The 51224-nt window shown below is 40.1% G+C and overlaps 10 non-coding genes across 10 annotated transcripts; all 10 read left to right on the top strand.

Moving 5' to 3' along the window:
- Nucleotides 1-31696: 31696 nt before the first annotated feature.
- Nucleotides 31697-31770, top strand: trnat-agu (transfer RNA threonine (anticodon AGU)). The gene has a single exon. It is a non-coding gene; the product is annotated as a tRNA-Thr (tRNA).
- Nucleotides 31771-32784: 1014 nt separating this feature from the next.
- Nucleotides 32785-32858, top strand: trnat-agu (transfer RNA threonine (anticodon AGU)). Its single transcript has one exon. It is a non-coding gene; the product is annotated as a tRNA-Thr (tRNA).
- Nucleotides 32859-33871: 1013 nt separating this feature from the next.
- trnat-agu (transfer RNA threonine (anticodon AGU)) lies at nucleotides 33872-33945 on the top strand. Its single transcript has one exon. It is a non-coding gene; the product is annotated as a tRNA-Thr (tRNA).
- A 1013-nt stretch (nucleotides 33946-34958) lies between these two features.
- trnat-agu (transfer RNA threonine (anticodon AGU)) lies at nucleotides 34959-35032 on the top strand. Its single transcript has one exon. It is a non-coding gene; the product is annotated as a tRNA-Thr (tRNA).
- A 1009-nt stretch (nucleotides 35033-36041) lies between these two features.
- trnat-agu (transfer RNA threonine (anticodon AGU)) lies at nucleotides 36042-36115 on the top strand. Its single transcript has one exon. It is a non-coding gene; the product is annotated as a tRNA-Thr (tRNA).
- Nucleotides 36116-38214: 2099 nt separating this feature from the next.
- trnat-agu (transfer RNA threonine (anticodon AGU)) lies at nucleotides 38215-38288 on the top strand. Its single transcript has one exon. It is a non-coding gene; the product is annotated as a tRNA-Thr (tRNA).
- A 2102-nt stretch (nucleotides 38289-40390) lies between these two features.
- On the top strand, nucleotides 40391-40464 carry trnat-agu (transfer RNA threonine (anticodon AGU)). Its single transcript has one exon. It is a non-coding gene; the product is annotated as a tRNA-Thr (tRNA).
- Nucleotides 40465-41477: 1013 nt separating this feature from the next.
- trnat-agu (transfer RNA threonine (anticodon AGU)) lies at nucleotides 41478-41551 on the top strand. Its single transcript has one exon. It is a non-coding gene; the product is annotated as a tRNA-Thr (tRNA).
- Nucleotides 41552-42564: 1013 nt separating this feature from the next.
- trnat-agu (transfer RNA threonine (anticodon AGU)) lies at nucleotides 42565-42638 on the top strand. The gene has a single exon. It is a non-coding gene; the product is annotated as a tRNA-Thr (tRNA).
- Nucleotides 42639-43651: 1013 nt separating this feature from the next.
- trnat-agu (transfer RNA threonine (anticodon AGU)) lies at nucleotides 43652-43725 on the top strand. Its single transcript has one exon. It is a non-coding gene; the product is annotated as a tRNA-Thr (tRNA).
- The last annotated feature ends 7499 nt before the right edge of the window (nucleotides 43726-51224 follow it).

Below are 51224 nucleotides of genomic sequence, written 5' to 3'. Positions count from 1 at the left end.
CATAGCTTAAGAAACCCTGTTGCAAGACAATTGAAGGAGTCCATATCGATTCCAATATTAGTAAATAACATCTGTTTTGTGACGTGATTTTGCAAGACAGAGATATGGGTAAAATGAATGAGACATGTTTGATATAAATACGTGTGTCGGTGTTCTTACCTGCAACATACTAGCCATCCACAGGCGCTGTGGCTTAGTTGGTTAAAGCGCCTGTCTAGTAAACAGGAGATCCTGAGTTCGAATCTCAGCAGAGCCTTTTTAAACATGTCATTGAACACATTGGTGGAAAGTGAAGAGTTCTCTTCTATTCTCAACCAATGAGTCTTGAGAATTTGGAGTGATGACAGGAGAAAAGATGTGAGGAGGATGCAATTGAGATATTCCAATTTCACGGAAAAAGGGTACTTTTTCAAAGAATTACAACGTAACAACTGTCTCAAGTTCTGCTGGTTCTTCCGTTGATTCATTTCAAGCGCTAAATGAAGAGTTCAGCCAGCTTGTACAGGTCTCTGTCAGAGCATGAGTAGGCTTTACAAGCAATCTTTGGTAGCTCGCTGTGATCGTATAGTGTTTCGTACTCTGCGTTGTGGCTGCAGGAAACCTGGTCTGATTCTGGTTCACGGCAAAGAATTGCCATTTCAAAAGGGTTGTATTTTGAATGAGTTGAAACTTACTGTGTGAGCGAAGAAACTCAAGAACTCTTCCATTTGACAAAGTCCCCAGCTCATGGTAGGTTAATTACTTGCATTAACTGAATCATCTGATCTGCTTTTTCTTAGGTTTTTACCATTTTTAATCTCGAGATCCAACTGAGAAATGTAGTTTCCCGAAACGACCAAAATGATGAGGATATCGTGTATGATTCTGAATGTTTACTCATATCTCGCGATATTCCAACTTTGGGTCCCAAACCATAGTTTAAGAATCCATGTCAGAGTATCTTGAGTTTATTCAGTTCGAGACCCAAATGAAAAATGTACTGTCCTCGGATGTCCGAAATTAAGAAGAAATAGCTTGTGACTCAAAATGTTTACTGATATCGCGCTGCCCATCTCTCACATACTCAGGCCCACTTTGGGTCCCAAAACATAGCTTAAGAAACCCTGTTGCAAGACAATTGAAGGAGTCCATATCGATTCCAATATTAGTAAATAACATCTGTTTTGTGACGTGATTTTGCAAGACAGAGATATGGGTAAAATGAATGAGACATGTTTGATATAAATACGTGTGTCGGTGTTCTTACCTGCAACATACTAGCCATCCACAGGCGCTGTGGCTTAGTTGGTTAAAGCGCCTGTCTAGTAAACAGGAGATCCTGAGTTCGAATCTCAGCAGAGCCTTTTTAAACATGTCATTGAACACATTGGTGGAAAGTGAAGAGTTCTCTTCTATTCTCAACCAATGAGTCTTGAGAATTTGGAGTGATGACAGGAGAAAAGATGTGAGGAGGATGCAATTGAGATATTCCAATTTCACGGAAAAGGGTACTTTTTCAAAGAATTACAACGTAACAACTGTCTCAAGTTCTGCTGGTTCTTCCGTTGATTCATTTCAAGCGCTAAATGAAGAGTTCAGCCAGCTTGTACAGGTCTCTGTCAGAGCATGAGTAGGCTTTACAAGCAATCTTTGGTAGCTCGCTGTGATCGTATAGTGTTTCGTACTCTGCGTTGTGGCTGCAGGAAACCTGGTCTGATTCTGGTTCACGGCAAAGAATTGCCATTTCAAAAGGGTTGTATTTTGAATGAGTTGAAACTTACTGTGTGAGCGAAGAAACTCAAGAACTCTTCCATTTGACAAAGTCCCCAGCTCATGGTAGGTTAATTACTTGCATTAACTGAATCATCTGATCTGCTTTTTCTTAGGTTTTTACCATTTTTAATCTCGAGATCCAACTGAGAAATGTAGTTTCCCGAAACGACCAAAATGATGAGGATATCGTGTATGATTCTGAATGTTTACTCATATCTCGCGATATTCCAACTTTGGGTCCCAAACCATAGTTTAAGAATCCATGTCAGAGTATCTTGAGTTTATTCAGTTCGAGACCCAAATGAAAAATGTACTGTCCTCGGATGTCCGAAATTAAGAAGAAATAGCTTGTGACTCAAAATGTTTACTGATATCGCTGCCCATCTCTCACATACTCAGGCCCACTTTGGGTCCCAAAACATAGCTTAAGAAACCCTGTTGCAAGACAATTGAAGGAGTCCATATCGATTCCAATATTAGTAAATAACATCTGTTTTGTGACGTGATTTTGCAAGACAGAGATATGGGTAAAATGAATGAGACATGTTTGATATAAATACGTGTGTCGGTGTTCTTACCTGCAACATACTAGCCATCCACAGGCGCTGTGGCTTAGTTGGTTAAAGCGCCTGTCTAGTAAACAGGAGATCCTGAGTTCGAATCTCAGCAGAGCCTTTTTAAACATGTCATTGAACACATTGGTGGAAAGTGAAGAGTTCTCTTCTATTCTCAACCAATGAGTCTTGAGAATTTGGAGTGATGACAGGAGAAAAGATGTGAGGAGGATGCAATTGAGATATTCCAATTTCACGGAAAAAGGGTACTTTTTCAAAGAATTACAACGTAACAACTGTCTCAAGTTCTGCTGGTTCTTCCGTTGATTCATTTCAAGCGCTAAATGAAGAGTTCAGCCAGCTTGTACAGGTCTCTGTCAGAGCATGAGTAGGCTTTACAAGCAATCTTTGGTAGCTCGCTGTGATCGTATAGTGTTTCGTACTCTGCGTTGTGGCTGCAGGAAACCTGGTCTGATTCTGGTTCACGGCAAAGAATTGCCATTTCAAAAGGGTTGTATTTTGAATGAGTTGAAACTTACTGTGTGAGCGAAGAAACTCAAGAACTCTTCCATTTGACAAAGTCCCCAGCTCATGGTAGGTTAATTACTTGCATTAACTGAATCATCTGATCTGCTTTTTCTTAGGTTTTTACCATTTTTAATCTCGAGATCCAACTGAGAAATGTAGTTTCCCGAAACGACCAAAATGATGAGGATATCGTGTATGATTCTGAATGTTTACTCATATCTCGCGATATTCCAACTTTGGGTCCCAAACCATAGTTTAAGAATCCATGTCAGAGTATCTTGAGTTTATTCAGTTCGAGACCCAAATGAAAAATGTACTGTCCTCGGATGTCCGAAATTAAGAAGAAATAGCTTGTGACTCAAAATGTTTACTGATATCGCGCTGCCCATCTCTCACATACTCAGGCCCACTTTGGGTCCCAAAACATAGCTTAAGAAACCCTGTTGCAAGACAATTGAAGGAGTCCATATCGATTCCAATATTAGTAAATAACATCTGTTTTGTGACGTGATTTTGCAAGACAGAGATATGGGTAAAATGAATGAGACATGTTTGATATAAATACGTGTGTCGGTGTTCTTACCTGCAACATACTAGCCATCCACAGGCGCTGTGGCTTAGTTGGTTAAAGCGCCTGTCTAGTAAACAGGAGATCCTGAGTTCGAATCTCAGCAGAGCCTTTTTAAACATGTCATTGAACACATTGGTGGAAAGTGAAGAGTTCTCTTCTATTCTCAACCAATGAGTCTTGAGAATTTGGAGTGATGACAGGAGAAAAGATGTGAGGAGGATGCAATTGAGATATTCCAATTTCACGGAAAAAGGGTACTTTTTCAAAGAATTACAACGTAACAACTGTCTCAAGTTCTGCTGGTTCTTCCGTTGATTCATTTCAAGCGCTAAATGAAGAGTTCAGCCAGCTTGTACAGGTCTCTGTCAGAGCATGAGTAGGCTTTACAAGCAATCTTTGGTAGCTCGCTGTGATCGTATAGTGTTTCGTACTCTGCGTTGTGGCTGCAGGAAACCTGGTCTGATTCTGGTTCACGGCAAAGAATTGCCATTTCAAAAGGGTTGTATTTTGAATGAGTTGAAACTTACTGTGTGAGCGAAGAAACTCAAGAACTCTTCCATTTGACAAAGTCCCCAGCTCATGGTAGGTTAATTACTTGCATTAACTGAATCATCTGATCTGCTTTTTCTTAGGTTTTTACCATTTTTAATCTCGAGATCCAACTGAGAAATGTAGTTTCCCGAAACGACCAAAATGATGAGGATATCGTGTATGATTCTGAATGTTTACTCATATCTCGCGATATTCCAACTTTGGGTCCCAAACCATAGTTTAAGAATCCATGTCAGAGTATCTTGAGTTTATTCAGTTCGAGACCCAAATGAAAAATGTACTGTCCTCGGATGTCCGAAATTAAGAAGAAATAGCTTGTGACTCAAAATGTTTACTGATATCGCGCTGCCCATCTCTCACATACTCAGGCCCACTTTGGGTCCCAAAACATAGCTTAAGAAACCCTGTTGCAAGACAATTGAAGGAGTCCATATCGATTCCAATATTAGTAAATAACATCTGTTTTGTGACGTGATTTTGCAAGACAGAGATATGGGTAAAATGAATGAGACATGTTTGATATAAATACGTGTGTCGGTGTTCTTACCTGCAACATACTAGCCATCCACAGGCGCTGTGGCTTAGTTGGTTAAAGCGCCTGTCTAGTAAACAGGAGATCCTGAGTTCGAATCTCAGCAGAGCCTTTTAAACATGTCATTGAACACATTGGTGGAAAGTGAAGAGTTCTCTTCTATTCTCAACCAATGAGTCTTGAGAATTTGGAGTGATGACAGGAGAAAAGATGTGAGGAGGATGCAATTGAGATATTCCAATTTCACGGAAAAAGGGTACTTTTTCAAAGAATTACAACGTAACAACTGTCTCAAGTTCTGCTGGTTCTTCCGTTGATTCATTTCAAGCGCTAAATGAAGAGTTCAGCCAGCTTGTACAGGTCTCTGTCAGAGCATGAGTAGGCTTTACAAGCAATCTTTGGTAGCTCGCTGTGATCGTATAGTGTTTCGTACTCTGCGTTGTGGCTGCAGGAAACCTGGTCTGATTCTGGTTCACGGCAAAGAATTGCCATTTCAAAAGGGTTGTATTTTGAATGAGTTGAAACTTACTGTGTGAGCGAAGAAACTCAAGAACTCTTCCATTTGACAAAGTCCCCAGCTCATGGTAGGTTAATTACTTGCATTAACTGAATCATCTGATCTGCTTTTTCTTAGGTTTTTACCATTTTTAATCTCGAGATCCAACTGAGAAATGTAGTTTCCCGAAACGACCAAAATGATGAGGATATCGTGTATGATTCTGAATGTTTACTCATATCTCGCGATATTCCAACTTTGGGTCCCAAACCATAGTTTAAGAATCCATGTCAGAGTATCTTGAGTTTATTCAGTTCGAGACCCAAATGAAAAATGTACTGTCCTCGGATGTCCGAAATTAAGAAGAAATAGCTTGTGACTCAAAATGTTTACTGATATCGCGCTGCCCATCTCTCACATACTCAGGCCCACTTTGGGTCCCAAAACATAGCTTAAGAAACCCTGTTGCAAGACAATTGAAGGAGTCCATATCGATTCCAATATTAGTAAATAACATCTGTTTTGTGACGTGATTTTGCAAGACAGAGATATGGGTAAAATGAATGAGACATGTTTGATATAAATACGTGTGTCGGTGTTCTTACCTGCAACATACTAGCCATCCACAGGCGCTGTGGCTTAGTTGGTTAAAGCGCCTGTCTAGTAAACAGGAGATCCTGAGTTCGAATCTCAGCAGAGCCTTTTTAAACATGTCATTGAACACATTGGTGGAAAGTGAAGAGTTCTCTTCTATTCTCAACCAATGAGTCTTGAGAATTTGGAGTGATGACAGGAGAAAAGATGTGAGGAGGATGCAATTGAGATATTCCAATTTCACGGAAAAAGGGTACTTTTTCAAAGAATTACAACGTAACAACTGTCTCAAGTTCTGCTGGTTCTTCCGTTGATTCATTTCAAGCGCTAAATGAAGAGTTCAGCCAGCTTGTACAGGTCTCTGTCAGAGCATGAGTAGGCTTTACAAGCAATCTTTGGTAGCTCGCTGTGATCGTATAGTGTTTCGTACTCTGCGTTGTGGCTGCAGGAAACCTGGTCTGATTCTGGTTCACGGCAAAGAATTGCCATTTCAAAAGGGTTGTATTTTGAATGAGTTGAAACTTACTGTGTGAGCGAAGAAACTCAAGAACTCTTCCATTTGACAAAGTCCCCAGCTCATGGTAGGTTAATTACTTGCATTAACTGAATCATCTGATCTGCTTTTTCTTAGGTTTTTACCATTTTTAATCTCGAGATCCAACTGAGAAATGTAGTTTCCCGAAACGACCAAAATGATGAGGATATCGTGTACGATTCTGAATGTTTACTCATATCTCGCGATATTCCAACTTTGGGTCCCAAACCATAGTTTAAGAATCCATGTCAGAGTATCTTGAGTTTATTCAGTTTGAGACCCAAATGAAAAATGTACTGTCCTCGGATAACCGAAATTAAGAAGAAATAGCTTGTGACTCAAAATGTTTACTGATATCACGCTGCCCACCTCTCACATACTCAGGCCCACTTTGGGTCCCAAAACATAGCTTAAGAAACCCTGTTGCTAGACAATTGAAGGAGTCCATATCGATTCCAATATTAGTAAATAACATCTGTTTTGTGACGTGATTTTGCAAGACAGAGATATGGGTAAAATGAATGAGACATGTTTGATATAAATACGTGTGTCGGTGTTCTTACCTGCAACATACTAGCCATCCACAGGCGCTGTGGCTTAGTTGGTTAAAGCGCCTGTCTAGTAAACAGGAGATCCTGAGTTCGAATCTCAGCAGAGCCTTTTTAAACATGTCATTGAACACATTGGTGGAAAGTGAAGAGTTCTCTTCATTCTCAACCAATGAGTCTTGAGAATTTGGAGTGATGACAGGAGAAAAGATGTGAGGAGGATGCAATTGAGATATTCCAATTTCACGGAAAAAGGGTACTTTTTCAAAGAATTACAACGTAACAACTGTCTCAAGTTCTGCTGGTTCTTCCGTTGATTCATTTCAAGCGCTAAATGAAGAGTTCAGCCAGCTTGTACAGGTCTCTGTCAGAGCATGAGTAGGCTTTACAAGCAATCTTTGGTAGCTCGCTGTGATCGTATAGTGTTTCGTACTCTGCGTTGTGGCTGCAGGAAACCTGGTCTGATTCTGGTTCACGGCAAAGAATTGCCATTTCAAAAGGGTTGTATTTTGAATGAGTTGAAACTTACTGTGTGAGCGAAGAAACTCAAGAACTCTTCCATTTGACAAAGTCCCCAGCTCATGGTAGGTTAATTACTTGCATTAACTGAATCATCTGATCTGCTTTTTCTTAGGTTTTTACCATTTTTAATCTCGAGATCCAACTGAGAAATGTAGTTTCCCGAAACGACCAAAATGATGAGGATATCGTGTATGATTCTGAATGTTTACTCATATCTCGCGATATTCCAACTTTGGGTCCCAAACCATAGTTTAAGAATCCATGTCAGAGTATCTTGAGTTTATTCAGTTCGAGACCCAAATGAAAAATGTACTGTCCTCGGATGTCCGAAATTAAGAAGAAATAGCTTGTGACTCAAAATGTTTACTGATATCGCGCTGCCCATCTCTCACATACTCAGGCCCACTTTGGGTCCCAAAACATAGCTTAAGAAACCCTGTTGCTAGACAATTGAAGGAGTCCATATCGATTCCAATATTAGTAAATAACATCTGTTTTGTGACGTGATTTTGCAAGACAGAGATATGGGTAAAATGAATGAGACATGTTTGATATAAATACGTGTGTCGGTGTTCTTACCTGCAACATACTAGCCATCCACAGGCGCTGTGGCTTAGTTGGTTAAAGCGCCTGTCTAGTAAACAGGAGATCCTGAGTTCGAATCTCAGCAGAGCCTTTTTAAACATGTCATTGAACACATTGGTGGAAAGTGAAGAGTTCTCTTCTATTCTCAACCAATGAGTCTTGAGAATTTGGAGTGATGACAGGAGAAAAGATGTGAGGAGGATGCAATTGAGATATTCCAATTTCACGGAAAAGGGTACTTTTTCAAAGAATTACAACGTAACAACTGTCTCAAGTTCTGCTGGTTCTTCCGTTGATTCATTTCAAGCGCTAAATGAAGAGTTCAGCCAGCTTGTACAGGTCTCTGTCAGAGCATGAGTAGGCTTTACAAGCAATCTTTGGTAGCTCGCTGTGATCGTATAGTGTTTCGTACTCTGCGTTGTGGCTGCAGGAAACCTGGTCTGATTCTGGTTCACGGCAAAGAATTGCCATTTCAAAAGGGTTGTATTTTGAATGAGTTGAAACTTACTGTGTGAGCGAAGAAACTCAAGAACTCTTCCATTTGACAAAGTCCCCAGCTCATGGTAGGTTAATTACTTGCATTAACTGAATCATCTGATCTGCTTTTTCTTAGGTTTTTACCATTTTTAATCTCGAGATCCAACTGAGAAATGTAGTTTCCCGAAACGACCAAAATGATGAGGATATCGTGTATGATTCTGAATGTTTACTCATATCTCGCGATATTCCAACTTTGGGTCCCAAACCATAGTTTAAGAATCCATGTCAGAGTATCTTGAGTTTATTCAGTTCGAGACCCAAATGAAAAATGTACTGTCCTCGGATGTCCGAAATTAAGAAGAAATAGCTTGTGACTCAAAATGTTTACTGATATCGCGCTGCCCATCTCTCACATACTCAGGCCCACTTTGGGTCCCAAAACATAGCTTAAGAAACCCTGTTGCTAGACAATTGAAGGAGTCCATATCGATTCCAATATTAGTAAATAACATCTGTTTTGTGACGTGATTTTGCAAGACAGAGATATGGGTAAAATGAATGAGACATGTTTGATATAAATACGTGTGTCGGTGTTCTTACCTGCAACATACTAGCCATCCACAGGCGCTGTGGCTTAGTTGGTTAAAGCGCCTGTCTAGTAAACAGGAGATCCTGAGTTCGAATCTCAGCAGAGCCTTTTTAAACATGTCATTGAACACATTGGTGGAAAGTGAAGAGTTCTCTTCTATTCTCAACCAATGAGTCTTGAGAATTTGGAGTGATGACAGGAGAAAAGATGTGAGGAGGATGCAATTGAGATATTCCAATTTCACGGAAAAAGGGTACTTTTTCAAAGAATTACAACGTAACAACTGTCTCAAGTTCTGCTGGTTCTTCCGTTGATTCATTTCAAGCGCTAAATGAAGAGTTCAGCCAGCTTGTACAGGTCTCTGTCAGAGCATGAGTAGGCTTTACAAGCAATCTTTGGTAGCTCGCTGTGATCGTATAGTGTTTCGTACTCTGCGTTGTGGCTGCAGGAAACCTGGTCTGATTCTGGTTCACGGCAAAGAATTGCCATTTCAAAAGGGTTGTATTTTGAATGAGTTGAAACTTACTGTGTGAGCGAAGAAACTCAAGAACTCTTCCATTTGACAAAGTCCCCAGCTCATGGTAGGTTAATTACTTGCATTAACTGAATCATCTGATCTGCTTTTTCTTAGGTTTTTACCATTTTTAATCTCGAGATCCAACTGAGAAATGTAGTTTCCCGAAACGACCAAAATGATGAGGATATCGTGTATGATTCTGAATGTTTACTCATATCTCGCGATATTCCAACTTTGGGTCCCAAACCATAGTTTAAGAATCCATGTCAGAGTATCTTGAGTTTATTCAGTTCGAGACCCAAATGAAAAATGTACTGTCCTCGGATGTCCGAAATTAAGAAGAAATAGCTTGTGACTCAAAATGTTTACTGATATCGCGCTGCCCATCTCTCACATACTCAGGCCCACTTTGGGTCCCAAAACATAGCTTAAGAAACCCTGTTGCTAGACAATTGAAGGAGTCCATATCGATTCCAATATTAGTAAATAACATCTGTTTTGTGACGTGATTTTGCAAGACAGAGATATGGGTAAAATGAATGAGACATGTTTGATATAAATACGTGTGTCGGTGTTCTTACCTGCAACATACTAGCCATCCACAGGCGCTGTGGCTTAGTTGGTTAAAGCGCCTGTCTAGTAAACAGGAGATCCTGAGTTCGAATCTCAGCAGAGCCTTTTTAAACATGTCATTGAACACATTGGTGGAAAGTGAAGAGTTCTCTTCTATTCTCAACCAATGAGTCTTGAGAATTTGGAGTGATGACAGGAGAAAAGATGTGAGGAGGATGCAATTGAGATATTCCAATTTCACGGAAAAAGGGTACTTTTTCAAAGAATTACAACGTAACAACTGTCTCAAGTTCTGCTGGTTCTTCCGTTGATTCATTTCAAGCGCTAAATGAAGAGTTCAGCCAGCTTGTACAGGTCTCTGTCAGAGCATGAGTAGGCTTTACAAGCAATCTTTGGTAGCTCGCTGTGATCGTATAGTGTTTCGTACTCTGCGTTGTGGCTGCAGGAAACCTGGTCTGATTCTGGTTCACGGCAAAGAATTGCCATTTCAAAAGGGTTGTATTTTGAATGAGTTGAAACTTACTGTGTGAGCGAAGAAACTCAAGAACTCTTCCATTTGACAAAGTCCCCAGCTCATGGTAGGTTAATTACTTGCATTAACTGAATCATCTGATCTGCTTTTTCTTAGGTTTTTACCATTTTTAATCTCGAGATCCAACTGAGAAATGTAGTTTCCCGAAACGACCAAAATGATGAGGATATCGTGTATGATTCTGAATGTTTACTCATATCTCGCGATATTCCAACTTTGGGTCCCAAACCATAGTTTAAGAATCCATGTCAGAGTATCTTGAGTTTATTCAGTTCGAGACCCAAATGAAAAATGTACTGTCCTCGGATGTCCGAAATTAAGAAGAAATAGCTTGTGACTCAAAATGTTTACTGATATCGCGCTGCCCATCTCTCACATACTCAGGCCCACTTTGGGTCCCAAAACATAGCTTAAGAAACCCTGTTGCTAGACAATTGAAGGAGTCCATATCGATTCCAATATTAGTAAATAACATCTGTTTTGTGACGTGATTTTGCAAGACAGAGATATGGGTAAAATGAATGAGACATGTTTGATATAAATACGTGTGTCGGTGTTCTTACCTGCAACATACTAGCCATCCACAGGCGCTGTGGCTTAGTTGGTTAAAGCGCCTGTCTAGTAAACAGGAGATCCTGAGTTCGAATCTCAGCAGAGCCTTTTTAAACATGTCATTGAACACATTGGTGGAAAGTGAAGAGTTCTCTTCTATTCTCAACCAATGAGTCTTGAGAATTTGGAGTGATGACAGGAGAAAAGATGTGAGGAGGATGCAATTGAGATATTCCAATTTCACGGAAAAAGGGTACTTTTTCAAAGAATTACAACGTAACAACTGTCTCAAGTTCTGCTGGTTCTTCCGTTGATTCATTTCAAGCGCTAAATGAAGAGTTCAGCCAGCTTGTACAGGTCTCTGTCAGAGCATGAGTAGGCTTTACAAGCAATCTTTGGTAGCTCGCTGTGATCGTATAGTGTTTCGTACTCTGCGTTGTGGCTGCAGGAAACCTGGTCTGATTCTGGTTCACGGCAAAGAATTGCCATTTCAAAAGGGTTGTATTTTGAATGAGTTGAAACTTACTGTGTGAGCGAAGAAACTCAAGAACTCTTCCATTTGACAAAGTCCCCAGCTCATGGTAGGTTAATTACTTGCATTAACTGAATCATCTGATCTGCTTTTTCTTAGGTTTTTACCATTTTTAATCTCGAGATCCAACTGAGAAATGTAGTTTCCCGAAACGACCAAAATGATGAGGATATCGTGTATGATTCTGAATGTTTACTCATATCTCGCGATATTCCAACTTTGGGTCCCAAACCATAGTTTAAGAATCCATGTCAGAGTATCTTGAGTTTATTCAGTTCGAGACCCAAATGAAAAATGTACTGTCCTCGGATGTCCGAAATTAAGAAGAAATAGCTTGTGACTCAAAATGTTTACTGATATCGCGCTGCCCATCTCTCACATACTCAGGCCCACTTTGGGTCCCAAAACATAGCTTAAGAAACCCTGTTGCAAGACAATTGAAGGAGTCCATATCGATTCCAATATTAGTAAATAACATCTGTTTTGTGACGTGATTTTGCAAGACAGAGATATGGGTAAAATGAATGAGACATGTTTGATATAAATACGTGTGTCGGTGTTCTTACCTGCAACATACTAACCATCCACAGTCGCTGTGGCTTAGTTGGTTAAAGTGCCTGTCTAGTAAACAGGAGATCCTGAGTTCGAATCTCAGCAGAGCCTTTTTAAACATGTCATTGAACACATTGGTGGAAAGTGAAGAGTTCTCTTCTATTCTCAACCAATGAGTCTTGAGAATTTGGAGTGATGACAGGAGAAAAGATGTGAGGATGCAATTGAGATATTCCAATTTCACGGAAAAGGGGAACTTTTTCTAAGAATTACAACGTAACAACTGTCTCAAGTTCTGCTGGTTCTTCCGTTGATTCATTTCAAGCGCTAAATGAAGAGTTCAGCCAGCTTGTACAGGTCTCTGTCAGAGCATGAGTAGGCTTTACAAGCAATCTTTGGTAGCTCGCTGTGATCGTATAGTGTTTCGTACTCTGCGTTGTGGCTGCAGGAAACCCGGTCTGATTCTGGTTCACGGCAAAGAATTGCCATTTCAAAAGGGTTGTATTTTGAATGAGTTGAAACTTACTGTGTGAGCGAAGAAACTCAAGAACTCTTCCATTTGACAAAGTCCCCAGCTCATGGTAGGTTAATTACTTGCATTAACTGAATCATCTGATCTGCTTTTTCTTAGGTTTTTACCATTTTTAATCTCGAGATCCAACTGAGAAATGTAGTTTCCCGAAACGACCAAAATGATGAGGATATCGTGTATGATTCTGAATGTTTACTCATATCTCGCGATATTCCAACTTTGGGTCCCAAACCATAGTTTAAGAATCCATGTCAGAGTATCTTGAGTTTATTCAGTTCGAGACCCAAATGAAAAATGTACTGTCCTCGGATGTCCGAAATTAAGAAGAAATAGCTTGTGACTCAAAATGTTTACTGATATCGCGCTGCCCATCTCTCACATACTCAGGCCCACTTTGGGTCCCAAAACATAGCTTAAGAAACCCTGTTGCTAGACAATTGAAGGAGTCCATATCGATTCCAATATTAGTAAATAACATCTGTTTTGTGACGTGATTTTGCAAGACAGAGATATGGGTAAAATGAATGAGACATGTTTGATATAAATACGTGTGTCGGTGTTCTTACCTGCAACATACTAGCCATCCACAGGCGCTGTGGCTTAGTTGGTTAAAGCGCCTGTCTAGTAAACAGGAGATCCTGAGTTCGAATCTCAGCAGAGCCTTTTTAAACATGTCATTGAACACATTGGTGGAAAGTGAAGAGTTCTCTTCTATTCTCAACCAATGAGTCTTGAGAATTTGGAGTGATGACAGGAGAAAAGATGTGAGGAGGATGCAATTGAGATATTCCAATTTCACGGAAAAAGGGTACTTTTTCAAAGAATTACAACGTAACAACTGTCTCAAGTTCTGCTGGTTCTTCCGTTGATTCATTTCAAGCGCTAAATGAAGAGTTCAGCCAGCTTGTACAGGTCTCTGTCAGAGCATGAGTAGGCTTTACAAGCAATCTTTGGTAGCTCGCTGTGATCGTATAGTGTTTCGTACTCTGCGTTGTGGCTGCAGGAAACCTGGTCTGATTCTGGTTCACGGCAAAGAATTGCCATTTCAAAAGGGTTGTATTTTGAATGAGTTGAAACTTACTGTGTGAGCGAAGAAACTCAAGAACTCTTCCATTTGACAAAGTCCCCAGCTCATGGTAGGTTAATTACTTGCATTAACTGAATCATCTGATCTGCTTTTTCTTAGGTTTTTACCATTTTTAATCTCGAGATCCAACTGAGAAATGTAGTTTCCCGAAACGACCAAAATGATGAGGATATCGTGTATGATTCTGAATGTTTACTCATATCTCGCGATATTCCAACTTTGGGTCCCAAACCATAGTTTAAGAATCCATGTCAGAGTATCTTGAGTTTATTCAGTTCGAGACCCAAATGAAAAATGTACTGTCCTCGGATGTCCGAAATTAAGAAGAAATAGCTTGTGACTCAAAATGTTTACTGATATCGCGCTGCCCACCTCTCACATACTCAGGCCCACTTTGGGTCCCAAAACATAGCTTAAGAAACCCTGTTGCTAGACAATTGAAGGAGTCCATATCGATTCCAATATTAGTAAATAACATCTGTTTTGTGACGTGATTTTGCAAGACAGAGATATGGGTAAAATGAATGAGACATGTTTGATATAAATACGTGTGTCGGTGTTCTTACCTGCAACATACTAGCCATCCACAGGCGCTGTGGCTTAGTTGGTTAAAGCGCCTGTCTAGTAAACAGGAGATCCTGAGTTCGAATCTCAGCAGAGCCTTTTTAAACATGTCATTGAACACATTGGTGGAAAGTGAAGAGTTCTCTTCTATTCTCAACCAATGAGTCTTGAGAATTTGGAGTGATGACAGGAGAAAAGATGTGAGGAGGATGCAATTGAGATATTCCAATTTCACGGAAAAGGGGAACTTTTTCTAAGAATTACAACGTAACAACTGTCTCAAGTTCTGCTGGTTCTTCCGTTGATTCATTTCAAGCGCTAAATGAAGAGTTCAGCCAGCTTGTACAGGTCTCTGTCAGAGCATGAGTAGGCTTTACAAGCAATCTTTGGTAGCTCGCTGTGATCGTATAGTGTTTCGTACTCTGCGTTGTGGCTGCAGGAAACCTGGTCTGATTCTGGTTCACGGCAAAGAATTGCCATTTCAAAAGGGTTGTATTTTGAATGAGTTGAAACTTACTGTGTGAGCGAAGAAACTCAAGAACTCTTCCATTTGACAAAGTCCCCAGCTCATGGTAGGTTAATTACTTGCATTAACTGAATCATCTGATCTGCTTTTTCTTAGGTTTTTACCATTTTTAATCTCGAGATCCAACTGAGAAATGTAGTTTCCCGAAACGACCAAAATGATGAGGATATCGTGTATGATTCTGAATGTTTACTCATATCTCGCGATATTCCAACTTTGGGTCCCAAACCATAGTTTAAGAATCCATGTCAGAGTATCTTGAGTTTATTCAGTTCGAGACCCAAATGAAAAATGTACTGTCCTCGGATGTCCGAAATTAAGAAGAAATAGCTTGTGACTCAAAATGTTTACTGATATCGCGCTGCCCATCTCTCACATACTCAGGCCCACTTTGGGTCCCAAAACATAGCTTAAGAAACCCTGTTGCTAGACAATTGAAGGAGTCCATATCGATTCCAATATTAGTAAATAACATCTGTTTTGTGACGTGATTTTGCAAGACAGAGATATGGGTAAAATGAATGAGACATGTTTGATATAAATACGTGTGTCGGTGTTCTTACCTGCAACATACTAGCCATCCACAGGCGCTGTGGCTTAGTTGGTTAAAGCGCCTGTCTAGTAAACAGGAGATCCTGAGTTCGAATCTCAGCAGAGCCTTTTTAAACATGTCATTGAACACATTGGTGGAAAGTGAAGAGTTCTCTTCTATTCTCAACCAATGAGTCTTGAGAATTTGGAGTGATGACAGGAGAAAAGATGTGAGGAGGATGCAATTGAGATATTCCAATTTCACGGAAAAGGGTACTTTTTCAAAGAATTACAACGTAACAACTGTCTCAAGTTCTGCTGGTTCTTCCGTTGATTCATTTCAAGCGCTAAATGAAGAGTTCAGCCAGCTTGTACAGGTCTCTGTCAGAGCATGAGTAGGCTTTACAAGCAATCTTTGGTAGCTCGCTGTGATCGTATAGTGTTTCGTACTCTGCGTTGTGGCTGCAGGAAACCTGGTCTGATTCTGGTTCACGGCAAAGAATTGCCATTTCAAAAGGGTTGTATTTTGAATGAGTTGAAACTTACTGTGTGAGCGAAGAAACTCAAGAACTCTTCCATTTGACAAAGTCCCCAGCTCATGGTAGGTTAATTACTTGCATTAACTGAATCATCTGATCTGCTTTTTCTTAGGTTTTTACCATTTTTAATCTCGAGATCCAACTGAGAAATGTAGTTTCCCGAAACGACCAAAATGATGAGGATATCGTGTATGATTCTGAATGTTTACTCATATCTCGCGATATTCCAACTTTGGGTCCCAAACCATAGTTTAAGAATCCATGTCAGAGTATCTTGAGTTTATTCAGTTCGAGACCCAAATGAAAAATGTACTGTCCTCGGATGTCCGAAATTAAGAAGAAATAGCTTGTGACTCAAAATGTTTACCGATATCGCGCTGCCCATCTCTCACATACTCAGGCCCACTTTGGGTCCCAAAACATAGCTTAAGAAACCCTGTTGCAAGACAATTGAAGGAGTCCATATCGATTCCAATATTAGTAAATAACATCTGTTTTGTGACGTGATTTTGCAAGACAGAGATATGGGTAAAATGAATGAGACATGTTTGATATAAATACGTGTGTCGGTGTTCTTACCTGCAACATACTAGCCATCCACAGGCGCTGTGGCTTAGTTGGTTAAAGCGCCTGTCTAGTAAACAGGAGATCCTGAGTTCGAATCTCAGCAGAGCCTTTTTAAACATGTCATTGAACACATTGGTGGAAAGTGAAGAGTTCTCTTCTATTCTCAACCAATGAGTCTTGAGAATTTGGAGTGATGACAGGAGAAAAGATGTGAGGAGGATGCAATTGAGATATTCCAATTTCACGGAAAAAGGGTACTTTTTCAAAGAATTACAACGTAACAACTGTCTCAAGTTCTGCTGGTTCTTCCGTTGATTCATTTCAAGCGCTAAATGAAGAGTTCAGCCAGCTTGTACAGGTCTCTGTCAGAGCATGAGTAGGCTTTACAAGCAATCTTTGGTAGCTCGCTGTGATCGTATAGTGTTTCGTACTCTGCGTTGTGGCTGCAGGAAACCTGGTCTGATTCTGGTTCACGGCAAAGAATTGCCATTTCAAAAGGGTTGTATTTTGAATGAGTTGAAACTTACTGTGTGAGCGAAGAAACTCAAGAACTCTTCCATTTGACAAAGTCCCCAGCTCATGGTAGGTTAATTACTTGCATTAACTGAATCATCTGATCTGCTTTTTCTTAGGTTTTTACCATTTTTAATCTCGAGATCCAACTGAGAAATGTAGTTTCCCGAAACGACCAAAATGATGAGGATATCGTGTATGATTCTGAATGTTTACTCATATCTCGCGATATTCCAACTTTGGGTCCCAAACCATAGTTTAAGAATCCATGTCAGAGTATCTTGAGTTTATTCAGTTCGAGACCCAAATGAAAAATGTACTGTCCTCGGATGTCCGAAATTAAGAAGAAATAGCTTGTGACTCAAAATGTTTACCGATATCGCGCTGCCCATCTCTCACATACTCAGGCCCACTTTGGGTCCCAAAACATAGCTTAAGAAACCCTGTTGCAAGACAATTGAAGGAGTCCATATCGATTCCAATATTAGTAAATAACATCTGTTTTGTGACGTGATTTTGCAAGACAGAGATATGGGTAAAATGAATGAGACATGTTTGATATAAATACGTGTGTCGGTGTTCTTACCTGCAACATACTAGCCATCCACAGGCGCTGTGGCTTAGTTGGTTAAAGCGCCTGTCTAGTAAACAGGAGATCCTGAGTTCGAATCTCAGCAGAGCCTTTTTAAACATGTCATTGAACACATTGGTGGAAAGTGAAGAGTTCTCTTCTATTCTCAACCAATGAGTCTTGAGAATTTGGAGTGATGACAGGAGAAAAGATGTGAGGAGGATGCAATTGAGATATTCCAATTTCACGGAAAAAGGGTACTTTTTCAAAGAATTACAACGTAACAACTGTCTCAAGTTCTGCTGGTTCTTCCGTTGATTCATTTCAAGCGCTAAATGAAGAGTTCAGCCAGCTTGTACAGGTCTCTGTCAGAGCATGAGTAGGCTTTACAAGCAATCTTTGGTAGCTCGCTGTGATCGTATAGTGTTTCGTACTCTGCGTTGTGGCTGCAGGAAACCTGGTCTGATTCTGGTTCACGGCAAAGAATTGCCATTTCAAAAGGGTTGTATTTTGAATGAGTTGAAACTTACTGTGTGAGCGAAGAAACTCAAGAACTCTTCCATTTGACAAAGTCCCCAGCTCATGGTAGGTTAATTACTTGCATTAACTGAATCATCTGATCTGCTTTTTCTTAGGTTTTTACCATTTTTAATCTCGAGATCCAACTGAGAAATGTAGTTTCCCGAAACGACCAAAATGATGAGGATATCGTGTATGATTCTGAATGTTTACTCATATCTCGCGATATTCCAACTTTGGGTCCCAAACCATAGTTTAAGAATCCATGTCAGAGTATCTTGAGTTTATTCAGTTCGAGACCCAAATGAAAAATGTACTGTCCTCGGATGTCCGAAATTAAGAAGAAATAGCTTGTGACTCAAAATGTTTACCGATATCGCGCTGCCCATCTCTCACATACTCAGGCCCACTTTGGGTCCCAAAACATAGCTTAAGAAACCCTGTTGCAAGACAATTGAAGGAGTCCATATCGATTCCAATATTAGTAAATAACATCTGTTTTGTGACGTGATTTTGCAAGACAGAGATATGGGTAAAATGAATGAGACATGTTTGATATAAATACGTGTGTCGGTGTTCTTACCTGCAACATACTAGCCATCCACAGGCGCTGTGGCTTAGTTGGTTAAAGCGCCTGTCTAGTAAACAGGAGATCCTGAGTTCGAATCTCAGCAGAGCCTTTTTAAACATGTCATTGAACACATTGGTGGAAAGTGAAGAGTTCTCTTCTATTCTCAACCAATGAGTCTTGAGAATTTGGAGTGATGACAGGAGAAAAGATGTGAGGAGGATGCAATTGAGATATTCCAATTTCACGGAAAAAGGGTACTTTTTCAAAGAATTACAACGTAACAACTGTCTCAAGTTCTGCTGGTTCTTCCGTTGATTCATTTCAAGCGCTAAATGAAGAGTTCAGCCAGCTTGTACAGGTCTCTGTCAGAGCATGAGTAGGCTTTACAAGCAATCTTTGGTAGCTCGCTGTGATCGTATAGTGTTTCGTACTCTGCGTTGTGGCTGCAGGAAACCTGGTCTGATTCTGGTTCACGGCAAAGAATTGCCATTTCAAAAGGGTTGTATTTTGAATGAGTTGAAACTTACTGTGTGAGCGAAGAAACTCAAGAACTCTTCCATTTGACAAAGTCCCCAGCTCATGGTAGGTTAATTACTTGCATTAACTGAATCATCTGATCTGCTTTTTCTTAGGTTTTTACCATTTTTAATCTCGAGATCCAACTGAGAAATGTAGTTTCCCGAAACGACCAAAATGATGAGGATATCGTGTATGATTCTGAATGTTTACTCATATCTCGCGATATTCCAACTTTGGGTCCCAAACCATAGTTTAAGAATCCATGTCAGAGTATCTTGAGTTTATTCAGTTCGAGACCCAAATGAAAAATGTACTGTCCTCGGATGTCCGAAATTAAGAAGAAATAGCTTGTGACTCAAAATGTTTACCGATATCGCGCTGCCCATCTCTCACATACTCAGGCCCACTTTGGGTCCCAAAACATAGCTTAAGAAACCCTGTTGCAAGACAATTGAAGGAGTCCATATCGATTCCAATATTAGTAAATAACATCTGTTTTGTGACGTGATTTTGCAAGACAGAGATATGGGTAAAATGAATGAGACATGTTTGATATAAATACGTGTGTCGGTGTTCTTACCTGCAACATACTAGCCATCCACAGGCGCTGTGGCTTAGTTGGTTAAAGCGCCTGTCTAGTAAACAGGAGATCCTGAGTTCGAATCTCAGCAGAGCCTTTTTAAACATGTCATTGAACACATTGGTGGAAAGTGAAGAGTTCTCTTCTATTCTCAACCAATGAGTCTTGAGAATTTGGAGTGATGACAGGAGAAAAGATGTGAGGAGGATGCAATTGAGATATTCCAATTTCACGGAAAAAGGGTACTTTTTCAAAGAATTACAACGTAACAACTGTCTCAAGTTCTGCTGGTTCTTCCGTTGATTCATTTCAAGCGCTAAATGAAGAGTTCAGCCAGCTTGTACAGGTCTCTGTCAGAGCATGAGTAGGCTTTACAAGCAATCTTTGGTAGCTCGCTGTGATCGTATAGTGTTTCGTACTCTGCGTTGTGGCTGCAGGAAACCTGGTCTGATTCTGGTTCACGGCAAAGAATTGCCATTTCAAAAGGGTTGTATTTTGAATGAGTTGAAACTTACTGTGTGAGCGAAGAAACTCAAGAACTCTTCCATTTGACAAAGTCCCCAGCTCATGGTAGGTTAATTACTTGCATTAACTGAATCATCTGATCTGCTTTTTCTTAGGTTTTTACCATTTTTAATCTCGAGATCCAACTGAGAAATGTAGTTTCCCGAAAACGACCAAAATGATGAGGATATCGTGTATGATTCTGAATGTTTACTCATATCTCGCGATATTCCAACTTTGGGTCCCAAACCATAGTTTAAGAATCCATGTCAGAGTATCTTGAGTTTATTCAGTTCGAGACCCAAATGAAAAATGTACTGTCCTCGGATGTCCGAAATTAAGAAGAAATAGCTTGTGACTCAAAATGTTTACTGATATCGCGCTGCCCATCTCTCACATACTCAGGCCCACTTTGGGTCCCAAAACATAGCTTAAGAAACCCTGTTGCAAGACAATTGAAGGAGTCCATATCGATTCCAATATTAGTAAATAACATCTGTTTTGTGACGTGATTTTGCAAGACAGAGATATGGGTAAAATGAATGAGACATGTTTGATATAAATACGTGTGTCGGTGTTCTTACCTGCAACATACTAGCCATCCACAGGCGCTGTGGCTTAGTTGGTTAAAGCGCCTGTCTAGTAAACAGGAGATCCTGAGTTCGAATCTCAGCAGAGCCTTTTTAAACATGTCATTGAACACATTGGTGGAAAGTGAAGAGTTCTCTTCTATTCTCAACCAATGAGTCTTGAGAATTTGGAGTGATGACAGGAGAAAAGATGTGAGGAGGATGCAATTGAGATATTCCAATTTCACGGAAAAAGGGTACTTTTTCAAAGAATTACAACGTAACAACTGTCTCAAGTTCTGCTGGTTCTTCCGTTGATTCATTTCAAGCGCTAAATGAAGAGTTCAGCCAGCTTGTACAGGTCTCTGTCAGAGCATGAGTAGGCTTTACAAGCAATCTTTGGTAGCTCGCTGTGATCGTATAGTGTTTCGTACTCTGCGTTGTGGCTGCAGGAAACCTGGTCTGATTCTGGTTCACGGCAAAGAATTGCCATTTCAAAAGGGTTGTATTTTGAATGAGTTGAAACTTACTGTGTGAGCGAAGAAACTCAAGAACTCTTCCATTTGACAAAGTCCCCAGCTCATGGTAGGTTAATTACTTGCATTAACTGAATCATCTGATCTGCTTTTTCTTAGGTTTTTACCATTTTTAATCTCGAGATCCAACTGAGAAATGTAGTTTCCCGAAACGACCAAAATGATGAGGATATCGTGTATGATTCTGAATGTTTACTCATATCTCGCGATATTCCAACTTTGGGTCCCAAACCATAGTTTAAGAATCCATGTCAGAGTATCTTGAGTTTATTCAGTTCGAGACCCAAATGAAAAATGTACTGTCCTCGGATGTCCGAAATTAAGAAGAAATAGCTTGTGACTCAAAATGTTTACTGATATCGCGCTGCCCATCTCTCACATACTCAGGCCCACTTTGGGTCCCAAAACATAGCTTAAGAAACCCTGTTGCAAGACAATTGAAGGAGTCCATATCGATTCCAATATTAGTAAATAACATCTGTTTTGTGACGTGATTTTGCAAGACAGAGATATGGGTAAAATGAATGAGACATGTTTGATATAAATACGTGTGTCGGTGTTCTTACCTGCAACATACTAGCCATCCACAGGCGCTGTGGCTTAGTTGGTTAAAGCGCCTGTCTAGTAAACAGGAGATCCTGAGTTCGAATCTCAGCAGAGCCTTTTTAAACATGTCATTGAACACATTGGTGGAAAGTGAAGAGTTCTCTTCTATTCTCAACCAATGAGTCTTGAGAATTTGGAGTGATGACAGGAGAAAAGATGTGAGGAGGATGCAATTGAGATATTCCAATTTCACGGAAAAAGGGTACTTTTTCAAAGAATTACAACGTAACAACTGTCTCAAGTTCTGCTGGTTCTTCCGTTGATTCATTTCAAGCGCTAAATGAAGAGTTCAGCCAGCTTGTACAGGTCTCTGTCAGAGCATGAGTAGGCTTTACAAGCAATCTTTGGTAGCTCGCTGTGATCGTATAGTGTTTCGTACTCTGCGTTGTGGCTGCAGGAAACCTGGTCTGATTCTGGTTCACGGCAAAGAATTGCCATTTCAAAAGGGTTGTATTTTGAATGAGTTGAAACTTACTGTGTGAGCGAAGAAACTCAAGAACTCTTCCATTTGACAAAGTCCCCAGCTCATGGTAGGTTAATTACTTGCATTAACTGAATCATCTGATCTGCTTTTTCTTAGGTTTTTACCATTTTTAATCTCGAGATCCAACTGAGAAATGTAGTTTCCCGAAACGACCAAAATGATGAGGATATCGTGTATGATTCTGAATGTTTACTCATATCTCGCGATATTCCAACTTTGGGTCCCAAACCATAGTTTAAGAATCCATGTCAGAGTATCTTGAGTTTATTCAGTTCGAGACCCAAATGAAAAATGTACTGTCCTCGGATGTCCGAAATTAAGAAGAAATAGCTTGTGACTCAAAATGTTTACTGATATCGCGCTGCCCATCTCTCACATACTCAGGCCCACTTTGGGTCCCAAAACATAGCTTAAGAAACCCTGTTGCAAGACAATTGAAGGAGTCCATATCGATTCCAATATTAGTAAATAACATCTGTTTTGTGACGTGATTTTGCAAGACAGAGATATGGGTAAAATGAATGAGACATGTTTGATATAAATACGTGTGTCGGTGTTCTTACCTGCAACATACTAGCCATCCACAGGCGCTGTGGCTTAGTTGGTTAAAGCGCCTGTCTAGTAAACAGGAGATCCTGAGTTCGAATCTCAGCAGAGCCTTTTTAAACATGTCATTGAACACATTGGTGGAAAGTGAAGAGTTCTCTTCTATTCTCAACCAATGAGTCTTGAGAATTTGGAGTGATGACAGGAGAAAAGATGTGAGGAGGATGCAATTGAGATATTCCAATTTCACGGAAAAAGGGTACTTTTTCAAAGAATTACAACGTAACAACTGTCTCAAGTTCTGCTGGTTCTTCCGTTGATTCATTTCAAGCGCTAAATGAAGAGTTCAGCCAGCTTGTACAGGTCTCTGTCAGAGCATGAGTAGGCTTTACAAGCAATCTTTGGTAGCTCGCTGTGATCGTATAGTGTTTCGTACTCTGCGTTGTGGCTGCAGGAAACCTGGTCTGATTCTGGTTCACGGCAAAGAATTGCCATTTCAAAAGGGTTGTATTTTGAATGAGTTGAAACTTACTGTGTGAGCGAAGAAACTCAAGAACTCTTCCATTTGACAAAGTCCCCAGCTCATGGTAGGTTAATTACTTGCATTAACTGAATCATCTGATCTGCTTTTTCTTAGGTTTTTACCATTTTTAATCTCGAGATCCAACTGAGAAATGTAGTTTCCCGAAACGACCAAAATGATGAGGATATCGTGTATGATTCTGAATGTTTACTCATATCTCGCGATATTCCAACTTTGGGTCCCAAACCATAGTTTAAGAATCCATGTCAGAGTATCTTGAGTTTATTCAGTTCGAGACCCAAATGAAAAATGTACTGTCCTCGGATGTCCGAAATTAAGAAGAAATAGCTTGTGACTCAAAATGTTTACTGATATCGCGCTGCCCATCTCTCACATACTCAGGCCCACTTTGGGTCCCAAAACATAGCTTAAGAAACCCTGTTGCAAGACAATTGAAGGAGTCCATATCGATTCCAATATTAGTAAATAACATCTGTTTTGTGACGTGATTTTGCAAGACAGAGATATGGGTAAAATGAATGAGACATGTTTGATATAAATACGTGTGTCGGTGTTCTTACCTGCAACATACTAGCCATCCACAGGCGCTGTGGCTTAGTTGGTTAAAGCGCCTGTCTAGTAAACAGGAGATCCTGAGTTCGAATCTCAGCAGAGCCTTTTTAAACATGTCATTGAACACATTGGTGGAAAGTGAAGAGTTCTCTTCTATTCTCAACCAATGAGTCTTGAGAATTTGGAGTGATGACAGGAGAAAAGATGTGAGGAGGATGCAATTGAGATATTCCAATTTCACGGAAAAAGGGTACTTTTTCAAAGAATTACAACGTAACAACTGTCTCAAGTTCTGCTGGTTCTTCCGTTGATTCATTTCAAGCGCTAAATGAAGAGTTCAGCCAGCTTGTACAGGTCTCTGTCAGAGCATGAGTAGGCTTTACAAGCAATCTTTGGTAGCTCGCTGTGATCGTATAGTGTTTCGTACTCTGCGTTGTGGCTGCAGGAAACCTGGTCTGATTCTGGTTCACGGCAAAGAATTGCCATTTCAAAAGGGTTGTATTTTGAATGAGTTGAAACTTACTGTGTGAGCGAAGAAACTCAAGAACTCTTCCATTTGACAAAGTCCCCAGCTCATGGTAGGTTAATTACTTGCATTAACTGAATCATCTGATCTGCTTTTTCTTAGGTTTTTACCATTTTTAATCTCGAGATCCAACTGAGAAATGTAGTTTCCCGAAACGACCAAAATGATGAGGATATCGTGTATGATTCTGAATGTTTACTCATATCTCGCGATATTCCAACTTTGGGTCCCAAACCATAGTTTAAGAATCCATGTCAGAGTATCTTGAGTTTATTCAGTTCGAGACCCAAATGAAAAATGTACTGTCCTCGGATGTCCGAAATTAAGAAGAAATAGCTTGTGACTCAAAATGTTTACTGATATCGCGCTGCCCATCTCTCACATACTCAGGCCCACTTTGGGTCCCAAAACATAGCTTAAGAAACCCTGTTGCAAGACAATTGAAGGAGTCCATATCGATTCCAATATTAGTAAATAACATCTGTTTTGTGACGTGATTTTGCAAGACAGAGATATGGGTAAAATGAATGAGACATGTTTGATATAAATACGTGTGTCGGTGTTCTTACCTGCAACATACTAGCCATCCACAGGCGCTGTGGCTTAGTTGGTTAAAGCGCCTGTCTAGTAAACAGGAGATCCTGAGTTCGAATCTCAGCAGAGCCTTTTTAAACATGTCATTGAACACATTGGTGGAAAGTGAAGAGTTCTCTTCTATTCTCAACCAATGAGTCTTGAGAATTTGGAGTGATGACAGGAGAAAAGATGTGAGGAGGATGCAATTGAGATATTCCAATTTCACGGAAAAAGGGTACTTTTTCAAAGAATTACAACGTAACAACTGTCTCAAGTTCTGCTGGTTCTTCCGTTGATTCATTTCAAGCGCTAAATGAAGAGTTCAGCCAGCTTGTACAGGTCTCTGTCAGAGCATGAGTAGGCTTTACAAGCAATCTTTGGTAGCTCGCTGTGATCGTATAGTGTTTCGTACTCTGCGTTGTGGCTGCAGGAAACCTGGTCTGATTCTGGTTCACGGCAAAGAATTGCCATTTCAAAAGGGTTGTATTTTGAATGAGTTGAAACTTACTGTGTGAGCGAAGAAACTCAAGAACTCTTCCATTTGACAAAGTCCCCAGCTCATGGTAGGTTAATTACTTGCATTAACTGAATCATCTGATCTGCTTTTTCTTAGGTTTTTACCATTTTTAATCTCGAGATCCAACTGAGAAATGTAGTTTCCCGAAACGACCAAAATGATGAGGATATCGTGTATGATTCTGAATGTTTACTCATATCTCGCGATATTCCAACTTTGGGTCCCAAACCATAGTTTAAGAATCCATGTCAGAGTATCTTGAGTTTATTCAGTTCGAGACCCAAATGAAAAATGTACTGTCCTCGGATGTCCGAAATTAAGAAGAAATAGCTTGTGACTCAAAATGTTTACCGATATCGCGCTGCCCATCTCTCACATACTCAGGCCCACTTTGGGTCCCAAAACATAGCTTAAGAAACCCTGTTGCAAGACAATTGAAGGAGTCCATATCGATTCCAATATTAGTAAATAACATCTGTTTTGTGACGTGATTTTGCAAGACAGAGATATGGGTAAAATGAATGAGACATGTTTGATATAAATACGTGTGTCGGTGTTCTTACCTGCAACATACTAGCCATCCACAGGCGCTGTGGCTTAGTTGGTTAAAGCGCCTGTCTAGTAAACAGGAGATCCTGAGTTCGAATCTCAGCAGAGCCTTTTTAAACATGTCATTGAACACATTGGTGGAAAGTGAAGAGTTCTCTTCTATTCTCAACCAATGAGTCTTGAGAATTTGGAGTGATGACAGGAGAAAAGATGTGAGGAGGATGCAATTGAGATATTCCAATTTCACGGAAAAAGGGTACTTTTTCAAAGAATTACAACGTAACAACTGTCTCAAGTTCTGCTGGTTCTTCCGTTGATTCATTTCAAGCGCTAAATGAAGAGTTCAGCCAGCTTGTACAGGTCTCTGTCAGAGCATGAGTAGGCTTTACAAGCAATCTTTGGTAGCTCGCTGTGATCGTATAGTGTTTCGTACTCTGCGTTGTGGCTGCAGGAAACCTGGTCTGATTCTGGTTCACGGCAAAGAATTGCCATTTCAAAAGGGTTGTATTTTGAATGAGTTGAAACTTACTGTGTGAGCGAAGAAACTCAAGAACTCTTCCATTTGACAAAGTCCCCAGCTCATGGTAGGTTAATTACTTGCATTAACTGAATCATCTGATCTGCTTTTTCTTAGGTTTTTACCATTTTTAATCTCGAGATCCAACTGAGAAATGTAGTTTCCCGAAACGACCAAAATGATGAGGATATCGTGTATGATTCTGAATGTTTACTCATATCTCGCGATATTCCAACTTTGGGTCCCAAACCATAGTTTAAGAATCCATGTCAGAGTATCTTGAGTTTATTCAGTTCGAGACCCAAATGAAAAATGTACTGTCCTCGGATGTCCGAAATTAAGAAGAAATAGCTTGTGACTCAAAATGTTTACCGATATCGCGCTGCCCATCTCTCACATACTCAGGCCCACTTTGGGTCCCAAAACATAGCTTAAGAAACCCTGTTGCAAGACAATTGAAGGAGTCCATATCGATTCCAATATTAGTAAATAACATCTGTTTTGTGACGTGATTTTGCAAGACAGAGATATGGGTAAAATGAATGAGACATGTTTGATATAAATACGTGTGTCGGTGTTCTTACCTGCAACATACTAGCCATCCACAGGCGCTGTGGCTTAGTTGGTTAAAGCGCCTGTCTAGTAAACAGGAGATCCTGAGTTCGAATCTCAGCAGAGCCTTTTTAAACATGTCATTGAACACATTGGTGGAAAGTGAAGAGTTCTCTTCTATTCTCAACCAATGAGTCTTGAGAATTTGGAGTGATGACAGGAGAAAAGATGTGAGGAGGATGCAATTGAGATATTCCAATTTCACGGAAAAAGGGTACTTTTTCAAAGAATTACAACGTAACAACTGTCTCAAGTTCTGCTGGTTCTTCCGTTGATTCATTTCAAGCGCTAAATGAAGAGTTCAGCCAGCTTGTACAGGTCTCTGTCAGAGCATGAGTAGGCTTTACAAGCAATCTTTGGTAGCTCGCTGTGATCGTATAGTGTTTCGTACTCTGCGTTGTGGCTGCAGGAAACCTGGTCTGATTCTGGTTCACGGCAAAGAATTGCCATTTCAAAAGGGTTGTATTTTGAATGAGTTGAAACTTACTGTGTGAGCGAAGAAACTCAAGAACTCTTCCATTTGACAAAGTCCCCAGCTCATGGTAGGTTAATTACTTGCATTAACTGAATCATCTGATCTGCTTTTTCTTAGGTTTTTACCATTTTTAATCTCGAGATCCAACTGAGAAATGTAGTTTCCCGAAACGACCAAAATGATGAGGATATCGTGTATGATTCTGAATGTTTACTCATATCTCGCGATATTCCAACTTTGGGTCCCAAACCATAGTTTAAGAATCCATGTCAGAGTATCTTGAGTTTATTCAGTTCGAGACCCAAATGAAAAATGTACTGTCCTCGGATGTCCGAAATTAAGAAGAAATAGCTTGTGACTCAAAATGTTTACCGATATCGCGCTGCCCATCTCTCACATACTCAGGCCCACTTTGGGTCCCAAAACATAGCTTAAGAAACCCTGTTGCAAGACAATTGAAGGAGTCCATATCGATTCCAATATTAGTAAATAACATCTGTTTTGTGACGTGATTTTGCAAGACAGAGATATGGGTAAAATGAATGAGACATGTTTGATATAAATACGTGTGTCGGTGTTCTTACCTGCAACATACTAGCCATCCACAGGCGCTGTGGCTTAGTTGGTTAAAGCGCCTGTCTAGTAAACAGGAGATCCTGAGTTCGAATCTCAGCAGAGCCTTTTTAAACATGTCATTGAACACATTGGTGGAAAGTGAAGAGTTCTCTTCTATTCTCAACCAATGAGTCTTGAGAATTTGGAGTGATGACAGGAGAAAAGATGTGAGGAGGATGCAATTGAGATATTCCAATTTCACGGAAAAAGGGTACTTTTTCAAAGAATTACAACGTAACAACTGTCTCAAGTTCTGCTGGTTCTTCCGTTGATTCATTTCAAGCGCTAAATGAAGAGTTCAGCCAGCTTGTACAGGTCTCTGTCAGAGCATGAGTAGGCTTTACAAGCAATCTTTGGTAGCTCGCTGTGATCGTATAGTGTTTCGTACTCTGCGTTGTGGCTGCAGGAAACCTGGTCTGATTCTGGTTCACGGCAAAGAATTGCCATTTCAAAAGGGTTGTATTTTGAATGAGTTGAAACTTACTGTGTGAGCGAAGAAACTCAAGAACTCTTCCATTTGACAAAGTCCCCAGCTCATGGTAGGTTAATTACTTGCATTAACTGAATCATCTGATCTGCTTTTTCTTAGGTTTTTACCATTTTTAATCTCGAGATCCAACTGAGAAATGTAGTTTCCCGAAACGACCAAAATGATGAGGATATCGTGTATGATTCTGAATGTTTACTCATATCTCGCGATATTCCAACTTTGGGTCCCAAACCATAGTTTAAGAATCCATGTCAGAGTATCTTGAGTTTATTCAGTTCGAGACCCAAATGAAAAATGTACTGTCCTCGGATGTCCGAAATTAAGAAGAAATAGCTTGTGACTCAAAATGTTTACCGATATCGCGCTGCCCATCTCTCACATACTCAGGCCCACTTTGGGTCCCAAAACATAGCTTAAGAAACCCTGTTGCAAGACAATTGAAGGAGTCCATATCGATTCCAATATTAGTAAATAACATCTGTTTTGTGACGTGATTTTGCAAGACAGAGATATGGGTAAAATGAATGAGACATGTTTGATATAAATACGTGTGTCGGTGTTCTTACCTGCAACATACTAGCCATCCACAGGCGCTGTGGCTTAGTTGGTTAAAGCGCCTGTCTAGTAAACAGGAGATCCTGAGTTCGAATCTCAGCAGAGCCTTTTTAAACATGTCATTGAACACATTGGTGGAAAGTGAAGAGTTCTCTTCTATTCTCAACCAATGAGTCTTGAGAATTTGGAGTGATGACAGGAGAAAAGATGTGAGGAGGATGCAATTGAGATATTCCAATTTCACGGAAAAAGGGTACTTTTTCAAAGAATTACAACGTAACAACTGTCTCAAGTTCTGCTGGTTCTTCCGTTGATTCATTTCAAGCGCTAAATGAAGAGTTCAGCCAGCTTGTACAGGTCTCTGTCAGAGCATGAGTAGGCTTTACAAGCAATCTTTGGTAGCTCGCTGTGATCGTATAGTGTTTCGTACTCTGCGTTGTGGCTGCAGGAAACCTGGTCTGATTCTGGTTCACGGCAAAGAATTGCCATTTCAAAAGGGTTGTATTTTGAATGAGTTGAAACTTACTGTGTGAGCGAAGAAACTCAAGAACTCTTCCATTTGACAAAGTCCCCAGCTCATGGTAGGTTAATTACTTGCATTAACTGAATCATCTGATCTGCTTTTTCTTAGGTTTTTACCATTTTTAATCTCGAGATCCAACTGAGAAATGTAGTTTCCCGAAACGACCAAAATGATGAGGATATCGTGTATGATTCTGAATGTTTACTCATATCTCGCGATATTCCAACTTTGGGTCCCAAACCATAGTTTAAGAATCCATGTCAGAGTATCTTGAGTTTATTCAGTTCGAGACCCAAATGAAAAATGTACTGTCCTCGGATGTCCGAAATTAAGAAGAAATAGCTTGTGACTCAAAATGTTTACCGATATCGCGCTGCCCATCTCTCACATACTCAGGCCCACTTTGGGTCCCAAAACATAGCTTAAGAAACCCTGTTGCAAGACAATTGAAGGAGTCCATATCGATTCCAATATTAGTAAATAACATCTGTTTTGTGACGTGATTTTGCAAGACAGAGATATGGGTAAAATGAATGAGACATGTTTGATATAAATACGTGTGTCGGTGTTCTTACCTGCAACATACTAGCCATCCACAGGCGCTGTGGCTTAGTTGGTTAAAGCGCCTGTCTAGTAAACAGGAGATCCTGAGTTCGAATCTCAGCAGAGCCTTTTTAAACATGTCATTGAACACATTGGTGGAAAGTGAAGAGTTCTCTTCTATTCTCAACCAATGAGTCTTGAGAATTTGGAGTGATGACAGGAGAAAAGATGTGAGGAGGATGCAATTGAGATATTCCAATTTCACGGAAAAAGGGTACTTTTTCAAAGAATTACAACGTAACAACTGTCTCAAGTTCTGCTGGTTCTTCCGTTGATTCATTTCAAGCGCTAAATGAAGAGTTCAGCCAGCTTGTACAGGTCTCTGTCAGAGCATGAGTAGGCTTTACAAGCAATCTTTGGTAGCTCGCTGTGATCGTATAGTGTTTCGTACTCTGCGTTGTGGCTGCAGGAAACCTGGTCTGATTCTGGTTCACGGCAAAGAATTGCCATTTCAAAAGGGTTGTATTTTGAATGAGTTGAAACTTACTGTGTGAGCGAAGAAACTCAAGAACTCTTCCATTTGACAAAGTCCCCAGCTCATGGTAGGTTAATTACTTGCATTAACTGAATCATCTGATCTGCTTTTTCTTAGGTTTTTACCATTTTTAATCTCGAGATCCAACTGAGAAATGTAGTTTCCCGAAACGACCAAAATGATGAGGATATCGTGTATGATTCTGAATGTTTACTCATATCTCGCGATATTCCAACTTTGGGTCCCAAACCATAGTTTAAGAATCCATGTCAGAGTATCTTGAGTTTATTCAGTTCGAGACCCAAATGAAAAATGTACTGTCCTCGGATGTCCGAAATTAAGAAGAAATAGCTTGTGACTCAAAATGTTTACCGATATCGCGCTGCCCATCTCTCACATACTCAGGCCCACTTTGGGTCCCAAAACATAGCTTAAGAAACCCTGTTGCAAGACAATTGAAGGAGTCCATATCGATTCCAATATTAGTAAATAACATCTGTTTTGTGACGTGATTTTGCAAGACAGAGATATGGGTAAAATGAATGAGACATGTTTGATATAAATACGTGTGTCGGTGTTCTTACCTGCAACATACTAGCCATCCACAGGCGCTGTGGCTTAGTTGGTTAAAGCGCCTGTCTAGTAAACAGGAGATCCTGAGTTCGAATCTCAGCAGAGCCTTTTTAAACATGTCATTGAACACATTGGTGGAAAGTGAAGAGTTCTCTTCTATTCTCAACCAATGAGTCTTGAGAATTTGGAGTGATGACAGGAGAAAAGATGTGAGGAGGATGCCATTGAGATATTCCAATTTCATGGAAAAAGGGTACTTTTTCAAAGAATTACAACGTAACAACTGTCTCAAGTTCTGCTGGTTCTTCCGTTGATTCATTTCAAGCGCTAAATGAAGAGTTCAGCCAGCTTGTACAGGTCTCTGTCAGAGCATGAGTAGGCTTTACAAGCAATCTTTGGTAGCTCGCTGTGATCGTATAGTGTTTCGTACTCTGCGTTGTGGCTGCAGGAAACCTGGTCTGATTCTGGTTCACGGCAAAGAATTGCCATTTCAAAAGGGTTGTATTTTGAATGAGTTGAAACTTACTGTGTGAGCGAAGAAACTCAAGAACTCTTCCATTTGACAAAGTCCCCAGCTCATGGTAGGTTAATTACTTGCATTAACTGAATCATCTGATCTGCTTTTTCTTAGGTTTTTACCATTTTTAATCTCGAGATCCAACTGAGAAATGTAGTTTCCCCGAAACGACCAAAATGATGAGGATATCGTGTACGATTCTGAATGTTTACTCATATCTCGCGTTATTCCAACTTTGGGTCCCAAACCATAGTTTAAGAATCCATGTCAGAGTATCTTGAGTTTCTTCAGTTTGAGACCCAAATGAAAAATGTACTGTCCTCGGATGTCCGAAATTAAGAAGAAATAGCTTGTCACTCAAAATGTTTACTGATATCGCGCTGCCCATCTCTCACATACTCAGGCCCACTTTGGGTCCCAAAACATAGCTTAAGAAACCCTGTTGCAAGACAATTGAAGGAGTCCATATCGATTCCAATATCAGTAAATAACATCTGTTTTGTGACGTGATTTTGCAAGACAGAGATATGGGTAAAATGAATGAGACATGTTTGATATAAATACGTGTGTCGGTGTTCTTACCTGCAACATACTAGCCATCCACAGGCGCTGTGGCTTAGTTGGTTAAAGCGCCTGTCTAGTAAACAGGAGATCCTGAGTTCGAATCTCAGCAGAGCCTTTTTAAACATGTCATTGAACACATTGGTGGAAAGTGAAGAGTTCTCTTCTATTCTCAACCAATGAGTCTTGAGAATTTGGAGTGATGACAGGAGAAAAGATGTGAGGAGGATGCCATTGAGATATTCCAATTTCATGGAAAAAGGGTACTTTTTCAAAGAATTACAACGTAACAACTGTCTCAAGTTCTGCTGGTTCTTCCGTTGATTCATTTCAAGCGCTAAATGAAGAGTTCAGCCAGCTTGTACAGGTCTCTGTCAGAGCATGAGTAGGCTTTACAAGCAATCTTTGGTAGCTCGCTGTGATCGTATAGTGTTTCGTACTCTGCGTTGTGGCTGCAGGAAACCTGGTCTGATTCTGGTTCACGGCAAAGAATTGCCATTTCAAAAGGGTTGTATTTTGAATGAGTTGAAACTTACTGTGTGAGCGAAGAAACTCAAGAACTCTTCCATTTGACAAAGTCCCCAGCTCATGGTAGGTTAATTACTTGCATTAACTGAATCATCTGATCTGCTTTTTCTTAGGTTTTTACCATTTTTAATCTCGAGATCCAACTGAGAAATGTAGTTTCCCGAAACGACCAAAATGATGAGGATATCGTGTATGATTCTGAATGTTTACTCATATCTCGCGATATTCCAACTTTGGGTCCCAAACCATAGTTTAAGAATCCATGTCAGAGTATCTTGAGTTTATTCAGTTCGAGACCCAAATGAAAAATGTACTGTCCTCGGATGTCCGAAATTAAGAAGAAATAGCTTGTGACTCAAAATGTTTACTGATATCGCGCTGCCCATCTCTCACATACTCAGGCCCACTTTGGGTCCCAAAACATAGCTTAAGAAACCCTGTTGCAAGACAATTGAAGGAGTCCATATCGATTCCAATATTAGTAAATAACATCTGTTTTGTGACGTGATTTTGCAAGACAGAGATATGGGTAAAATGAATGAGACATGTTTGATATAAATACGTGTGTCGGTGTTCTTACCTGCAACATACTAGCCATCCACAGGCGCTGTGGCTTAGTTGGTTAAAGCGCCTGTCTAGTAAACAGGAGATCCTGAGTTCGAATCTCAGCAGAGCCTTTTTAAACATGTCATTGAACACATTGGTGGAAAGTGAAGAGTTCTCTTCTATTCTCAACCAATGAGTCTTGAGAATTTGGAGTGATGACAGGAGAAAAGATGTGAGGAGGATGCCATTGAGATATTCCAATTTCATGGAAAAAGGGTACTTTTTCAAAGAATTACAACGTAACAACTGTCTCAAGTTCTGCTGGTTCTTCCGTTGATTCATTTCAAGCGCTAAATGAAGAGTTCAGCCAGCTTGTACAGGTCTCTGTCAGAGCATGAGTAGGCTTTACAAGCAATCTTTGGTAGCTCGCTGTGATCGTATAGTGTTTCGTACTCTGCGTTGTGGCTGCAGGAAACCTGGTCTGATTCTGGTTCACGGCAAAGAATTGCCATTTCAAAAGGGTTGTATTTTGAATGAGTTGAAACTTACTGTGTGAGCGAAGAAACTCAAGAACTCTTCCATTTGACAAAGTCCCCAGCTCATGGTAGGTTAATTACTTGCATTAACTGAATCATCTGATCTGCTTTTTCTTAGGTTTTTACCATTTTTAATCTCGAGATCCAACTGAGAAATGTAGTTTCCCGAAACGACCAAAATGATGAGGATATCGTGTATGATTCTGAATGTTTACTCATATCTCGCGATATTCCAACTTTGGGTCCCAAACCATAGTTTAAGAATCCATGTCAGAGTATCTTGAGTTTATTCAGTTCGAGACCCAAATGAAAAATGTACTGTCCTCGGATGTCCGAAATTAAGAAGAAATAGCTTGTGACTCAAAATGTTTACCGATATCGCGCTGCCCATCTCTCACATACTCAGGCCCACTTTGGGTCCCAAAACATAGCTTAAGAAACCCTGTTGCAAGACAATTGAAGGAGTCCATATCGATTCCAATATTAGTAAATAACATCTGTTTTGTGACGTGATTTTGCAAGACAGAGATATGGGTAAAATGAATGAGACATGTTTGATATAAATACGTGTGTCGGTGTTCTTACCTGCAACATACTAGCCATCCACAGGCGCTGTGGCTTAGTTGGTTAAAGCGCCTGTCTAGTAAACAGGAGATCCTGAGTTCGAATCTCAGCAGAGCCTTTTTAAACATGTCATTGAACACATTGGTGGAAAGTGAAGAGTTCTCTTCTATTCTCAACCAATGAGTCTTGAGAATTTGGAGTGATGACAGGAGAAAAGATGTGAGGAGGATGCCATTGAGATATTCCAATTTCATGGAAAAAGGGTACTTTTTCAAAGAATTACAACGTAACAACTGTCTCAAGTTCTGCTGGTTCTTCCGTTGATTCATTTCAAGCGCTAAATGAAGAGTTCAGCCAGCTTGTACAGGTCTCTGTCAGAGCATGAGTAGGCTTTACAAGCAATCTTTGGTAGCTCGCTGTGATCGTATAGTGTTTCGTACTCTGCGTTGTGGCTGCAGGAAACCTGGTCTGATTCTGGTTCACGGCAAAGAATTGCCATTTCAAAAGGATTGTATTTTGAATGAGTTGAAACTTACTGTGTGAGCGAAGAAACTCAAGAACTCTTCCATTTGACAAAGTCCCCAGCTCATGGTAGGTTAATTACTTGCATTAACTGAATCATCTGATCTGCTTTTTCTTAGGTTTTTACCATTTTTAATCTCGAGATCCAACTGAGAAATGTAGTTTCACCGAAACGACCAAAATGATGAGGATATCGTGTATGATTCTGAATGTTTACTCATATCTCGCGATATTCCAACTTTGGGTCCCAAACCATAGTTTAAGAATCCATGTCAGAGTATCTTGAGTTTCTTCAGTTTGAGACCCAAATGAAAAATGTACTGTCCTCGGATAACCGAAATTAAGAAGAAATAGCTTGTGACTCAAAATGTTTACTGATATCGCGCTGCCCACCTCTCACATACTCAGGCCCACTTTGGGTCCCAAAACATAGCTTAAGAAACCCTGTTGCAAGACAAGGAGTCCATATCGATTCCAATATTAGTGAATAACATCTGTTTTGTGACGTGATTTTGCAAGACAGAGATATGGGTAAAATGAATGAGACATGTTTGATATAAATACGTGTGTCGGTGTTCTTACCTGCAACATACTAGCCATCCACAGGCGCTGTGGCTTAGTTGGTTAAAGCGCCTGTCTAGTAAACAGGAGATCCTGAGTTCGAATCTCAGCAGAGCCTTTTTAAACATGTCATTGAACACATTGGTGGAAAGTGAAGAGTTCTCTTCTATTCTCAACCAATGAGTCTTGAGAATTTGGAGTGATGACAGGAGAAAAGATGTGAGGAGGATGCAATTGAGATATTCCAATTTCACGGAAAAGGGTACTTTTTCAAAGAATTACAACGTAACAACTGTCTCAAGTTCTGCTGGTTCTTCCGTTGATTCATTTCAAGCGCTAAATGAAGAGTTCAGCCAGCTTGTACAGGTCTCTGTCAGAGCATGAGTAGGCTTTACAAGCAATCTTTGGTAGCTCGCTGTGATCGTATAGTGTTTCGTACTCTGCGTTGTGGCTGCAGGAAACCTGGTCTGATTCTGGTTCACGGCAAAGAATTGCCATTTCAAAAGGGTTGTATTTTGAATGAGTTGAAACTTACTGTGTGAGCGAAGAAACTCAAGAACTCTTCCATTTGACAAAGTCCCCAGCTCATGGTAGGTTAATTACTTGCATTAACTGAATCATCTGATCTGCTTTTTCTTAGGTTTTTACCATTTTTAATCTCGAGATCCAACTGAGAAATGTAGTTTCCCCGAAACGACCAAAATGATGAGGATATCGTGTATGATTCTGAATGTTTACTCATATCTCGCGATATTCCAACTTTGGGTCCCAAACCATAGTTTAAGAATCCATGTCAGAGTATCTTGAGTTTATTCAGTTTGAGACCCAAATGAAAAATGTACTGTCCTCGGATGTCCGAAATTAAGAAGAAATAGCTTGTGACTCAAAATGTTTACTGATATCGCGCTGCCCACCTCTCACATACTCAGGCACACTTTGGGTCCCAAAACATAGCTTAAGAAACCCTGTTGCTAGACAATTGAAGGAGTCCATATCGATTCCAATATTAGTAAATAACATCTGTTTTGTGACGTGATTTTGCAAGACAGAGATATGGGTAAAATGAATGAGACATGTTTGATATAAATACGTGTGTCGGTGTTCTTACCTGCAACATACTAGCCATCCACAGGCGCTGTGGCTTAGTTGTTAAAGCGCCTGTCTAGTAAACAGGAGATCCTGAGTTCGAATCTCAGCAGAGCCTTTTTAAACATGTCATTGAACACATTGGTGGAAAGTGAAGAGTTCTCTTCTATTCTCAACCAATGAGTCTTGAGAATTTGGAGTGATGACAGGAGAAAAGATGTGAGGAGGATGCCATTGAGATATTCCAATTTCATGGAAAAAGGGTACTTTTTCAAAGAATTACAACGTAACAACTGTCTCAAGTTCTGCTGGTTCTTCCGTTGATTCATTTCAAGCGCTAAATGAAGAGTTCAGCCAGCTTGTACAGGTCTCTGTCAGAGCATGAGTAGGCTTTACAAGCAATCTTTGGTAGCTCGCTGTGATCGTATAGTGTTTCGTACTCTGCGTTGTGGCTGCAGGAAACCCGGTCTGATTCTGGTTCACGGCAAAGAATTGCCATTTCAAAAGGATTGTATTTTGAATGAGTTGAAACTTACTGTGTGAGCGAAGAAACTCAAGAACTCTTCCATTTGACAAAGTCCCCAGCTCATGGTAGGTTAATTACTTGCATTAACTGAATCATCTGATCTGCTTTTTCTTAGGTTTTTACCATTTTTAATCTCGAGATCCAACTGAGAAATGTAGTTTCCCGAAACGACCAAAATGATGAGGATATCGTGTATGATTCTGAATGTTTACTCATATCTCGCGATATTCCAACTTTGGGTCCCAAACCATAGTTTAAGAATCCATGTCAGAGTATCTTGAGTTTATTCAGTTCGAGACCCAAATGAAAAATGTACTGTCCTCGGATGTCCGAAATTAAGAAGAAATAGCTTGTGACTCAAAATGTTTACCGATATCGCGCTGCCCATCTCTCACATACTCAGGCCCACTTTGGGTCCCAAAACATAGCTTAAGAAACCCTGTTGCAAGACAATTGAAGGAGTCCATATCGATTCCAATATTAGTAAATAACATCTGTTTTGTGACGTGATTTTGCAAGACAGAGATATGGGTAAAATGAATGAGACATGTTTGATATAAATACGTGTGTCGGTGTTCTTACCTGCAACATACTAGCCATCCACAGGCGCTGTGGCTTAGTTGGTTAAAGCGCCTGTCTAGTAAACAGGAGATCCTGAGTTCGAATCTCAGCAGAGCCTTTTTAAACATGTCATTGAACACATTGGTGGAAAGTGAAGAGTTCTCTTCTATTCTCAACCAATGAGTCTTGAGAATTTGGAGTGATGACAGGAGAAAAGATGTGAGGAGGATGCCATTGAGATATTCCAATTTCATGGAAAAAGGGTACTTTTTCAAAGAATTACAACGTAACAACTGTCTCAAGTTCTGCTGGTTCTTCCGTTGATTCTTTTCAAGCGCTAAATGAAGAGTTCAGCCAGCTTGTACAGGTCTCTGTCAGAGCATGAGTAGGCTTTACAAGCAATCTTTGGTAGCTCGCTGTGATCGTATAGTGTTTCGTACTCTGCGTTGTGGCTGCAGGAAACCCTGGTCTGATTCTGGTTCACGGCAAAGAATTGCCATTTCAAAAGGATTGTATTTTGAATGAGTTGAAACTTACTGTGTGAGCGAAGAAACTCAAGAACTCTTCCATTTGACAAAGTCCCCAGCTCATGGTAGGTTAATTACTTGCATTAACTGAATCATCTGATCTGCTTTTTCTTAGGTTTTTACCATTTTTAATCTCGAGATCCAACTGAGAAATGTAGTTTCCCCGAAACGACCAAAATGATGAGGATATTGTGTATGATTCTGAATGTTTACTCATATCTCGCGATATTCCAACTTTGGGTCCCAAACCATAGTTTAAGAATCCATGTCAGAGTATCTTGAGTTTCTTCAGTTTGAGACCCAAATGAAAAATGTACTGTCCTCGGATAACCGAAATTAAGAAGAAATAGCTTGTGACTCAAAATGTTTACTGATATCGCGCTGCCCACCTCTCACATACTCAGGCACACTTTGGGTCCCAAAACATAGCTTAAGAAACCCTGTTGCTAGACAATTGAAGGAGTCCATATCGATTCTAATATTAGTGAATAACATCTGTTTTGTGACGTGATTTTGCAAGACAGAGATATGGGTAAAATGAATGAGACATGTTTGATATAAATACGTGTGTTGGTGTTCTTACCTGCAACATACTAGCCATCCACAGGCGCTGTGGCTTAGTTGGTTAAAGCGCCTGTCTAGTAAACAGGAGATCCTGAGTTCGAATCTCAGAAGAGCCTTTTTAAACATGTCATTGAACACATTGGTGGAAAGTGAAGAGTTCTCTTCTATTCTCAACCAATGAGTCTTGAGAATTTGGAGTGATGACAGGAGAAAAGATGTGAGGAGGATGCCATTGAGATATTCCAATTTCATGGAAAATGGTACTTTTTCAAAGAATTACAACGTAACAACTGTCTCAAGTTCTGCTTGTTCTTCTGTTGATTCTTTTCAAGCGCTAAATGAAGAGTTCAGCCAGCTTGTACAGGTCTCTGTCAGAGCATGAGTAGGCTTTACAAGCAATCTTTGGTAGCTCGCTGTGATCGTATAGTGTTTCGTACACTGCGTTGTGGCCGCAGGAAACCCGGTCTGAATCTGGTTCACAGCAAAGAATTGCCATTTCAAAAGGAGTGTATTTTGAATGAGTTGAAACTTACTGTGTGAGCGAAGAAACTCAAGAACTCTTCCATTTGACAAAGTCCCCAGCTCATGGTAGGTTAATTACTTGCATTAACTGAATCATCTGATCTGCTTTTTCTTAGGTTTTTACCATTTTTAATCTCGAGATCCAACTGAGAAATGTAGTTTCCCCGAAACGACCAAAATGATGAGGATATCGTGTATGATTCTGAATGTTTACTCATATCTCGCGATATTCCAACTTTGGGTCCCAAACCATAGTTTAAGAATCCATGTCAGAGTATCTTGAGTTTATTCAGTTTGAGACCCAAATGAAAAATGTACTGTCCTCGGATGTCCGAAATTAAGAAGAAATAGCTTGTGACTCAAAATGTTTACTGATATCGCGCTGCCCACCTCTCACATACTCAGGCACACTTTGGGTCCCAAAACATAGCTTAAGAAACCCTGTTGCTAGACAATTGAAGGAGTCCATATCGATTCCAATATTAGTGAATAACATCTGTTTTGTGACGTGATTTTGCAAGACAGAGATATGGGTAAAATGAATGAGACATGTTTGATATAAATACGTGTGTCGGTGTTCTTACCTGCAACATACTAGCCATCCACAGGCGCTGTGGCTTAGTTGGTTAAAGCGCCTGTCTAGTAAACAGGAGATCCTGAGTTCGAATCTCAGCAGAGCCTTTTTAAACATGTCATTGAACACATTGGTGGAAAGTGAAGAGTTCTCTTCTATTCTCAACCAATGAGTCTTGAGAATTTGGAGTGATGACAGGAGAAAAGATGTGAGGAGGATGCCATTGAGATATTCCAATTTCATGGAAAAGGGTACTTTTTCAAAGAATTACAACGTAACAACTGTCTCAAGTTCTGCTGGTTCTTCCGTTGATTCATTTCAAGCGCTAAATGAAGAGTTCAGCCAGCTTGTACAGGTCTCTGTCAGAGCATGAGTAGGCTTTACAAGCAATCTTTGGTAGCTCGCTGTGATCGTATAGTGTTTCGTACTCTGCGTTGTGGCTGCAGGAAACCCGGTCTGATTCTGGTTCACGGCAAAGAATTGCCATTTCAAAAGGGTTGTATTTTGAATGAGTTGAAACTTACTGTGTGAGCGAAGAAACTCAAGAACTCTTCCATTTGACAAAGTCCCCAGCTCATGGTAGGTTAATTACTTGCATTAACTGAATCATCTGATCTGCTTTTTCTTAGGTTTTTACCATTTTTAATCTCGAGATCCAACTGAGAAATGTAGTTTCCCCGAAACGACCAAAATGATGAGGATATCGTGTATGATTCTGAATGTTTACTCATATCTCGCGATATTCCAACTTTGGGTCCCAAACCATAGTTTAAGAATCCATGTCAGAGTATCTTGAGTTTATTCAGTTCGAGACCCAAATGAAAAATGTACTGTCCTCGGATGTCCGAAATTAAGAAGAAATAGCTTGTGACTCAAAATGTTTACTGATATCGCGCTGCCCATCTCTCACATACTCAGGCCCACTTTGGGTCCCAAAACATAGCTTAAGAAACCCTGTTGCAAGACAATTGAAGGAGTCCATATCGATTCCAATATTAGTAAATAACATCTGTTTTGTGACGTGATTTTGCAAGACAGAGATATGGGTAAAATGAATGAGACATGTTTGATATAAATACGTGTGTCGGTGTTCTTACCTGCAACATACTAGCCATCCACAGGCGCTGTGGCTTAGTTGGTTAAAGCGCCTGTCTAGTAAACAGGAGATCCTGAGTTCGAATCTCAGCAGAGCCTTTTTAAACATGTCATTGAACACATTGGTGGAAAGTGAAGAGTTCTCTTCTATTCTCAACCAATGAGTCTTGAGAATTTGGAGTGATGACAGGAGAAAAGATGTGAGGAGGATGCAATTGAGATATTCCAATTTCACGGAAAAAGGGTACTTTTTCAAAGAATTACAACGTAACAACTGTCTCAAGTTCTGCTGGTTCTTCCGTTGATTCATTTCAAGCGCTAAATGAAGAGTTCAGCCAGCTTGTACAGGTCTCTGTCAGAGCATGAGTAGGCTTTACAAGCAATCTTTGGTAGCTCGCTGTGATCGTATAGTGTTTCGTACTCTGCGTTGTGGCTGCAGGAAACCTGGTCTGATTCTGGTTCACGGCAAAGAATTGCCATTTCAAAAGGGTTGTATTTTGAATGAGTTGAAACTTACTGTGTGAGCGAAGAAACTCAAGAACTCTTCCATTTGACAAAGTCCCCAGCTCATGGTAGGTTAATTACTTGCATTAACTGAATCATCTGATCTGCTTTTTCTTAGGTTTTTACCATTTTTAATCTCGAGATCCAACTGAGAAATGTAGTTTCCCGAAACGACCAAAATGATGAGGATATCGTGTATGATTCTGAATGTTTACTCATATCTCGCGATATTCCAACTTTGGGTCCCAAACCATAGTTTAAGAATCCATGTCAGAGTATCTTGAGTTTATTCAGTTCGAGACCCAAATGAAAAATGTACTGTCCTCGGATGTCCGAAATTAAGAAGAAATAGCTTGTGACTCAAAATGTTTACTGATATCGCGCTGCCCATCTCTCACATACTCAGGCCCACTTTGGGTCCCAAAACATAGCTTAAGAAACCCTGTTGCAAGACAATTGAAGGAGTCCATATCGATTCCAATATTAGTAAATAACATCTGTTTTGTGACGTGATTTTGCAAGACAGAGATATGGGTAAAATGAATGAGACATGTTTGATATAAATACGTGTGTCGGTGTTCTTACCTGCAACATACTAGCCATCCACAGGCGCTGTGGCTTAGTTGGTTAAAGCGCCTGTCTAGTAAACAGGAGATCCTGAGTTCGAATCTCAGCAGAGCCTTTTTAAACATGTCATTGAACACATTGGTGGAAAGTGAAGAGTTCTCTTCTATTCTCAACCAATGAGTCTTGAGAATTTGGAGTGATGACAGGAGAAAAGATGTGAGGAGGATGCCATTGAGATATTCCAATTTCATGGAAAAGGGTACTTTTTCAAAGAATTACAACGTAACAACTGTCTCAAGTTCTGCTGGTTCTTCCGTTGATTCATTTCAAGCGCTAAATGAAGAGTTCAGCCAGCTTGTACAGGTCTCTGTCAGAGCATGAGTAGGCTTTACAAGCAATCTTTGGTAGCTCGCTGTGATCGTATAGTGTTTCGTACTCTGCGTTGTGGCTGCAGGAAACCTGGTCTGATTCTGGTTCACGGCAAAGACTTGCCATTTCAAAAGGGTTGTATTTTGAATGAGTTGAAACTTACTGTGTGAGCGAAGAAACTCAAGAACTCTTCCATTTGACAAAGTCCCCAGCTCATGGTAGGTTAATTACTTGCATTAACTGAATCATCTGATCTGCTTTTTCTTAGGTTTTTACCATTTTTAATCTCGAGATCCAACTGAGAAATGTAGTTTCCCCGAAACGACCAAAATGATGAGGATATCGTGTATGATTCTGAATGTTTACTCATATCTCGCGATATTCCAACTTTGGGTCCCAAACCATAGTTTAAGAATCCATGTCAGAGTATCTTGAGTTTATTCAGTTCGAGACCCAAATGAAAAATGTACTGTCCTCGGATGACCGAAATTAAGAAGAAATAGCTTGTGACACAAAATGTTTACTGATATCGCGCTGCCCACCTCTCACATACTCAGGCACACTTTGGGTCCCAAAACATAGCTTAAGAAACCCTGTTGCTAGACAATTGAAGGAGTCCATATCGATTCCAATATTAGTGAATAACATCTGTTTTGTGACGTGATTTTGCAAGACAGAGATATGGGTAAAATGAATGAGACATGTTTGATATAAATACGTGTGTCGGTGTTCTTACCTGCAACATACTAGCCATCCACAGGCGCTGTGGCTTAGTTGGTTAAAGCGCCTGTCTAGTAAACAGGAGATCCTGAGTTCGAATCTCAGCAGAGCCTTTTTAAACATGTCATTGAACACATTGGTGGAAAGTGAAGAGTTCTCTTCCATTCTCAACCAATGAGTCTTGAGAATTTGGAGTGATGACAGGAGAAAAGATGTGAGGAGGATGCAATTGAGATATTCCAATTTCACGGAAAAAGGGTACTTTTTCAAAGAATTACAACGTAACAACTGTCTCAAGTTCTGCTGGTTCTTCCGTTGATTCATTTCAAGCGCTAAATGAAGAGTTCAGCCAGCTTGTACAGATCTCTGTCAGAGCATGAGTAGGCTTTACAAGCAATCTTTGGTAGCTCGCTGTGATCGTATAGTGTTTCGTACACTGCGTTGTGGCCGCAGGAAACCCGGTCTGAATCTGGTTCACAGCAAAGAATTGCCATTTCAAAAGGGTTGTATTTTGAATGAGTTGAAACTTACTTTGTGAGCGAAGAAACTCAAGAACTCTTCCATTTGACAATGTCCCCAGTTCATGGTAGGTTAATTACTTGCATTAACTGAATCATCTGATCTGCTTTTTCTTAGGTTTTTACCATTTTTAATCTCGAGATCCAACTGAGAAATGTAGTTTCCCCGAAACGACCAAAATGATGAGGATATCGTGTATGATTCTGAATGTTTACTCATATCTCGCGATATTCCAACTTTGGGTCCCAAACCATAGTTTAAGAATCCATGTCAGAGTATCTTGAGTTTATTCAGTTCGAGACCCAAATGAAAAATGTACTGTCCTCGGATGTCCGAAATTAAGAAGAAATAGCTTGTGACTCAAAATGTTTACTGATATCGCGCTGCCCATCTCTCACATACTCAGGCCCACTTTGGGTCCCAAAACATAGCTTAAGAAACACTGTTGCTAGACAATTGAAGGAGTCCATATCGATTCCAATATTAGTAAATAACATCTGTTTTGTGACGTGATTTTGCAAGACAGAGATATGGGTAAATTGAATGAGACATGTTTGATATAAATACGTGTGTCGGTGTTCTTACCTGCAACATACTAGCCATCCACAGGCGCTGTGGCTTAGTTGTTTAAAGCGCCTGTCTAGTAAACAGGAGATCCTGAGTTCGAATCTCAGCAGAGCCTTTTCAAACATGTCATTGAACACATTGGTGAAGAGTTCTCTTCTATTCTCAACCAATGAGTCTTGAGAATTTGGAGTGATGACAGGAGAAAAGATGTGAGGAGGATGCAATTGAGATATTCCAATTTCACGGAAAAAGGGAACTTTTTCAAAGAATTACAACGTAACAACTGTCTCAAGTTCTGCTGCTTCTTCCGTTGATTCATTTCAAGCGCTAAATGAAGAGTTAAGCCAGCTTGTACAGATCTCTGTCAGAGCATGAGTAGGCTTTACGAGCAATCTTTGTTAGCTCGCTGTGATCGTATAGTGTTTCGTACACTGCGTTGTGGCTGCAGGAAACCCGGTCTGAATCTGGTTCACGGCAAAGAATTGCCATTTCAAAAGGGTTGTATTTTGAATGAGTTGAAACTTACTGTGTGAGCAAAGAAACTCAAGAACTCTTCCATTTGACAAAGTCCCCAGCTCATGGTAGGTTAATTACTTTGATTAACTGATTCATCTGATCTGCTTTTTCTTAGGTTTTTACCATTTTTAATCTCGAGATCCAACTGAGAAATGTAGTTTCCCCGAAACGACCAAAATGATGAGGATATCGTGTATGATTCTGAATGTTTACTCATATCTCGCGATATTCCAACTTTGGGTCCCAAACCATAGTTTAAGAATCCATGTCAGAGTATCTTGAGTTTATTCAGTTCGAGACCCAAATGAAAAATGTACTGTCCTCGGATGTCCGAAATTAAGAAGAAATAGCTTGTGACTCAAAATGTTTACTGATATCGCGCTGCCCACCTCTCACATACTCAGGCCCACTTTGGGTCCCAAAACATAGCTTAAGAAACCCTGTTGCTAGACAATTGAAGGAGTCCATATCGATTCCAATATTAGTAAATAACATCTGTTTTGTGACGTGATTTTGCAAGACAGAGATATGGGTAAATTGAATGAGACATGTTTGATATAAATACGTGTGTCGGTGTTCTTACCTGCAACATACTAGCCATCCACAGGCGCTGTGGCTTAGTTGTTTAAAGCGCCTGTCTAGTAAACAGGAGATCCTGAGTTCGAATCTCAGCAGAGCCTTTTCAAACATGTCATTGAACACATTGGTGAAGAGTTCTCTTCTATTCTCAACCAATGAGTCTTGAGAATTTGGAGTGATGACAGGAGAAAAGATGTGAGGAGGATGCAATTGAGATATTCCAATTTCACGGAAAAAGGGAACTTTTTCAAAGAATTACAACGTAACAACTGTCTCAAGTTCTGCTGGTTCTTCCGTTGATTCATTTCAAGCGCTAAATGAAGAGTTAAGCCAGCTTGTACAGATCTCTGTCAGAGCATGAGTAGGCTTTACGAGCAATCTTTGGTAGCTCGCTGTGATCGTATAGTGTTTCGTACACTGCGTTGTGGCTGCAGGAAACCCGGTCTGAATCTGGTTCACGGCAAAGAATTGCCATTTCAAAAGGGTTGTATTTTGAATGAGTTGAAACTTACTGTGTGAGCAAAGAAACTCAAGAACTCTTCCATTTGACAAAGTCCCCAGCTCATGGTAGGTTAATTACTTTGATTAACTGATTCATCTGATCTGCTTTTTCTTAGGTTTTTACCATTTTTAATCTCGAGATCCAACTGAGAAATGTAGTTTCCCCGAAACGACCAAAATGATGAGGATATCGTGTATGATTCTGAATGTTTACTCATATCTCGCGATATTCCAACTTTGGGTCCCAAACCATAGTTTAAGAATCCATGTCAGAGTATCTTGAGTTTATTCAGTTCGAGACCCAAATGAAAAATGTACTGTCCTCGGATGTCCGAAATTAAGAAGAAATAGCTTGTGACTCAAAATGTTTACTGATATCGCGCTGCCCACCTCTCACATACTCAGGCCCACTTTGGGTCCCAAAACATAGCTTAAGAAACCCTGTTGCTAGACAATTGAAGGAGTCCATATCGATTCCAATATTAGTAAATAACATCTGTTTTGTGACGTGATTTTGCAAGACAGAGTAATGGGTAAATTGAATGAGACATGTTTGAAATAAATACGTGTGTCGGTGTTCTTACCTGCAACATACTAGCCATCCACAGGCGCTGTGGCTTAGTTGGTTAAAGCGCCTGTCTAGTAAACACGAGATCCTGAGTTCGAATCTCAGCAGAGCCTTTTCAAACATGTCATTGAACACATTGGTGGAAAGTGAAGAGTTCTCTTCTTTTCTCAACCAATGAGTCTTGAGAATTTGGAGTGATGACAGGAGAAAAGATGTGAGGAGAATGCAATTGAGATATTCCAATTTCACGGAAAAGGGAAACTTTTTCAAAGAATTACAACGTAACAACTGTCTCAAGTTCTGCTGGTTCTTTCGTTGATTCATTTCAAGCGCTAAATGAAGAGTTCAGCCAGCTTGTACAGGTCTCTGTCAGAGCATGAGTAGGCTTTACAAGCAATCTTTGGTAGCTCGCTCTGATCGTATAGTGTTTCGTACTCTTGGGTGTGGCTGCAGGAACCCTGGTCTGAATCCGGGTCAAGGCAAAGAATTGCAATTTCAAAAGGGTTGTATTTTGAATGAGTTGAAACTTACTGTGTGACCAAAGAAACTCAAGAACTCTTCAATTTGACAACGTCCCACATTTACATTTACATTTAAGTCATTTAGCAGATGATGGTAAATTACTTACATTAACTGATTCATCTGCTTTTTCTTAGGTTTTTACCATTTTTAATCTCGAGATCCAACTGACCGAAATTAAGAAGAAATAGCTTGTGACTCAAAATGTTTACTGATATCACGCTGCCCACCTCTCACATACTCAGGCACACTTTCGGTCCCAAAACATAGCTTAAGAAACCCTTTTGCTAGACAATTGAAGGAGTCCATATCGATTCCAATATTAGTAAATAACATCTGTTTTGTGACGTGATTTTGCAAGACATAGATATGGGTTAAATGAATGAGACATGTTTGATATAAATACGTGTGGCGGTGTTCTTACCTGCAACATCGCGAGATATGAGTAAACATTCAGAATCATACACTATTTCTTCATAATGTTGGTCGTTCGAGGACACTGCATTTCTCATTTGTCTCTCGAGCTTAAAAATGGTAACCTCTGAAACAGCAGATGAATCAGTTTGTGTAAGTAATTAACCTACCATATGCTGGGGAACTTTGTCAAAAGGCTGAGTTGCTGAGTTTCTTTGCTTGCATCGTCAGTCTTCACTCGTTCAAAAAACAACACTTCTAAAATTACACTGCAGTGCCATGACCCGGATTCGAACCGGGGTTGCTGCGACCACAAAGCAGAGTACTCACCTATATACGATCACAGCTGGCTGCAAGTGCTGGCTTTTTAAAGCCTACATAGGCTGTGAAATTGATGTGCACAAGCTGGCAAAACTCTTTTCATTTTGGTCTCGATAATGAATAAACTGAAGAAACAGTGGAGCACAGTCGGTAGGTTTTTTCTCATTCAAAAAGTGCCCTTTTTCCGTGACATTGGAATATCTCAATTGCATCCTCCTCACATATTTTCTCCTGTCATAATTAATAACTAATTCTCTAAAAACCTGAGTGCCCTCCCCTCTGACCTTCTCCCTCAATGTGAACAATAAAAAGATTCTGCTGAGATTTGTTCTCGGGATCTCCAGTTTACTAGACAGGCACTTTAACCCACTAAGCCACAACACCCATAAAACTGATATATGATGTAGATGTGAACACCCACACCTATTTGAATCAAACCAGTCTCATTAATTTAACCCACATCTCTGTGTAGCAAAATCGCATCTCAAAAGAGATGTCTTTTACTAATATTGGAAACGATACAGACACCTTCAATTGTCTAGCAACAGAATCATACACTATTTCTTCATAATGTAGGTCATTCTAGGTCACTACATTTCTCATTTGGCTCTCAAGCTTAAAAATGGTAAAAACTTCTGAAACAGCAGATGAATCAGTTAACAGACGTTTTTACTGATTAGCATCTGGGATAATGTATCCAAGTCTTTACTGTGTTGTAGTGTTAACAAATTGCATGTCTGGTTTCATTGGACATCTACATAGGTTTTGAAAACTAATTATCACTTATCAACGGCTTTGGATGAGAAAGTCTCAGAACATTCAACTGCATTTGCCTAAGACCTAATATTGAATTGCACCCGACCTTTTGCAGTTGAACATTCTGAGAATGGCACATTCTCCTCCATTTGTAATTGGTAAATAATGCTTCCGCATTGTGCTGTTTATTTCTGATAGTTTTCAAAACCTATGTGGATGTCCAGTGAAATTAGATATGCAAATTGTTGACACTACAACACAGTAAAGACTTGGATACTGTAAGGGGTGCGTGCGTACTTTGCGGCAGAGAAGTCAGTCACAGGAGAGCAAAAACGGTGTTTCCAACAGCGCAGTTTAATAATAAAAACCCACCGGAAACCAGAACAATCAATAAATGGGTACAAAACCCGACCCACACCAGACATAATGTGCACAAGCACGTACAATAAACAATACCGGACAAGGACATAAGGGGAACATAGGGTTAAATACACAACATGTAATTGATGGAATTTAAACCAGGTATGTGGGAAGACAAGACAGAACAAATGGAAAATAAACGGAGGATTGGTGATGGCTAGAAAATTATCCCTACTGCTAATCAATAAAATAAAAAAATCACGCTCAACAGTTTCCCTTGCGAATCACGTACTGTGGGAAGCATTGGAGTCAACATGGGCCAGCGCCCCTGTGAAATGCTTTTGGCAAATTATAGAGTCCATTTGACAAATTGAGACTGTTCTGAGGGCGTAGTGGGGGGGGTGGTGGTTGTAACCAGTGGCAATTTTAGCATGTAAATCTTGGTGGGGATACTACACAACACAACACTAAACAATACATTATTGCACTATAACGGTGTCAAAGGGAGCCCAGAAACTGTTAGGGCCTACATAAAGCTGTCCCAACAGCAGAGTACCAACAGCAGTCCCAACATCTTACCACTACTACACCTGGCATCAGTGGCGGAGCCTCGTCTGGCAGAGAAACAGTTCATTCAGCCTTATTTACTGCCTTTAAAAAAACATAGCTGATATAGGAGACTTGCTTAAACTTCTTATGGCTGCAATCCCGTTAACGGGATCGATATGACAACAGCCAGTGAAAGTGCAGGGGCCAAATTCAAACAACAGAAATCTCATACTTAAAATTCCTCAAGCATAAAGAAAGATACACTTCTTGTTAGTCCCACCACAGTGTCCTATTTCAAAAAGGCTTTACAGCGAAAGCACCACAAACGATTATGTTAGGTCACCGCAAAATCACAGAAAAACACAGCCATTTTTCCAGCCAAAGTCACAAAAAGCCTTTGATGATCTTCATCAGATGACACTCATAGGACTTCATGTTACACAGATATAATGTTTTGTTCGATAAAGTTCATATTTATATCCAAAAACTACAGTTTACATTGGCACCATGTTCAGAAATGCCTCCAAAATATCAGGAAAAATTGCAGAGCCACATCAAATATCATATCATAAATTTGATGAAAGATAGAGACATAGAATTAAAGATACACTTGTTCTTAATGCAACCGCTGTGTCAGATTTCAAATAGCTTTACAGCGAAAGCACAATATTCAATAATCTGTGAACAGCGTTCAGCAACAGAAGGAAGCCATTCAGTTACCCGCCAAATTGTGCAGTCAACAAAACTCATAAATAGCATTATAAATCTTCACTTACCTTTGCTATTCTTCGTTGGAATGCACTCCCAGGACTCCCACTTCCACAAGAAATGTTTGTTTTGTTCGGTAATGTCCATCATTTACGTCCAAATAGCTATTTTTGTTAGCGTGTTTGGTAAACAAATCCAAAGTCAGGGAGCGCGTTCACTAAAAGCAGACAAAATGTCAAAAAGTTCCGTAACAGTCAGTAGAAACATGTCAAACGATGTATTGACTCAATATTTAGGATGTTTTTAACATAAATCTTCAATAAAGTTCCAACCGGAGAATTCCATTGTCTTCAGAAGTGCGATGGAACAGAGCTCCCTCATGTCAACGCGCATGGTCAGAGCATGGTCAGAGCATGGTCAGCTTATGATAGACCTTACTCATTCCCATCTCCTTCAGCCCCACTTCACAGTAGAAGCATCAGACAAGGTTCTACAGACTGTTGACATCTGGTGGAAGCAGTAGGATGTGCAAACTGACCCATATCCCACTGTGTATTCGATAGGCGATGAGTTGAAAACCTACAAACATCAGATTTCCCACTTCCTGGTTGGATTTGTTTCTCAGGTTTTTGCCTGCCATATGAGTTCTGTTATACTCACATACATCATTCAAACAGTTTTAGAAACGTCAGAGTGTTTTCTATCCAATACTAATAATAATATGCATATATTAGC

The sequence above is a fragment of the Oncorhynchus masou genome, chromosome 33 (genome assembly GCF_036934945.1).
Source record: "Oncorhynchus masou masou isolate Uvic2021 chromosome 33, UVic_Omas_1.1, whole genome shotgun sequence".
Lineage (NCBI taxonomy): Eukaryota > Metazoa > Chordata > Actinopteri > Salmoniformes > Salmonidae > Oncorhynchus > Oncorhynchus masou.
The sequence above is the reverse complement of the archived record's forward strand: the minus strand, read 5'-3'. Positions and strand labels throughout refer to the sequence as shown.